The sequence below is a fragment of the Zea mays genome, chromosome 6, assembly GCF_902167145.1.
Source record: "Zea mays cultivar B73 chromosome 6, Zm-B73-REFERENCE-NAM-5.0, whole genome shotgun sequence".
Classification (NCBI taxonomy): Eukaryota; Viridiplantae; Streptophyta; class Magnoliopsida; order Poales; family Poaceae; genus Zea; species Zea mays.
The window spans coordinates 154,418,606-154,489,361 of record NC_050101.1 but is presented as its reverse complement, the minus strand read 5'-3'; the positions used below and the strand labels follow the sequence as shown (position 1 = coordinate 154,489,361).

General features: G+C 47.0%; 4 protein-coding genes across 12 annotated transcripts in view; 2 read left to right on the top strand and 2 right to left on the bottom strand.

The window, feature by feature from the left end:
- LOC100282428 (uncharacterized) overlaps positions 1-6,970 on the top strand; it is an 11,735-nt gene extending 4,765 nt beyond the window's left edge. Inside the window, exons 8-12 of one of the 5 annotated variants that reach the window (XR_002262622.3) lie at positions 275-425; positions 566-713; positions 3,615-3,749; positions 5,145-5,351; positions 5,437-6,970. Coding sequence is in view for 3 of the 5 variants with exons in the window: in XM_035959604.1 (XP_035815497.1) it covers positions 275-425; positions 566-713; positions 6,491-6,781 (590 nt within the window). In the remaining 2 variants the exon portion in view is untranslated. The remainder of the gene's footprint in view (positions 1-274; positions 426-565; positions 714-3,614; positions 3,750-5,144; positions 5,352-5,436) is intronic. The other 4 variants (XR_002262623.3, XM_035959604.1, XM_020538965.2 and 1 more) reach the window with 4 other exon arrangements.
- A 514-nt stretch (positions 6,971-7,484) lies between these two features.
- LOC100194280 (transporter, folate-biopterin transporter) lies at positions 7,485-11,835 on the bottom strand. Of its 2 annotated transcripts, NM_001139319.1 has the most exons (3): positions 11,608-11,758; positions 11,175-11,514; positions 7,816-9,082 (listed from the first exon to the last, which is right to left on the bottom strand). In NM_001139319.1, exons 2-3 carry the CDS (start codon positions 11,446-11,448, stop codon positions 8,034-8,036), a joined length of 1,323 nt encoding a protein of 440 aa, NP_001132791.1. In that variant the 5' UTR covers positions 11,449-11,514; positions 11,608-11,758; the 3' UTR covers positions 7,816-8,033. The 2 variants fall into 2 exon arrangements, with proteins under 2 accessions (XP_023156002.1, NP_001132791.1); XM_023300234.2 differs by having other exon boundaries at positions 7,485-9,082; positions 11,175-11,835.
- Positions 11,836-45,810: 33,975 nt separating this feature from the next.
- LOC100286213 (SAD1) lies at positions 45,811-49,153 on the top strand. 2 transcript variants are annotated; one of them, XR_004849979.1, is made up of 5 exons: positions 45,811-46,041; positions 46,182-46,305; positions 48,305-48,377; positions 48,471-48,572; positions 48,654-48,882. XR_004849979.1 is itself a non-coding variant. In NM_001159101.2 (4 exons), exons 1-4 carry the CDS (start codon positions 46,005-46,007, stop codon positions 48,501-48,503), a joined length of 267 nt encoding a protein of 88 aa, NP_001152573.1. In that variant the 5' UTR covers positions 45,819-46,004; the 3' UTR covers positions 48,504-49,153. The 2 variants fall into 2 exon arrangements, 1 of the variants encoding a protein (NP_001152573.1); NM_001159101.2 differs by having other exon boundaries at positions 45,819-46,041; positions 48,471-49,153.
- Positions 49,154-52,625: 3,472 nt separating this feature from the next.
- LOC100279334 (uncharacterized) lies at positions 52,626-59,158 on the bottom strand. 3 transcript variants are annotated; one of them, XM_020538902.1, is made up of 10 exons: positions 58,678-59,158; positions 57,898-57,980; positions 56,420-56,428; positions 56,248-56,336; positions 55,310-55,383; positions 55,184-55,234; positions 54,834-54,901; positions 54,151-54,722; positions 53,988-54,074; positions 52,626-52,970 (listed from the first exon to the last, which is right to left on the bottom strand). In XM_020538902.1, the coding sequence occupies exons 1-9, from the start codon at positions 58,917-58,919 to the stop codon at positions 54,024-54,026; spliced, it is 1,239 nt and encodes a 412-aa protein (XP_020394491.1). In that variant the 5' UTR covers positions 58,920-59,158; the 3' UTR covers positions 52,626-52,970; positions 53,988-54,023. The 3 variants fall into 3 exon arrangements, with proteins under 3 accessions (XP_020394491.1, XP_008647714.2, NP_001145827.1); XM_008649492.2 differs by having other exon boundaries at positions 52,626-52,918; NM_001152355.1 differs by having other exon boundaries at positions 52,679-52,956; positions 58,678-59,033.
- Positions 59,159-70,756: the final 11,598 nt, after the last annotated feature.

Here is a 70,756-nt window from a genome sequence, read left to right as displayed (position 1 = left end):
TGTAGTGGGGTGCTCCGCCATGAATCTTTAAACTTGTAATCTGGGCTAAAAATGCTATTTACAAGCTATATATTGGAGTGGGCTATTTTTTGTTTTGTTTTGTTCTTAATGCTTAATAAATCTATTGCCGGAGATGCATTATATATCAGTGTCTAACGAGTTAGCAAACTCCTCTAACCTCATACTGTTGCTATTTCCTGTACTTTGGATTTATCTCTTGCCTGGTCTGATGCTTGACGTCAATACTTCATGATGTTTTCTCTCTTTTTTCCAGACAAGAATGCAAAGCCAGATAATAGCAAGCGTGGAGATCCAAATGATCCACGCGTTAGATTGAAGCGGGACTGTGTTGGTTTACTCGCGGCTTTCAAGCTTAGTGATCCTTGTGATCAAATTTTGATTGTGGCAAACACACATATTTATTGGCAAGTGAAACAGAATTTTACTCTCTTTGGAATTTGCTTTCACAATTCCCTGCACATTTTTGTTGTTTTTAGTCTCAGCTACATTGTTTGGCAGTTGTCCAGCAAATGTATAAATTTTTGTTTGATGCATAACTCTGTAGGGACCCACAATGGATCGATGTAAAGTTGGCTCAGGCAAAATATCTTCTTTCGAGAGTATCTCAGTTTGAGCAACTCATCTCAAATAAATATAATTGTAAACCTTCAGTGATCATTGCTGGTGACTTCAATTCGACACCTGGTGACAAGGTATGCCTTGCATTTATTTCATTGCTTCCTGAAGCTTATTGACTTGTAAGAACATCATTTCGTGCTTTAGCTATTATTTCTATCTATTGTAATACAAAGTATAGTTAGAACCATCGTAGAGATGATTCTGTGAGGTCATTTTTAATATAAAAATCCAATTATTGGGTGTATTACTTCTTTTTGGACATGTATGGACCGCATGGGATGCAAAACTATCTTATAATGAATGGACTTATGGACGTAGCTGTTAGAATACCCGTTTAGGGTTTGGGGGTTTTCCCTGTGTAATTACTGTCTCGCCCCTCTGTAATGGGCATGACCCAGTACTCAAGTCTATTAATACACCACCCAACCCCTGTTAGGGTTAGGGTTCACATTCCAACATGGTATCAGAGGCAACTTAATTTTTTCTAGCCCCCATCTCCCTCTCGGGCACTGCCAACCCCATTCGCACCACCGCCGCGCCGCCCAAACCCTAGCCGCCGCCGCCATGGTCGCCGTCAACCGCCCCCTCGTCTCCGTGAAGGACCTAGAGGGCGACATGGTAACCGACGCCCCCGGCATCGCCTTACCGCCCGTCTTCGGGGCGCCGATCCGCCTCGACGTGGTCAGGTTCACCCACAAGCTGTTGTCCTGCAACAAGCGTTGCTGGCGTTCTTCGCCCCGTCGACCGGCTGATCCTGGCAGCGGATACGACCTGCACTCCTCCGGACGCATCCCCTGTGCCCTCCTCCGTTCGCGCTGCCCTCGCCGACCCACATTGGCGTCGTGCTATGGAGGAGGAGTACGCAGCCCTCTTGGCCAACCACACCTGGGACCTGGTGCCGTGTCCACCAGACACCAACGTGGTCACCGGCAAGTGGCTATTTCGCCACAAGCTGACCTTGGATGGCTCCCTCGACCGCTACAAGGCCCGTTGGGTCCTTCGGGGCTTCACCCAGCGCCCCGGAGTAGACTACGACGAGACCTTCAGCCCCGTCGTCAAATTCGCCACTGTCCGCGCCGTCCTCTCCCTCGCCCTCTCCCACGATTGGGCGATCCATCAGCTTGACGTCAAGAATGCCTTCCTCCATGGCACTCTGACGGAGACTGTTTACTGCAGCCAGCCCACCGGCTTCGTCGACGCCAATCGTCCGGATCTGGTCTACCGGCTGAACCGATCCCTGTACGGCCTCAAGCAGGCGCCGCGGGCATGGTACAGTCGCTTCGTCTCCTACTTGGCCTCCATCGGCTTCGTCGAGGCCAAGTCGGACACGTCCCTGTTCATCTACCGGCGTGGCGACGACACCGTCTACCTCCTACTCTACGTCGACGACATTGTGCTCACGGCATCCACCGCCGACCTTCTACAGCGCACGATCGTCGCCCTTCAGCGGGAGTTCGCGATGAAGGACCTGGGGCCCCTCCACCACTTCCTCGGCATCACCGCCGAGCGCCGGCCTCAGGGTCTCTTCCTCCACCAGCTCCAGTACGCCATCGACATCCTGGAGCGGGCTGGCATGTCTGACTGCAAGCCCTGCTCCACGCCTGTCGACACTCAGGCAAAGCTCTCTGAGGTCGACGGGCCTCCGGTCGCTGACGCGACGTCCTATCGGAGCCTGACCGGCGCGCTCCAGTACTTCACCTTCTCCAGGCCCGACATCGCCTACGCCGTCCAGCAAGTGTGCCTACATATGCACACTCCGCGGGAGCCCCACCTCACCGCTCTCAAGCGGATACTGCGCTACCTCCGCGGCTCCCTCGACTATGGCCTCCTATTGCGACCATCCCCGACGTCGGAACTCGTGGTCTACACCGACGCTGACTGGGCTGGCTGTCCCGACACGCGCCGGTCCACCTCTGGTTACGCCGTGTTCATGGGCGCCAACCTCGTCTCTTGGGCCGCCAAACGGCAGCCCGTCGTCTCTCGCTCCAGCGCTGAGGCCGAGTACCGCGCCGTGGCCAACAGCGTGGCAGAGGCCTCCTGGCTACGACAACTCCTCCACGAGCTCCACAGTCCCCTTCAGCGCGCCACCCTCGTCTACTGCGACAACGTCAGCGCGGTCTACCTCTCCACCAATCCCGTGCAGCATCAGCGCACGAAGCACGTGGAGATTGACCTGCACTTCGTCCGCGAGCGTGTCGCTGCCGGTGACGTTCGGGTTCTCAGCGTCCCCACCACGCTGCAATTCGCTGACATCTTCACCAAGGGGTTACCGTCGAGTGTATTTTTAGACTTTCGCTCCAGTCTCAACATCTGTACAGGATAGAGTTGTGACTGCGGGGGGTGTTAGAATACCCGTTTAGGGTTTGGGGTTTTTCCCTGTGTAATTACTGTCTCGCCCCTCTGTAATGGACCTGGCCCAGTACTCAAGTCTATTAATACACCACCCAACCCCTGTTAGGGTTAGGATTCACATTCCAACAGTAACTATAGATCCATGCTCTATTGAACGGTACTAGATCAGGCAGCGCCCCTTGGGGCGCCCTATCCAGCTCAAGAGAAAACCAAGAGATAACAATTGGCCATGACATATTCAAATGCAATGGTTATACCAAACAACAGATCATACAAAAGTAATGCATATAATTGACGATGAATCATATAGTCAAGAATGCACAAAACCCTTGAAATGAGATATTAAAACCACATAAACGAAGCATTGCAAAACATGTGAGCCAAAAATGCACAAAAGCCTTGAAATGAGATATTAAAACCACAGAAACGAAGCATTGCAAAACATGTGAGCTATAGTATTTGAAATATCATGGGAAACTAACTAAGATGAATATCCTATTCTTTGGTAAGATATATGTTTGGCTACAGAATAATTTCAAGCTCAAACACGGCTCTGCAAAAGACTGCCGCAATCACCTGCCTAAATTGAACATTTTTCCTCCCAAACCCTAAACTGCTTGTAGGTGAAAGAGCCACAACTTCATCGCAAAAAGGGATTAAGCACGCAGTCAGGCAATAAAAAGGAGATTAATGATCCTGATCACATATTCAAGGGCTCATGGCATATTGAGCCTAGACCACAACCTACTTGCAATATAGTAAGGGCTTTGTTCAACATATTTCCTCTTCATTGTCCTATCAGATCTAACGATATATCTCAATTGGTAAGCAGGGTCAACTATACAATGAATAAATAACTGGCATCATAGTTTATAAGGTCAACATATTATGAAATAACTTTAAAGTAGGATTTAAATTTTGATTCTAAAATACACTCAAATGAGTGCTAGAAAATCTATTGACATATTATGAAGTTAGGGACACGATACAATTTAACGGGAATAAGAAACTATACACTTTTGAGCCCACAACTAAACAGCAAGCAATAATTTTAGCTTCCTATACTGCATAGGAGATAGGTCCTTCCATAGATAAATGAATTAAAGATATATTAGGACCAAATGATCCGTGATAGACCATAGACATAAAATGAGCTGTGATAGTGCAGAGATAGTGAAATAAGGACAGATTCGTGATCTAAATAGTGATGGTGTGTTCTTACAAGTTATAGCAAAAGATGGGAATATATAGTATCCAGACAGATCAAGCAAACATTTTGAAAACACTTACCAAGATAACGGCTCTAGTTTTAAATGATCCCAATGACGACATCTCAATCCACTACGAATTTTAAGTGTTATGGTTATGGTAAAAAAACTGGAGCATAAAACAAAACAAACTATTTTAGGCTTCATTCCATAGTTTCTAGTAATGCATGTTAATTTGGAACCATGCAAACAAACCTTAAATGATACGCTTTCATGGTGAAAACCTAATCAAATTAAAAAGGACATAATAGATTAAAGTACAATGGTGATAATCAGCAAGTCAAGTTGGCATGCAAGAACATATGACAGAAATCAGAGAATTTTGTATATGCATTTGATGGACCAATACAACTGAACCAAACAGAACTGGAATCCGTGTATATTCGCTTGATGGTTTTCTCGACCAGTTCTAGGCAAGCAACTCAAAGATCAGATATTTGGCACAAGCAATCGTTCAATGACTGAATGGTTGTTTATTTGCGGCTTGTGCAATAATTGAATAAAAAATGATACGATGTTCTATGCTGAAGGCAACAAAACAAAGACCCCTCTAAACTACAACAAAACAAAAAGAAACAAACTTTATTGGATATATTTTATAGAAGATCCACAAGCTTGAACCCAATCAATGGGACGAATATTAGCAGATTGAAAAAAGGAGAAACCTAACCATAATTATCTTTAAGTTCAACTCTTGCTTTGGCAGATTTAAGTAAAAATTCCATTCTACACAAAGCCATATGGGAAAATTCGAATTCAATTCTGCAAAATTTCATTCTAATACTAAAACCAATCTGGCATAAAACAGGACATGCAATTAAAAAATGTTTGAAAAGAAGCAAACTGCATATTCACCAATACATCATCGTGATTGCTAACCTGCAGCTGGAGCTCAGTTTGGAGGAGAACTATTCAGAACTATGCTTTCTATTGATGGAGGTTTGGGTGTTGAGATATTCCAGCCCTTCCCCAAGTTCAACATCTACCAAACAAAAACGAAATAAAAGTACTTAATAGTTTACTGAATCGGACAGCAGCAACTGAAAACAAACATATGTCAACTACCTCCTAGCTCCTGCCAGGAGCCACCAAGTATGTACTGCTTTTATGCTTCCCCCAGTTTCCCTCATGTCCACTCATCCTCCTCAACCATTCTGAAATATGACCATGTTTGTAGGAGGATGTCCCCTTCGTCGAGCGCGGCGGCGGCTGCCTCGAACTCGACTAAGCCAAAGCTGGCCCGTCTCCCTGTCCCGCATCACGACGACTGAGCGCACCTCGCCGAAGCGAGCGAAGTGGGCCCGCAGCTCTGCCTCCAGCCGATGAATAGCCTGCGGCTCTCGGCAGCCTCCTCCATCGTCGACACACACACACACACACACAGAGAGAGAGAGAGAGAGAGAGAGAGAGAGAGAGAGAGAGAGAGAGCTATGGTTCTGCAAGAGGGGAGGGATGGGTGGGCTGCGGGCGTGTGCGGGTACTGGCTTCAACCTGATGAGGACGTGCATCTTGTGCCCACCGACGTGGGAAGGTTCAGAGCCGCAGCTGTAACAGGTCGTCGTCACGGTCGTTGACGTCGGCGACCTGGGTGTCACCGAGCACATGGTCGACAGCGAGGGGGGTGGTTGTCGGAGGCTGTGACACTCGACGAGGCGGGCTAGTGTAACGAGCTGAACACGGGCGACGACGGGGAGCCAAGGACGTGGGCGACGACAACGCGTTGTCGGTAGCGAGGGGATGCAGTGGTCGGAGGAGGTTCCCCACGGCGAGGCGGGCTGGTGGAGCGAAACGCGAAGAGGCCGCGAAATGCGGGGAGGGGCGCGATGAGGCGGAGCCGGTGGGAGAGAGGGAGATAGAGACGAACGACTCACGGCGGTGGTGCTCGGGAGGCCAGGAGGGACGACGTGGGAGAGAGAAGTCCGAGAGGAGAGAGGTTTGGACCTGTGCGGTGGCCATGTCTAGAGAGCAGAAATTTCACGTCCGTCGATAGCAAGATTTCGCGTCCGCGTGCGTGGACCCACGAAGGACGCCCGTCGTGTGATGGATGACGCGTAGCCCGCCGAACCCTGAGAGGCACCCAAAACCGAGTGACTTTAGATTAGAAAGGGAACCTCCGTGCATAGCAACTCACATATTGGTTTCGTGACACAACACACTCTGTTAACCAGTTTTGATTTTGGGTTCAATACAACTCTGTTCCATCCCATCTGATTAAATACTACAATTTTCAGGTATACAATTACCTTTTATCTGCCAACCTAGGATCTACGGACGAAGCTCCAATCAAGTTACGCAGCCTTTATGCTGCGAATGGAGGGGAGCCAGAGTACACAAACTACACTCCTGGTTTTACCGGAACACTGGACTACATATTCTTGTCGGATGGTAGTTCGATAAAACCTACTAGCCTACTTCGTTTGCCGCGAGGGGATTCTGAGGATGTGAAAGGAGGCTTGCCCAACTTTCGACATCCTAGCGATCATCTCCCAATTGGTGCTGATTTTCTGGTAGTCAACATCTAGTGCAGGTGTTGATTGCTTTTTCAACAGAAATAGTAAATGCCGTTGAATAATTTGTGTTGTTGGCTCAAGTTTCAGAGTTTAAATGTAATATCTCAAGGAACAAGCGTTTCTTTTCTTGTAGAGCAATTAACAATGCGAATTTTATTCATCAATTTTAATATAATAGGAGTATTGTCTATGGGCATTGAAGGGTTTGTTCTTCCTTAAATTTTAAAATGATTCTTCTTTCCGTTTTCTCATATTGTCTATGGGATTGGCAGACCTCGGCGTGCAACAAAAACTCAGGTAGGTAGATGTCAGCTGGAGTTGCACCATCTTCTGTTTAAATATATCAAACTAATTTTAGTAGCTAAATATTAGCTTAGTACATTAAAATAGAACCTTATGATATCTATAGCAGTCTTTCTATCTTAACCTGTATCTCACTCTTTATTTTAAATTACACTCTCTAAATAGTACAATCTACGTTGTGTAAAACCCAACTATGTGATTTAATTTTTCATGCTGCATTCTAGACATAATAATGGTTCGATATCCATCATCAAACAGTTTGCCACTGTAATAAAATCCAACTATGTGATTTAATTTTTCATGCTGCATTCTAGACATAATAATGGTTCGATATCCATCATCAAACAGTTTGCCACTGTAATACATAGTACATAGTACATTTTTTGGCGAAGAAACGTACAAACATTGGCAATGAGGCAACACAAGCAAATTGAACTGTCGATATAAAACACATGTCACAGGCAAACCATTACATAAAAAACGATGTACTAAAACTAGTTACATAAAGTAATTACTAAGGTATGTTTGTTTCTCTCCCAGATTATGATTATATAAGTTAGATTCGGATAGAAAGGTAAAATATCACTTTGAAACCACAAATAAGTTAAAATAAGTTAATATTAGATAGCTTATTTCAGCTTATTTATAATCCCAAAGTGATATTTTACCTTCCAACCCTTCCACCATAATTTAACTTATATAATCCAAGATCCAAGAGGGAAATAAACATGGCCTAAATCTGTAGAAGAATGGTAGCGGCACGCATGTATGTACATATATGCTCGTTTGACTGTAGTTCTTGACAAGCCTTAGAGGTGTTAACACCGGACAAGTGTAAATGTGTAATCATCTCCTATTTTGTTTCTGCAAGCTATGATCACATAACAAACTGAAATGACACCATGAGGACGAGGGTAACAACAATGAGCTTTACATCATCTTCAGATAATATATATGTAATCTACTCTTGTTTTTTCTCCTTTTCTCTTCTCTCTTTGATCAAGGACGAGCAACATAGTGGCAACATTGTGCACGCAGCCTCAATCAACAGGCAAGCTGGCAGTGCTGAGAAATCATCTCCAGACACTCCCATGAAGGCAGCAAGAGCAACTCCAAGGTAGCCACTGACGATAGTCGCAAGGGCAAGCGCAGACATGACAAAGGCCATCACTGATCCCTCACAGCCAGCAGGGCAAAGTTTTGCAACATGAACACTGAAGGGCAGGACCTTGAAAAACATAAGGCCCTCGAGCAGCCCGGAGAAGACAATCGTGTATATGGAGTCTGGAATTCCCACCTTCCTGTATACTCCCTGAACGAACAACACATCTGACAACATTACGAGCGCTGTGACGAACTGCAGAACTGACAGGAGCTTCCGGGCGGACATTGTCTTGAAGTACTTGTTGTATGACATGCTCCAAGCCAATAGAGCCACTTGCCCAAACACCTTCGATAAGCCGATAACCGAGGAGTCTAGTCTTAGCACTTCAGTCTGGTAGAAGAACATGGTCCCAAGTAGAAAAGGTATGACAGCGTATGACGCTGTAAACCATATAATTGACCAAAACATTTCAGGCATAGATAGGGCGCATGACAGCTCTTTGACTTGCTTACGGATGCTGGTGAGTGCTGATAGATTGGTAGAAGTAGCTACCTTAGGGAGTTTGAGAGAGCCCTCAGGTATAGCCACAGTTGTGAAGAACTGGAGCAGGAGAAGGATTGCGAAAAACAGAAACATGACTTTGGGAGAAAAATAGCTGAGAGCAATGCCACCTAGGAGGTTTCCTAAAGCACCAGCAGAAGAGCCGAACATCCAAGCAAACGATTGAAGCTGACCTGATCCTGAGGAAGAGGCCGCTTTCTTCCCAGACTCCGCTACAATGGCATCATTGGCAACCTCACATATGGAAGCACCAAAGTTGCTCAAGAGGAGAAAAATGGTAAGAACTTGAAGAGAGATATCTTGCCAAAGTGCAATTGCTAGCCATGAAATTGCCTGCAAGAGAGCTGGAACCACAACAATCAAAAGGCAAGTTAGCATGGTAAATGCAAAAAGTTCAGTAAGAAAGAGTAGAGGCATATGCCTCCGCAAAGACATTAGTACAAAACTGATATGTTTTTTATGCCCACCCGTTCATCAATGATTTATAACTAGTTTAATTAAGTCGTTTTATGTAATGTTTTGCTGGTTACATGTGTTCTATATGAACAGTCCAGTTTGCTTATGTTGCCTCATTGTCAATATTTGTATCTATTTCCCCAAAAATGTACTATTATAGTGGCAATATTGTCTGATGATGGATACCGAACCATCGTTATGTCTAGAATGTAGCTTGAAGAAGCTAACATCACAGAGGTGGGTGCAGGGGCGAAGCCCACTTAAAATATACCCTGGTGCACAGCTTAAAAAAATAAAGGATTTAACAAATACATATTGTGAATTTAAGTCTAGCTATTAGAATTCCTTGTTTTTACCCTGGTGCCAGTTGCCCTGGCACCAGGGAACCTTAACCTCGCTTCGCCCCTGGGTGGGTGTTATCCATTGTAAGTATCATGGAGATCATAGGTAGATGGGACTAAAAGATGGCATGAGGTGAGACTCGGTACATGATCTAGTCGAAGATACCAGAACTACCATTGTCTGCTTGCAGTTGCAGGGGCCTTTGGGTGTTGTTCACCGTGGGAAGTCAGAGCTGCTCTTTGCTGCTTGTGATAAGCTCGGCAATGAGGACATTTGGTGGGCACCGTTGGTGTTGGTTTGTGTGTAACCTCTGTGTGTAAGTGGGTTAGTCGTTTGGGCTACTGTGTTTTGATTTACGGGTTTTCTGTTTTTAATCTGTACGTCTGTAGAAGGGCGGGCCTGGTGCAGCGGTAGAGCCTACCGTCTATAACCGGAAGGTCCCGGGTTCGAGCCCCAACCTCTGCATATTATGCGGGTAAGACTTGGCGCTTAAAGATACCCTTCCCTAGACCCCACACAGTGCGGGAAGCCTACGGCATTGGGTACGCGGTTTCCCTTATAAACGAAGACAATTCTATTCTTCTTAAGTGAATGGCGGAGCTGCTGCCATATTTTCATGTGGAACCTAGGTCCCTGGGTTGACTTGACTTTGTCTTTTGGGTACTTCTCACGCCATATTTTCTGTTAACTGACGTGATTGACGGATCGAGCAAAGTATTCATTGTTGCCAGAATAAGGTAGCTAACTATTAAAAGCTTTAAAAAAATTGAAATACAATTATTCATGCGATGCTAGCCAATTGTTTGGATGGTGTTTATAAATTGAGCGGCAGAATAAAACATATTTTCTCAGCAGCCACGGTTTGAATCATGAGACATTGGAATAAGTTGGTTCACCATCCTTCAATTTCATCATGTCACTTGTGTTGGGCAAGAAAGAATATTTTAAAGTGGACAGCTAGGGCCACATCATAAGTTGACAGCTCATTCATGCGTGACCTAGTTGGATTGGGAGCTTTGTTGCTTGGTGATCTTATGAGTGTGTAAAACGTCAACAAGAGAGCAAATTTGGTGGAGGACAGTGTAAAAGTTGTTGCCTTGAAAGGCAAGTGTGGCTGTGTGGGAGGAAAAAAGGAAGATAAAGACGAATGGTAATTAGAAGAAGAAAAAGAAAAGGTGAGAGAGCACAAAAGGAACCGGTGAGACAAAAGAAGAGGACAGTCGGTGCGTGAGCATATTCTTTGGGTGCTGTCATTTGCCACGGGACAAACATGTACGAACAACACGGGAAAAAGAATGTCCAAGATCCATGGGTGGTTTAACAATACTCTCTTCATGTTGAAGAGCTAGATTAAGGAGATATATATTAAATAGCACATACAGGCTTAACAGACACTGCAAAGTGGAGATATTTTTATGTTTCGGATAACAAAAATGAGTAAAATTACATCCTGGTGGCATACAATTCCCAAAATCAAGCCATAAGCAAGATTCGGAAGCAGGGTGTTAGATTCAAGCCCTAGAAAGTTACGAGGAGAATAATAACGACGTGAATTGGTAATGGCAGATGTGTGTTCGGGACCTAGACAGGAAATGCAAGAATACAGTATAGTAAAAGAGAGTGGCCGAGAGGGCGTACCGCCGATGGCGACGTAGGGCAGGCGGCGATGGCCGCGTATGGGGACGGCATCCGAGAGGAGGCCAATGAGCGGCTTGGCGACCATGGGCAGGTTGGCGGAGGCCTGGAGGATCTGCAGCGAGGAGGCAGCAACGCCCATGCCGTCCTTGAGGAAGAAATTGACGCCCAGCCACGGGAAGAGCCGGAAGCCCTGCACCCAGAACCCCACCCCGATCACCAGCCGCCGCCTCGCCGCCGTAGCGGCACCCTCCATCACTTGCTTCTCCTCCTCCATGACTGGGCCTCGTACTCCTCCCGTCGTCCGGGTTCAAATACAAATCTTGATCCCGTCGCGTCGGCTCTGCTCCTCCCGATCCAACAGGAGAACAGACTGTGAGGTGGCTGTGGCTCCTAGTGGGTTCTCTCACCCACGCGTAAGAGGACACCTACTCACCTAGAAAGGACTCTCTTCTAGATGGCTATATGTAATTTATTTCACTCGGAATTGATTATTCGTGCAGCGCAGCAGCGGATCCACGATCCGAAGAGGAGGTGAGCACGCGTCGGGAGGTCGAAGAAGGGGAAGGCGGAGCGCGCCGCCTAACCGACACCACGCGTGGGCTTGATATGAGCAGTGAGCTGAATGTATGGGCGAGCATGTGGGTACCGGCCCGCTTACCACAACTTCTGTGAAGACAAATTCGTAGATTATAAAAACGTGATAGTTCGAGTAAAATCAAGCTAGTCAGTGCCGAAGTTCATTCAACACAAACATGATCATATTTTTCAAAGAGATTATAGTTTTTTACTTTACTACTTTAGCACAACAATATACTAGTGGGATTGTGGGAATACATACGGAACAATATCAAAGTCTTATTCGGTTGCGTTTAGATCGAACGGGAACAAACCTTGAGGGCTAGTTTAGAAACTTAAATCCCCTTGGGGATTTAAGGGGATTGGAGAGAAAATTAATTTATTTCCACCTCAACCCCCTCCAATCCCGAAGGGGATATGAGATTCCCAAAGTAGCTCTAAGAGGGTGTTTGCTTCCCCCGAGTAAAGTTTAGTTCGGATATATCAAATATTTAAATATCAATTAGGAGTATTAAATATAGGTTTAATAAATTTATTTTGTCTTTTTAGTCTTAGTCTGTGTAATTAGTTTATAAGTATACTATATTTAATAACTATAGTTATCATTTAAATATTTAATGTGACTAAACTTTAGTTGATAGAATCAAACACCCTCTAAAATAGAGCATAGCATGACTGCGGATCCAAAAGTCCACAATTCTTTTATAGCTTAAGAGCATCTCCAAGAGAGGCTCTAAACATGGTCCTATTTTAAATATAGGGCTCAAAACCATAAAACATTCTTCCAACAGCGGCCCTATTTTATAAAATTTCATCAAATGGTTATAGGGCTCGGTCTCTCGGGTCCTAAATATAGTACCTATATACTGGAGCCCTATCCTCGTTTCCACTTAATCTCCAACCATTTATTTCCTAATATTATGATTTATTTCTTAAATAGCATTATTTAAGGCCTGACTATTGGAGTAAACATTTCTTTTGAGACCCTAAACATTCTAAATATAGTCCTATTTCAAATTTTAGGACTCTATTTTAGGGTTTGTTGTTGGAGATGCTCTAAGCGCAGAGGAAAACTAGAAAGGCTATATTACCGTCGACTAGTTAGTTGCACGTGTACTGATACAATTTCTATATATTTTCTACATATCATATTGCTTAAATAAGATATTTATTTAAATATAATTGTACTTTTTTATTTTCAAAATGTTAAAATATATATCCTTCGTAGAACAAACATAGATATATAGATGCGTTGCACCGGTAAAAACCGTTTGTTTACGACATGGGTTTGAATCCCATGCTGTCCATTTTTTGGAGTTGTGCTTCTCACAGATGACTCCGTCCGAGGGAGGACGTGTGGGATGTGAGACATGCGAAGAAACTCCTGCATTAAAGGTATAGTGAGTTAGACATGCGAAAAAATTCTTGCATTAAAGGTGTAGTGATGTTATCGGTATAAGGCCCTGTTTAGGTCTAAAACTAATTTTTAATTTCTAGTCTCTACGTTGTCAAACACATGAACTAGAAAAAAGTAAACCATTTTAGTCTAGTCGTTTATGTATTGTTCGGTTGCATAGAGATCGAAAGGTACTGAGGGATGATTAAATCCCCTTCTATTTAATTTTGACTAGCAAGAAATTTGATCCCTTACAATTTCTTTCAATCCACCTATAACCAAAAAAACCTACATAAGAATCATAAGGAATTGGAGAATTAAATTTCTTTTTATTCAATTTTAACTAGCAATGGATTTAATCTCCTTTAATCTATTTCTTACCGAACAAGTTGAACCGAACAAGGGTGGCAAAAAAGGATCAAACAAGTTCTTTTACTGTCTCTATTGCACTATCTAGGAGAAGGATGGTTGCCTGGTTGGTTTGAAAGATAACTAGAACATGAAGCACCCCTTCGGGCGCACTACAATAGCTGAACGTAGAAGCTAATGTCTAGTAAATTAGACAATTTATATAATAAACAAAAACATCATCAAAGTAGAGAATAGTATGATTTTAGATTAACGAGACGGCCCAATGCATACGTCATGACTCATAAGTGTTTGTCAACTTGTACTATAAAGCTCGATATAATGTTTGGGAGAGGCAACCATTCCTTGACAAAGTAAGCAAATGTTAGAGAATACATGAAATTTATGTATTGGTTTTTGAACTGACCAGGCTAACAGTACCAAAAAGATTGATGAGCACAATCCATTTCTTAGCAACAGCTAAAATATTCTAACAAGTTTATGGTAGCATTCCAATATATCGACCAAAAGCCGGATTAATAAGGAAAACTTTGTTTCACCAAAATTGACAGCTGTCACAGCACAAAATAGAGGACGAGGCTTCACTGCACTCAAACATTTCTGATTCTTAGCATAAGTTCAGACAGCCATCTCCAGTATTCTGCGTTATGGCGGTACAATGGCTATGAGTTATGAATACCTTTGAACTGAACCATCTGTTCCAAGTTATAGGTCATTTAATCTTGGTTCTAAGTAAGACTTCTATATTTCTAACCAGGTTTTTAGAAAAAAAAATTATAACATGTAAAACTCCATAAAATGCATTGGTATTTGAAACCTACAATTTTTAGAACGAATTGGTGGTCAAAACAGCACGCACCAAAGTTTGCTTCACCTATTTCAGAGACTACATGTAAGACATCCATCATCTCCCAGAAAAAAAACATGGAGGAATAAACTTGTCAATCAGTTGTAATCCAAAAGACAGAGGCTAACTATAGCTTTGCCTAAAAAAGGGCAATGCAATAGAACATTGCAGTATTGTATCTAAAATAAATGCCTACTGAATAAAGGGAAATGCAAAAGATATTCGATCAAGTTATTGACTTACATATGCAAAAATATATGACACTGGTAAAGAGCACATTGCATATGAGAAATCATAGATGCAGGAGATAACACCATCATCCCGCATATTTTAATCTCATTTTCACACGAATTTCCTAACTTCGAGGTAACTGAAATCATTGCCATAACACCGTGTGGTGTATGTGTATGTGACAAAAATAAAATATTTGTATTTAGGCAGAAGAAAGAATAATAGTATGAAGGTACAAATGTGGCAGCTTGAGTCTATTGAGTTAACAACATCTGACATGCATCAGTTTATAGTGCCAAAAACAAAAGAATGAATTTAATATATTGGATAACACTTTCAAGACATATACTGAGCATTGCTTCATTAAAGATTTTTCAATATTGTTGATGTGAGCTGGAACTTATCAACACTCTGAATCAAAACAATGAGATCTTGGGAGAGAATGGACTCATGGTGAGGTCAGTTTTACAGATATATGTTTCACCCTGAGATCTAATCCTATGTTTGGTATAGTTGTTTGAACATGAGATAAAGTACGATGTCGGTACCCTGAATCAGGGGTACCCCCTACTACAGTATGAAGACGCGATGCCCGTACGACGTTTCCTAGCCGCACGACGAACAACGCTCGACCCCACCACGTGGGCGGCTCAAGGGGCACCACGTGGCGAGAAAAGATGATACATCCCAGGATGTATCAGTTGGACCGGACCTCCACGAGGGAGCACCGGACCCCTGTACGCATAACCCGGACCCCCGATTACGGCCCGGGACTCCCAAGTAAGCATGCCGGGTCCCTTGGATGGGGTCCAGATCCCTCCGAGTAAGGTCCGGGCCACAACAAGGTCCCGGAACAGGGGAGACCCTGGCATAAGCAAGGGTCCAATACTGACACGTGACCAGGCCTTATCCTGTGCGCTTGCGCTCCCCGCTCAGGCGGAGATCCGATGCTGCCACGTGGCTTGTTGCCCGTGACATAAGCCAACGGGCGGAGCCTGACGTAAGGCCTCTAGGCCGCACAGTCTCTGCACTTATTGTGGAGAGGACACGCCGCCTGTCCACCCTACTGACAAGCGATGTGCCCCCTCGACATTTAATGCGTTTTGTCCACTCCGCTGGCAGGCGGCGCCAGGGCCACCCTGCAGACGGCGCACCTGTCAAATCCATTGTCAAACAGTACGCCCGTGCTACGCGGCGCAATGTGCTCATCATCCCCTATACGAGAAGCTTCCCCTGCACGCCAAGGCTACTGAGAGCACCTAGAGGGGGTGAATAGGTGATCCTGTAAAAACTTAAAACTTAATGCCACAAACTTGATTAAGTGTTAGAGCAATAAAGCCAAGTGGCTAGAAAGGAGTTCTTGCAAAACACAATAACCACAAGGATATCAACACAGAGAGGCACAATGGTTTATCCCGTGGTTCGGTCAAGTTCAACACTTGCCTACTCCACGTTGTGGCGTCCCAACGTACGAGGGTTGCAATCAACCCCTCTCAAGTGATCCAAAGATCCACTTGAATACCACGATATTTCTTTTCCTTTCACTATATCCCATTTGCGAGGAATCTCCACAACTTGGAGTCTCTCGCCCTTACAAAAGATGATCACAAATGAACACGGAAGTAAGGATGGGGTGAGCAACACACACAAGTCCACAGCAATACGCACACACACGACCAAGACTTGAGCTCAAATGAATATCTCAAAGTTCTCACTAGAACGGAGCTCAAATCACTAAGAATGTCAAACGAGTGCACAAAGACGAAGTGTGAATGATCAAGAATGCTCAAAGTGTGCTTAGTGTCTTCCTCCATGCGCCTAGGGGTCCCTTTTATAGCCCCAAGGCAGCTAGGAGCCGTTGAGAGCATTCCAGGAAGGCAATTCTTGCCTTCTGTCAATTGGCGCACCGGACACTGTCCGGTGCGGATTTCTTTCCTATTCTAGCGCAGCCGACCGTTGGCGATTTGGAGCCGTTGGCGCACCGGACACTGTCCGGTGCATACCGGACAGTCCGGTGCCCCCTTCAGACCGTTGGCCCGGCCACGCGTCACGCGCGGCCGACCGTTGGCTCACCGGACAGTCCGGTGAATTTTAGTCGTACGCCGCCGACGAAATCCCGAGAGCGGCCTTTTCACCAGAGCCAGCCTGGCGCACCAGACACTGTCCGGTGCACCCAGACTGAGCAGAGTCTTGGCTGCTCGAGCCAAGTCTTTTTCAATTGTCTTTTCTCTGATTCTAGCACTTAGACAAATATGTTAGTACACAAAAACCAATGTACTAAGTCTAGAATCATACCTTTGTATTGATTTGCACTTTGTCCACCCTTTGGCATATATTCACTCCCTTAATGTGTGTTGGGCACTTAATCACCAAAATCTTATAGAAATGGCCCAAGGGCACATTTCCCTTTCAATCTCCCCCTTTTTGGTGATTTATGCCAACACAACAAAAAGCAACTAAAAGAAGTGCAACATCAATGCAAATGAGAACTCAAATTTGTTTTGATTCAAATTTGGCATATTTGGATCATTCTTTGCCACCACTTGGTTTGTTTTTGCAAATCAAACTCAATTTCCTATCTCTAAGTCAAATTCACTTGTTGAGGCATAGAGAAAGGTATTCCAAGAGAAATTGATCAAAGATTCAAAAAACTCCCCCTTTTTCCCATAATGAGACCATAAGAATATTTTGACAAAACAAAAGCTCTAATTCTACTATTTTCAAAATTCACAAGTGGTAGCTGATCCATTTCTTGCTTTGGCCTTATTTTATCCCCCTTTGGCATCAAGCACCAAAACGGGATCAGTCTTGGCCCTTAAACCCCATTGCCTCACCAAAATCTTCAAATAAGAATAAAAAGGCAATAAGAGTATGGAGATGAACTTGGAGTAAGTTACCCTCTCATCGGAGTGCAGTGGAAGTCTTTCATGGTCCAAGTCCACCTTTCCCTTTCAATCCACCTTTGAGACTAAATCAAGCAAGCTCAAACACATGGTTAGTCTTAAAGGGTCAAGTTGTAGCACACCTCCCCCTAAATAGGTGCATCACTTGCAAATGGACTTGTGAGGTCCGGGGAGTGCTTGTACAACTTGAGCACCATAGATAAGCAACAAAATGCATAAGGAACATGATCAAGACATAAAACACATGTATGCTATAAATCAATCCAAGTTCCGCGAATCTAAGACATTTAGCTCACTACGCAGTCTGCAAAAGGTCTTCTCATCTAGAGGCTTGGTAAAGATATCAGCTAGCTGGTTCTCGGTGCTAACATAAAACACTTTGATATCTCCCTTTTGCTGGTGGTCTCTCAAAAAGTGATGCCGGATGTCTATGTGCTTTGTGCGGCTGTGTTCAACAGGATTATCCGCCATGCGGATAGCACTCTCATTATCACATAGGAGTGGGACTTTGCTCAGATTATAGCCAAAGTCCCAGAGGGTTTGCCTCATCCAAAGTAGTTGCGCGCAACACTGTCCTGCGGCAACATACTCGGCCTCAGCGGTGGATAGGGCAACGGAAGTTTGTTTCTTAGAACTCCAGGACACCAGGGACCTTCCTAAGAATTGGCACGTCCCTGATGTACTCTTCCTATCAACCTTACACCCAGCATAATCGGAGTCTGAATATCCAATCAAGTCAAAGGTAGACCCCTTTGGATACCAGATCCCGAAGCAAGGCGTAGCGACTAAATATCTAAGAATTCGCTTCACGGCCACTAAGTGACACTCCCTTGGATCGGATTGAAATCTAGCACACATGCATACACTAAGCATAATATCCGGTCTACTAGCACATAAGTAAAGCAAGGAACCTATCATAGACCGGCATGCTTTTTGATCAACAGACTTACCTCCTTTGTTGAGGTCGACGTGTCCGTCAGTTCCCATTGGAGTCTTTGCGGGCTTGGCGTCCTTCATCCCAAACCGCTTGATCAAGTCTTGCGTGTACTTTGTTTGGGAGATGAAAGTGTCGTCCTTGAGTTGCTTCACTTGGAACCCAAGGAAGTAGTTCAACTCGCCCATCATCGACATTTCAAACTTTTGAGTCATCACCCTGCTAAACTCTTCACAAGACTTTTGGTTAGTAGAACCAAATATTATGTCATCGACATAAATTTGGCACACAAATAAGTCACCATCACAAGTCTTAGTAAAAAGAGTTGGATCGGCTTTCCCAACCTTGAAAGCATTAGCAATTAAAAAGTCTCTAAGGCATTCATACCATGCTCTTGGGGCTTGCTTAAGTCCATAGAGCGCCTTAGAGAGCTTACACACGTGGTCGGGTTACCGTTCATCCTCAAAGCCAGGGGGTTGCTCTGCGTACACCTCCTCCTTGATTGACCCATTGAGGAAAGTGCTCTTCACATCCATTTGGAACAACCTAAAGGAATGGTGAGCGGCATAGGATAACAATATTCGAATTGACTCTAGCCTAGCCACAGGAGCAAAAGTCTCCTCAAAGTCCAAACCTGCGACTTGGGCATAACCTTTTGCCACAAGTCGTGCCTTGTTCCTTGTCACCACCCCGTGCTCGTCCTGTTTGTTGTGGAACACCCACTTGGTTCCCACAACGTTTTGCTTGGGACGTGGCACCAGTGTCCAAACTTCATTTCTCTTGAAGTTGTTGAGCTCCTCCTGCATGGCCAACACCCAGTCCGGATCTAGCAAGGCCTCTTCTACCCTGAAAGGCTCAATAGAAGAAACAAAAGAGTAATGCTCACAAAAATTGACTAATCTAGAGCGAGTAGTTACTCCCTTGCTAATATCACCTAATATCTGGTCGACGAGATGATTCCTTTGAATCATCGCTCGAACTTGAGTTGGAGGGGCTTGAGGTGCTTCTTCCTCCATAACGTGATCATCTTGTGCTCCCCTTGATCACATGCCTCTTCTTGATGAACTTGTTCATCATCTTGAGTTGGGGGTTGCACCATTGTTGAGGAAGAAGGTTGATCTTGCTCTTGGTGTTCTTGTGGTCGCACATCTCCAATCGCCATGGTGCGTATTGCGGCCGTTGGAACGTCTTCTTCATCTATATCATCAAGATCAACAACTTGCTCTCTTGGAGAGCCATTAGTCTCATCAAATATAACGTCACTAGAGACTTCAATCAAACCCGATGATTTGTTGAAGACCCTATACGCCTTTGTATTTGAGTCATAACCTAACAAAAACCCTTCTATAGCTTTGGGAGCAAATTCAGAATTCCTACCTTTCTTCACTAGAATGTAGCATTTACTCCCAAATACACGAAAGTATGAAACGTTGGGTTTGTTACCGGTTAGAAGCTCATACGAAGTCTTCTTGAGGAGGCGATGAAGATAGACCCGGTTTATGGCGTGGCAAGCCGTGTTCACGGCTTCCAACCAAAACCGCTCGGTCGTCTTGGACTCTCCAAGCATCGTCCTCGCCATGTCGATGAGCGTCCTGTTCTTCCTCTCTACCACACCGTTTTGCTGTGGTGTGTAGGGAGCGGAGAACTCATGCTTGATTCCTTCCTCCTCAAGATACTCCTCCACTTGAAGGTTCTTGAACTCGGACCCGTTGTCGCTCCTTATCTTCTTTACCTTGAGCTCAAACTCATTTTGAGCTCTCCTTAGGAAGCGCTTGAGGGTCCCTTGGGTTTCAGATTTATCCTGCAAAAAGAATACCCAAGTGAAGCGGGAAAAATCATCAACAATTACTAAACCATACTTACTTCCCCCGATGCTAAGATAGGCGACGGGTCCGAAGAGGTCCATATGTAGCAGCTCCAGGGGTCTTGATGTGGTCATCACGTTCTTGCTGTGATGAGCATTTCCCACTTGTTTACCTGCTTGACAAGCTGCACAAGGTCTATCTTTTTCGAAAGTCGCATTTGTTAGACCTAACACATGTTCTCCCTTTAGAAGTTTGTGAAGGTTCTTCATCCCCACATGTGCTAAATGGCTATGCCACAGCCAACCCATGCTAGTCTTAGCTATTAAGCATGCATCTAGACCGGCCTCCTCCTTTGCAAAATCAACTAAATAAAGTTTGCCGTCTAGTACACCCTTAAAAGCTAATGAACCATCACTTCTTCTAAAGACAGACACATCTACATTTGTGAATAGGCAATTATAACCCATATTACAAAGTTGACTAACAGACAACAAGTTATAACCGAGTGACTTAACTAAAAACACATTAGAAATGGAGTGCTCGGAAGAAATAGCAATCTTTTCTAACCCTTTAACCTTGCCTTGATTCCCGTCACCGAATATGATTGAATCTTGGGAATCTTTGTTCTTGACGTAGGAGGTGAACATCTTCTTCTCCCCCGTCATGTGATTTGTGCATCCGCTGTCGATAATCCAGCTTGAGCCCCCGGATGCATAAACCTGCAAGGAAATTTAGGCTTGGGTTTTAGGTACCCAACTCTTGTTGGGTCCTACAAGGTTAGTAACAATGGTCTTAGGAACCCAAATGCAAGTTTTATCTCCCTTGCATTTTGCCCCTAATTTCCTAGCAATCATCTTCTTATCCTTTCTACAAATTGCAAAGGAAGCATTGCAAGCATGATAAATTGTAGAAGGTTCATTAACTATTTTCCTAGGAACCTGAGCAACATTTCTCCTAGGCATATGATGAATCACATTTTTCCTAGGCATATCTCTACATGCACATAGGAAGAACTTGAAGCAAACATTGCATTTGAATCATAAGCATTACAACTCCTATCATGATGAACATTTCTAGAAAATTTCCTATCATAAATAAATGTATGATTCTTTTGAGCACTATTAGCCATAGGGGCCTTCCCTTTCTCCTTGGTGGAGATGGGAGCCTTATGACTTGTTAGGTTCTTGGCTTCCCTCTTAAAGCCAAGCCCATCCTTAACTGAGGGGTGTCTACCAATCGTGTAGGCATCCCTTGCAAATTTTAATTTATCGAATTCATTTTTGCTAGTCTTAAGTTGAGCATTAAGACTAGTCACTTCATCATTTAATTTAGAAATGGTAACTAGGTGTTCACTACAAGCATCAACATTAAAATCCTTACACCTATTGCAAATCACAACATGTTCTTCACAAGAGGTTGATTTATTAGCTATTTCTAACTTAGCATTCAAGTCATCATTGATACTCTTTAAGCTAGAAATGGATTCATGGCATGTAGACAATTCACGTGAAAGCATTTCATTTCTTTTAACTTCTAAAGCAAGAGAATTTTGCGCACTTACAAATTTATCATGCTCTTCATATAAAAGATTTTCTTGCATTTCTAAAAGTCTATTTTTCTCATTCAAAGCATCAATCAACTCATTGATCTTATCAATTTTAGTTCTATCTAATCCTTTGAATAAACATGCATAGTCTATTTCATCATCACTTGAAGAAGCATACGTAGTATTATTTCGAGTACTTACCTTCTTCTCCTTTGCCATTAGGCATGTGTGATGCTCGTTGGGGAAGAGGGACGATTTGTTGAAGGCCGAGGCGGCGAGTCCTTCGTCGTCGGAGTCGGATGATGAATAATCCGAGTTCCACTCCTTGCCAAGGTGTGCCTCGCCCTTAGCCTTCTTGTAGGTCTTCTTCTTTTCCCTCTTCTTTTCTTGATCCTGGTCACTATCATTATCGGGACAATTAGCAATAAAGTGACCAACCTTACCACACTTGAAGCAGGAGCGCTTTCCCTTCGTCTTGCTCTTGTTGGGATGCTCCTTGCGACCTTTGAGCGCCGTCTTGAAACGCTTGATGATGAGGGCCATTTCTTCCTCGTTAAGCTCGACTGCCTCAACTTGCACCACCTTGCTAGGTAGCCCCTCCCTGCTCCTCGTTGCTTTGAGAGCAACGGTTTGAGGCTCGTGGATTGGGCCATTCAACACATCATCAACGTATCTTGCCTCCTTGATCATCATTCACCCGCTTATAAACTTTCCAAGTATTTCCTCGGGCGTCATCTTGGTGTACCTAGGATTCTCACGAATAGAGTTGACAAGATGAAGATCAAGGACGGTGAAAGACCTTAGCATAAGTCGGACGACGTCATGGTCCGTCCATCGTGTGCTTCCATAGCTCCTTATTTTGTTGACGAGGGTCTTTAGCCTCTTGTACGTTTGGGTTGGCTCCTCCCCCTGATCATTGCGAACCTTCCTAGTTCGCCTTCCACCAACTCCATCTTGGTGAGCATGGTGACGTCGTTCCCATCATGTGAGATCTTGAGGGTGTCCCAGATCTGCTTGGCATTGTCCAAGCCGCTCACCTTATTGTATTCTTCCCTGCACAAGGATGCTAGAAGAATAGTAGTAGCTTGTGCATTCTTATGGATTTGTTCATTGATAAACATAGAATTATCCGAACTATCAAATTGCATTCCGTTTTCTACTATCTCCCATATACTTGGATGAAGAGAGAACAAATGACTACGCATTTTGTAACTCCAAAATCCGTAGTCCTCTCCATCAAAGTGAGGAGGTTTACCAAGTGGAATAGAAAGCAAATGAGCATTGGAATTATGCGGAATACGAGAGTAATCAAAAGAAAAGTTCGAGTTAACCGTTTTCTTTTTCTCCTCGTATTCGTCGTCCTTTTGAGAAGAGGAAGATTCGTCGCTGTCGTAGTAGACCAACCTTCCTGATGCGCCTCTTCTTCTTTCCATATTTCTTCTTTTGACTCGAGCCGGAGTCATTGACTTTGTCGTCCCTTGGCTCGTTGAAGATGGACTCCTTCTCATTGTCGTTGACCACCATCCCCTTTCCCTTAGGATCCATCTCTTCAGGCGATTAGTCCCTTTCTTGAAGAGAACAGCTCCGATACCAATTGAGAGCACCTAGAGGGGGGGTGAATAGGTGATCCTGTAAAAACTTAAAACTTAATGCCACAAACTTGATTAAGTGTTAGAGCAATAAAGCCAAGTGGCTAGAAAGGAGTTCTTGCAAAACACAATAACCACAAGGATATCAACACAGAGAGGCACATGGGTTTATCCCGTGGTTCGGCCAAGTTCAACACTTGCCTACTCCACGTTGCGGCGTCCCAACGGAAGAGGGTTGCAATCAACCCCTCTCAAGTGATCCAAAGATCCACTTGAATACCACGATATTTCTTTTCCTTTCACTATATCCCATTTGCGAGGAATCTCCACAACTTGGAGTCTCTTGCCCTTACAAAAGATGATCACAAATGAACACAGAAGTAAGGATGGGGTGAGCAACACACACAAGTCCACAGCAATACGCACACACACACACGGCCAAGACTTGAGCTCAAATGAATATCTCAAAGTTCTCACTAGAACGGAGCTCAAATCACTAAGAATGTCAAACGAGTGCGCAAAGACGAAGTGTGAATGATCAAGAATGCTCAAAGTGTGCTTAGTGTCTTCCTCCATGCGCCTAGGGGTCCCTTTTATAGCCCCAAGGCAGCTAGGAGCCGTTGAGAGCATCCCAGGAAGGCAATTCTTGCCTTCTCTCGACTGGCGCATCGGACAGTCCGGTGCACCACCGGACAATGTCCGGTGCAGATTTCTTTCCTGTTCTGGCATAGCCGACCGTTGGCGATTTGGAGCCGTTGGCGCACCGGACACAGTCCGGTGCCCCCTTCAGTCCGTTGGCCCGGCCACGCGTCACGCGCGGATTGCGCGGCCGACCGTTGGCTCACCGGACAGTCCGGTGCACACCGGACAGTCCGGTGAATTTTAGCCGTACGCCACCGACGAAATCCCGAGAGCGGCCTTTTCACCAGAGCCAGCCTGGCGCACCGGACACTGTCCGGTGCACCACCGGACAGTCCGGTGCACCCTGACTGAGCAGAGTCTTGGCTGCTCGAGCCAAGTCTTTTCCAATTGTCTTTTGTCTGATTCTAGCACTTAGACAAATATGTTAGTACACAAAAACCAATGTACTAAGTCTAGAATCATACCTTTGTATTGATTTGCACTTTGTCCACCCTTTGGCATATACTCATTCCCTTAATGTGTGTTGGGCACTTAATCACCAAAATCTTATAGAAATGGCCCAAGGGCACATTTCCCTTTCAGCTACGCAGATCTCGGACGACAGGGTGTAAGAAGATTGCTCCAACAACAAACATTAGTAGCTCCAAGTACTACATCTATTATGTTCCTAGGCCCACATGTCGGGGCTCAGTACCCTTGTACATGCCCCCCTTAGCTATAAAAGGGGAGGCATGCAGCGTTACGAGGGGGCTCTTTTTGACCAAGCTTAAACAGACCCTCAACACTCAAGCTTCCACAACAATCCAACACACAGTGGAGTAGGGTATTACGCTCCAGCGGCCCGAACCACTCTAAATCCTCACGTGTTCATGTGATTGGTGATCGCTTAGCAAGATAGGCAAAATGCTTAAGCCCCTTCCTCATCTTAGGATTTAGGGCGGGTGCATTCCGCCACCCAGCCGGAGAATTCCCTCTCCGACATTTGGCGCGCCAGGTAGGGGGCTAGGCATTAGGTTTTTGCTTGTTTCCTCGCTCAGCATGATGGTGCAAATCGTGGAGCACCGCGCCGAGAAATCAACGGATTTCCTGGTGGAGGAAGAAGTTGTCTCTTCCACACCACAGGTTCCCAACCGCCCAGTGCCGGGCACTGCTGTTGTGCACGCTGCACGGTAGCATACAACTGCACAGACATCCCAGACTCCGTCGAGGGTGGATCCATGAGCATTGTCAGCAGCCAGGGATTTGCTCCGTCACCCTCCAAGCTCCACGGCCTCACCAGGGGCCATGAAGCAGTGGCAGGACGACGTCGACCGACTGCTCGGCATGGCACATTCTACCTCGACCAGGTCGAGGCCAGGTCATCCCAGCACCAACATGAGGCGTCGGCGTCTGTGCGCTCACCCTCAGTGAGGGGTGCACAGACCAACGACCTCCGGGCAGAACTCAACCGCAGGCATGCAGGAGAGGACGCCCGGGTCTCTTTGGAAAGGGCGCGCGAGCGGCGCCAAAACATCGAGGGTTGCAACCTCGATCAAGACTTCGCTGCAGTAGCACCGCAGGCCCCAATGAGCACCCGGTCCCAAGCGGGTGTCCCCTTGGCCGGCGTGGGCTGCGCCGCTGTAACGCCCCGAATTTTGCAGTTGAATTTTTTCTTTTCTTTACTCGCCAAAATTCGGGCGTTACCTTTTCTTTTTCTTTTTCCCTTCGCTAAACCTTGACCTTTTCCAAAGTTCTAGCGGGATTCGGTTTGGAATTCCCGTGTAAGAAAAACCCTAAATACTTTATGTTGTTTGATGCACCATGCCGAACCTTGCATTTCTTTTGATTGCTTTGAAAGCGCAATTGCATTCATGTAGAAAGATCGGATTTCGAAAATGAGGAGAAGATCTTTTCTTTCTTTTTTCTCTCTCTCTTTCTCTCTCCTCTTTTTCTCTCTCTCCCGCGCCGTGGGCCGACCCCGGCCGGCCCAGCCGCCCCTGGCGCCCCCTCTTGGGCCCAAAAAGGCCCAGCCGCCCCCCCTCATCCCCCTTTTTTTCCCCAAACCCTCTCCCTCTCCCTCTCATTTTCTCTCATTTTCTCTCCCCCTGCCCTAAGCCGCCGCCGCCCCCTGCTCGGCCGCCGCTCCCCGCCGTCGGCCGCCCCCGCCGGTGAGCCCCCCTCCTCCCTCTCTCCCTCCTCCCTCCCTCTCCCCTCTCCCCTCCTCCCTCCCCTTGGCAGCCCAGCCGCCCGGCCCCCTGGCCGCGCGCCCTGGCCGGCCGCTGCCGCGCCCTGGCCGGTCCCGGCCGCCCCCAGCCCGCCCTCGGCCGCCCGCCCTGGCCGCGCCCCCTGCGCAGGGCCGGTTCAACCGCCCCTCGGGCCGGTTCAACCGCCCCCCCTCTGTTTTTTTATTTTTTTTATTTTATTTTATTTACTTTCTGTGATCATAGCTATTTTATTTTAGGTAAGCTAATCATTGTTCATGCCATTGAAATAGGAAGTTTAATTTAAAATTCCGTTATGCTAGTTGATTCATGTAGTTAATTGTTTACCTCGTGCAATGTTGATCAACTTAAAATGATTAGGTTTCCATTAGTGTATATGTAACAGAATTCTTTTGTTAAAGAACCAATTGTAATTGATCGTTAGTGCATAAGATTTAACCCCCTGCGAGACCCTTTCCCGTTTCTTTCTAACCATAACAAATGCGATATCGAATGTCATACTTGATGCATACTCACTTTATTTGTTCCCTTGTATGGTGTACTGTTCTTTTGTATTAAATGTGGATGGATGTATGTATGTTTGCAATCGCATAGAGAACGATCCGGTCGAAGAGCCCGAGGAATTCGTAGGAGAAGCCCCTGAGCAGCAGTCGGGTGGTGGAGGCAAGTGTCCTTTGACCTATCTCTGTCCTATTCATTATTTAATTCACCTCCCGCATTACACCTTTATACCTAAGGATTGACTAGCTTTTGTTATCCATGTCCTTGTTTACCTATTTGGGTTGGATTATTACTGTTTAGCTTTATGCTATTGCTCAACTCTAATCAATGAACATGATGAGATTATCTATGATACGCTGTTTTCCCTTCTCTTATTATGATGTTGTACTTGTGGTATTCAAGGGGGCTCGAGCGGTTTCTCGAGTGCCTCTCCGTAAGGACCTGTTCTATGGATGACCGCCCGGGAAAACAGTGCAACCATGAGGGTAGAATGGGGTGCCCTTAGCTGAATAATTAGAGGATCCGGGGTGTAGTTCACTTAGCCGTCGTGCCGTCAATGGGGCTCGGTGTATGCGGCTCGCTCTGCCAAGTTTGGGTTCGCCCCTTGGGGAGGAGTGCGGTGCATTTAGGAAACCTAACGGGTGGCTACAGCCCCGGGGAATCTTTGTAAAGGCTACGTAGTGAAACCCTGCCTATTCACCTTGGTAGTGTTTAAGGGTTTGATCGGCCCGAGGCAAGAGGGAATCACGGCTTGTGGGTAAAGTGCACAACCTCTGCAGAGTGTTATGAAACTGATATATCAGCCGTGCTCGCGGTTATGAGCGGCCAAGGGAGCTCCAGTGATTAGTGGTACTTGATAAGAGACCTTTTGGTTTACAGGTGGCAATGAGATTGATGGTTTTGGTTATGACTATGGTGCTGGTAAGTGGTATTCTTTCCGTTTGGAAAGGGTACATCGGGTTAATAACTTGGGTTAATGCTAAAACTTGGCTTTCTACTAGTAAATAATAATCTGACCAACTAAAAGCAACTGCTTGACTTATCCCCACATAAAGCTAGTCCACTACAGCCAAACAGGATACTTGCTGAGTATGTTGATGTGTACTCACCCTTGCTCTACACACCAAACCCCCCCCCCCCAGGTTGTCAGCATTGCAACCACTGCTCAGGCGAAGATGAAGCTGTGGAAGGAGACTTCCAGGAGTTCCAAGACTACGACGAGTTCTAGGTGTGGGTTAGCGGCAACCCCCAGTCGGCTGCCTGTGAAGGCCGCGTTATCTACGTTTCTTTTCCGCACTTTGATTTATTGTAAGAACTATATGGACGTCTCAGACGTATGATGTAATCGACTATTTCCCTTATTAATACTATTTTGAGCACTGTGTGATGATGTCCATATTATGTAACTGCTGTGTACGTGAATAACTGATCCTGGCACGTACATGGTTCGCATTCGGTTTGCCTTCTAAAACCGGGTGTGACAGCCGCACTCGCGGATCATCTCCGCGCGGCATCGTGGCCCCCCAAGTTCCGACCGCACCTGCCGGAAAAGTACGACGAAACGTCAAACCCGTCGGAGTTCCTGCAGGTGTACGTCACCACTATCACAACAGCAGGTGGAAACACCGCTGTGATGGCGACATATTTTCATGTTGCCTTGTCTGGACCTGCCTGGACTTGGCTCATGAACCTCACCCCAGGATCAATCTACTCCTGGGAAGAGCTCTGCGCGCGGTTCGTTGCGAACTTCACTAGCGCTTACCAGCAGCACGGTGTGGAGGCCCACCTCCACGCGGTAAGGCAGGAGCCCGGGGAGACTCTCCAGACGTTCATCTCCCGCTTCACCAAGGTGCGAGGTACTATACCTCGCATTTCCGATGCTTCCATCATCACGGCCTTCCGCCAAGGAGTACATGATGAGAAAATGTTGGAGAAGTTGGCCACACATGACGTGGAGACTGTCCCCACACTCTTCGCTCTGGCCGACAAATGCGCCAGAGCTGCCGAGGGCCGTGCATGGCACTCGGCCCCACAAACCGGGGCTGCCCAGTCGGGTGTCTCGGGTGCCGTCCCCTGGGACGGTAGGAAGAAAAAGAAGAAGGACCGCAACTACCAGAAGTCGCGGTCCACCGCTCTAGTCGTTGCAGCCGCGACCGGGGGCCGGGGCGACTGCAACAAACGCCCACGGCCGCAGAGGGGTAACAGCGGCTCATGCCCTATGCACCCCAACGGTCGCCACAGCGTCGCGGAGTGTCACGAGATCATTGACCTCGCGAAACGCGTCAGCGAGCGGCGCGAGCAGTCTTCCAAGGACGGCTCCCTGAAAGTCGCCTAGAGGGGGGGTGAATAGGGCGAAACTAAAATTCTCAAAAATAATCACAGCTACAAGCCGGGTTAGTGTTAGAAATATAATCGAGTCTGCGAGAGAGGGTGCAAAACAAATCGCAAGCGAATAAGGAGTGGGACACGAGGATTTGTTTTACCGAGGTTCGGTTCTTGCAAACCTACTCCCCGTTGAGGTGGTCACAAAGATCGGGTCTCTTTCAACCCTTTCCCTCTCTCGAACGGTCCCTCGGACCGAGTGAGCTTTTCTTCTCAATCACTTAGAACACAAAGTTCCCACAAGGACCACCACAAGATTGGTGTCTCTTGCCTCAATTACAAGTGAGTTTGATCGCAATGAAGAATCAAAGAAAGAAGAAAGCAATCCAAGCGCAAGAGCTCGAAAGAACACAAGCAAATCTCTCTCACTAATCACTAGAGCGTTGTGTGGAGTTTGGAGAGGATTTGATCACTTGGGTGTGTCTAGAATTGAATGCTAGAGCTCTTGTAAGTAGTTGAAGTGGGGAAACTTGGATGAATTGAATGTGTGGGTGGTTGGGGGTATTTATAGCCCCAACCACCAAACTAGCCGTTTGGTGGGGCTGTCTGTCGCATGGTGCACCGGACAGTCCGGTGCACACCGGACATGTCCGGTGCGCCAGCCACGTCACCAGGCCGTTGGGTTCCGACCGTTGGAGCTCTGTCTTCTTGGCCCGCCTGGATGTCCGGTGGCACACCGAACATGAACTGTAGAGTGTCCGGTGTGCCAGCGCGCGCGTGTCTGACTTCTGCACGCTTCTGGCGCGCATTAAATGCGCCTGCAGGTGACCGTTGGCGCGAAGTAGCCGTTGCTCCGCTGGCTCAGGTGAATTATAGCGGAGCAATTTCCCGAGGCTGGCGAGTTCCAGAGCCGCTCTTCCCTGGGGCACCGGACAGTCCGGTGAATTATAGAAAAGCACCTCTGGATTTTCCCGAAGGTGATGAGTTTGGCTGGGAGTCCCCTGGTGCACCGGACACTGTCCGGTGGCACACCGAACAGTCCGGTGCGCCAGACCAGAGGTGCCTTCGGTTATCCCTTGCTCTCTTTGTTGAACCCAATTCTTGGTCTTTTTATTGGCTAAGTGTGAACCTTTGACACCTGTATAACTTATACACTAGAGCAAACTAGTTAGTCCAATTATTTGTGTTGGGCAATTCAACCACCAAAATCAATTAGGAACTAGGTGTAAGCCTATTTCCCTTTCAAGCTCCCCCTTTTTGGTGATTGATGCCAACACAAACCAAAGCAAGTATAGAAGTACATAATTGAACTAGCTTGCATAATGTAAGTGCAAAGGTTGCTTGGAATTGAGCCAGTATAACTACTCATAAGATATACATGGATTGTTTCTTTATTTTTAACATTTTGGACCACGCTTGCACCACATGTTTTGTTTTTGCAAATTCTTTTGTAAATTCTCTTCAAAGTTCTTTTGCAAATAGTCAAAGGTAAATGAATAAGATTTTGCGAAGCATTTTCAAGATTTGAAATTTTCTCCCCCTGTTTCAAATGCTTTTCCTTTGACTTAAACAAAACTCCTCCTAAATAAAATTCTCCTCTTAGTGTTCAAGAGGGTTTTGATATATCAATTTTGAAAAGCTACTTTCTCCCCCTTTTGAACACAATAAGATACCAATTTTAAATTCATCAATTTGAGAATCATACCAATTGAAAAACTCTTTTTTTAAAAATTAGGTGGTGGTGCGGTCCTTTTGCTTTGGGCTAATACTCTCTCCCCCTTTGGCATGAATCGCCAAAAACAGAGTCATTAGAGCCCTTAGAAGTACTCTCTCCCCCTTTGGTCATAAATAAATGAGTGAATATTATACCAAAGATGGAGTGATGCTCGGAGTGACGACGAAGGATGAGTTACGGAGTGGAAGCCTTTGTCTTCGTCGAAGACTCCAATTCCCTTTCAATATACCTATGACTTGGTTTGAAATAGACTTGAAAACACATTAGTCATAGTACATGAAAGAGACATGATCAAAGGTATATAAATGAGCTATGTGTGCAAATCAACAAAAGAAGTTCCTAGAATCAAGAATATTTAGTTCATGCCTAAGTTTGTTAAAAGTTTGTTCATCAAGAGGCTTGGTAAAGATATCGGCTAATTGATCTTTAGTGTTAATATATGAAATCTCGATATCTCCCTTTTGTTGGTGATCCCTTAAAAAGTGATACCGAATGGCTATGTGTTTAGTGCGGCTATGCTCGACGGGATTATCCGCCATTTTGATTGCACTCTCATTATCACATAGAAGAGGAACTTTGGTTAATTTGTAACCATAGTCCCTAAGGGTTTGCCTCATCCAAAGTAGTTGCGCGCAACAATGTCCTGCGGCAATGTACTCGGCTTCGGCGGTAGAAAGAGCTACGGAATTTTGCTTCTTTGAAGCCCAAGACACCAAGGATCTTCCCAAGAACTGGCAAGTCCCCGATGTGCTCTTTCTATTGATTTTACACCCCGCCCAATCGACATCGGAATAACCAATCAAATCAAATGTGGATCCCCTAGGATACCAAAGCCCAAACTTAGGAGTATAAACTAAATATCTCAAGATTCGTTTTACGGCCGTAAGGTGAGCTTCCTTAGGGTCGGCTTGGAATCTTGCACACATGCATACGGAAAGCATAATATCCGGTCGAGATGCACATAAATATAGCAAAGAGCCTATCATCGACCGGTATACCTTTTGATCAACGGATTTACCTCCCTCGTCGAGGTCGAGATGCCCATTGGTTCCCATGGGTGTCTTGATGGGTTTGACATCCTTCATTCCAAACTTGTTTAGAATATCTTGAGTATACTTCGTTTGGCTTAGGAAGGTGCCCTCTTGGAGTTGCTTTACTTGAAATCCTAAGAAATACTTCAACTCCCCCATCATAGACATCTCGAATTTTTGTGTCATGATCCTACTAAATTCTTCACATGTAGACTCGTTAGTAGACCCAAATATAATATCATCAACATAAATTTGGCACACAAACAAGTCATTTCCAAGAGTTTTAGTAAATAAAGTAGGATCGGCCTTTCCGACTTTGAATTCATTAGTGATAAGGAAATCTCTAAGGCATTCATACCATGCTCTTGGGGCTTGCTTGAGCCCATAAAGCGCCTTAGAGAGTTTATACACATGGTTAGGGTACTCACTATTTTCAAAGCCGGGAGGTTGCTCAACATAGACCTCTTCCTTGATTGGTCCATTGAGGAAGGCACTCTTCACGTCCATTTGATAAAGCTTGAAGCCATGGTAAGTAGCATAGGCCAATAATATACGAATTGACTCAAGCCTAGCTACGGGTGCATAGGTTTCACCGAAATCCAAACCTTCGACTTGGGAGTATCCCTTAGCCACAAGTCGAGCTTTGTTCCTTGTCACCACACCATGCTCGTCTTGCTTGTTGCGGAAGACCCACTTGGTTCCTACAACATTTTGATTAGGACGTGGAACCAAATGCCATACCTCATTCCTAGTGAAGTTGTTGAGCTCCTCTTGCATCGCCACCACCCAATCTGAATCTTGAAGTGCTTCCTCTACCCTGTGTGGCTCAATAGAGGAAACAAAAGAGTAATGCTCACAAAAATGTGCAACCTGAGATCTAGTGGTTACCCCCTTATGAATGTCGCCGAGGATGATGTCGACGGGGTGATCTCGTTGAATTGCTTGGTGGACTCTTGGGTGTGGCGGCCTTGGTTGTTCATCCTCCTTGTCTTGATCATTTTCATCTCCCCCTTGATCATTGCTGTCATCTTGAGGTGGCTCATTTGCTTGATCTTCTCCTTCATCAACTTGAGCCTCATCCTCATTTTGAGTTGGTGGGGATGCTTGCGTGGAGGAGGATGGTTGATCTTGTGCATTTGGAGGCTCTTCGGATTCTTTAGGACACACATCCCCAATGGACATGTTCCTTAGCGCGATGCATGGAGCCTCTTCATCATTTATCTCATCAAGTTCAACTTGCTCTACTTGAGAGCCGTTAGTCTCATCAAACACAACGTCACAAGAAACTTCAACTTGTCTAGAGGACTTGTTAAAGACTCTATATGCCCTTGTGTTTGAATCATATCCTAGTAAAAAGCCTTCTACAGTCTTAGGAGCAAATTTAGATTTTCTTCCTCTTTTAACAAGTATAAAGCATTTGCTACCAAAGACTCTAAAATATGAAATGTTGGGATTTTTATTGGTTAGGAGTTCATAAGATGTCTTCTTGAGGATTCGGTGTAGATATAACCGGTTGATGGCGTAACAGGCGGTGTTGACCGCCTCGACCCAAAACCGATCCGAAGTCTTGTACTCATCAAGCATGGTTCTTGCCATGTCCAATAGAGTTCTATTCTTCCTCTCCACTACACCATTTTGTTGTGGCGTGTAAGGAGAAGAGAACTCATGCTTGATGCCCTCCTCCTCAAGACAGCCTTCAATTTGTGAGTTCTTGAACTCCGTCCCGTTGTCGCTTCTAATTTTCTTGATCCTTAAGCCGAACTCGTTTTGAGCCCGTCTCAAAAATCCCTTTAAGGTCTCTTGGGTATGAGATTTTTCCTGCAAAAAGAACACCCAAGTGAAGCGAGAATAATCATCCACAATAACTAGATAGTACTTACTCCCGTCGATGCTTATATAAGCTATCGGGCCGAATAGGTCCATGTGTAGGAGCTCCAGTGGCCTGTCGGTCGTCATTATGTTCTTGTGTGGATGGTGATCACCAACTTGCTTCCCTGCTTGGCAAGCACTACAAATCCTGTCTTTCTCAAAATGAACATTTGTTAATCCTAAAATGTGCTCTCCCTTTAGAAGCTTGTGAAGATTCTTCATCCCAACATGGGCTAGTCGGCGGTGCCAGAGCCAACCCATGTTAGTCTTAGCAATTAAGCAAGTGTCGAGTTCAGCTCTATCAAAATCTACCAAGTATAGCTGACCCTCTAACACCCCCTTAAATGCTATTGAATCATCACTTCTTCTAAAGACAGTGACACCTACATCAGTAAATAGACAATTGTAGCCCATTTGACATAATTGGGATACGGAAAGCAAATTGTAATCTAATGAATCAACAAGAAAAACATTGGAAATGGAATGGTCAGGAGATATAGCTATTTTACCCAAGCCTTTGACCAAACCTTGATTTCCATCCCTTAATGTGATAGCTCGTTGGGGATCCTGGTTTTTCTCATAGAAGGAGAACATCTTTTTCTCCCCTGTCATGTGGTTTGTGCACCCGCTGTCGATAATCCAACTTGAGCCCCCGGATGCATAAACCTACAAAACATGTTTAGTTCTTGACTTTAGGTACCCAAATGGTTTTGGGTCCTTTGGCATTAGAAACAAGAACTTTGGGTACCCAAACACAAGTCTTTGATCCTTTGTGCTTGCCCCCAACATATTTGGCAACTACCTTGCCGGATTTGTTAGTTAAAACATAAGATGCATCAAAAGTCTTAAATGAAAAGTTATGTTCATTTGATGCACTAGGAGCTTTCTTCTTAGACAACTTAACATGGGTTGGTTGCCTAGAACTAGATGTCTCACCCTTATACATAAAAGCATGGTTAGGGCCAGAGTGAGTCTTCCTAGAATGAATTCTCCTAATCTTGCTCTCAGGATAGCCGGCAGGGTATAAAATGTAACCCTCGTTATCCTGAGGCATGGAAGCCTTGCCCTTAACAAAATTAGATAACTTCTTAGGAGGGGCATTAATTTTGACACTGCCTCCCTGTTGGAAGCCAATGCCATCCTTAATGCCAGGGTGTCTCCCTCTATAGAGCATGCTTCTAGCAAATTTAAATTTTTCATTTTCTAAGTCATGCTCGGCAATTTTAGCATCTAATTTTGCTATATGATCATTTTGTTGTTTAATTAAAGCCATGTGATCATGAATAGCATTAACATCAACATCTCTACATCTAGTACAAATAGAAGTGTGCTCAACGGTAGATGTAGAGGGTTTGCAAGATTTTAATTCTACAACCTTAGCATGCAATATATCATTTTTAGTTCTAAGGTCGGAAATGGTATCATTGCAAACATTAAAATCTTTAGCCCTAGCAAGCAATTTTTCATTTTCATTCCTAAGGCTAGCAAGAGATATGTTTAATTCTTCAATCTTAGCAAGCAGATCATCATTATCATTTCTAAGATTGGGAATTGAAACATTACAAGCAATAGAATCAACCTTAGTTAACAAATTAGCATTCTCATTTCTAAGGTTGTCTATAGTCTCATGGCAAGTGCTTAGCTCACTAGATAATTTTTCACATTTTTCAACTTCTAGAGCATAAGCATTTTTAACTTTAACATGCTTTTTGTTTTCCTTGATTAGGAAGTCCTCTTGGGAGTCCAAGAGATCATCCTTCTCATGGATAGCACTAATTAATTCATTTAATTTCTCTTTTTGTTGCATGTTTAAGTTGGCAAAAAGGGTACGCAAATTATCTTCCTCATCACTACCATTATCATCACTAGAGGACTCATATCTAGTGAAGGATTTGGATTTAACCTTCTTCTTTTTGCCGTCCTTTGCCATGAGGCACTTGTGGCCGACGTTGGGGAAGAGAAGTCCCTTGGTGACGGCGATGTTGGCGGCGTCCTCGTCGTCGAAGGAGTCGCTAGAGCTTTCGTCGGAGTCCCACTCGCGACAAACATGGGCATCACCGCCCTTCTTCTTGTAGTACTTCTTCTTCTCCTTTCTTCTTCCCCTCTTGTCATCGCCCCTGTCACTGTCACTAGAAATGGGACATTTAGCTATAAAGTGACCGGGCTTACCACATTTGTAGCAAACCTTCTTGGAGCGGGGCTTGTAATCTTTCCCCCTCCTTTGTTTGAGAATTTGGCGGAAGCTCTTGATGACGAGCGCCATTTCCTCGTTGTTGAGCTTGGAGGCGTCGATGGGTGTTCTACTCGGTGTAGACTCCTCCTTCTTCTCCTCTGTCGCCTTAAATGCAACTGGTTGTGCTTCAGACGTGGAGGGGCCGTCAAGCTCGTTGATCTTTCATGAGCCCTTGATCATAAATTCAAAGCTCACAAAATTCCCGATTACTTCCTCGGGAGTCATTAGTGTATATCTTGGATTACCACGAATTAATTGTACTTGAGTAGGGTTAAGGAAAATAAGAGATCTTAGAATAACCTTAACCACCTCGTGGTCATCCCACTTTTTGCTCCCGAGGTTGCGCACTTGATTTACCAAGGTCTTGAGCCGGTTGTACATATCTTGTGGCTCCTCCCCTTGGCGAAGACGGAAGCGACCGAGCTCCCCCTCGATCGTTTCCCGCTTGGTGATCTTGGTGAGTTCATCACCCTCGTGCGCGGTCTTGAGCACGTCCCAAACTTCCTTGGCGCTTTTTAATCCTTGCACCTTGTTGTACTCCTCCCTACTTAGAGAGGCGAGGAGTATGGTTGTGGCTTGGGAGTTGAAGTGCTCGATTTGGGCCACCTCGTCCTCATCATAATCCTCATCCCCTACGGATGGTACCTGTGCTCCAAACTCAACAACATTCCATATACTTTTGTGGAGTGAGGTTAGATGAAATTTCATTAAATCACTCTACCTAGCATAATCTTCACCGTCAAAGGTTGGAGGTTTGCCTAATGGAACGGAAAGTAATGGAGTATGTCTAGAAGTACGAGGATAATATAAGGGGATCTTACTAAACTTCTTGCGCTCATGGCGCTTCGAAGTTATGGAGGGCGCGTCGGAGCCGAAGGTAGATGGCGATGAGGTGTCGGTCTCGTAGTAGACCACCTTCCTCATCTTCTTTATCTTGTCGCCACTCCGATGCGACTTGTGGGAAGAAGTCTTCTTTTCCTTCTTCTTCTCCTTCTTCTTCTCCTTGTTGCGAGACTCTCCCGATAGAGCTTTCTCGTTGCTTGTAGTGGGCTTTTCACCGGTCTCCATCTCCTTCTTGGCGTGATCTCCCGACATCACTTCGAGCGGTTAGGCTCTAATAAAGTATCGGGCTCTGATACCAATTGAAAGTCGCCTAGAGGGGGGGGGGTGAATAGGGCGAAACTGAAATTCTCAACAATAATCACAACTGCAAGCCGGGTTAGTGTTAGAAATATAATCGAGTCCGCGAGAGAGGGTGCAAAACAAATCGCAAGCGAATAAGGAGTGGGACACGAGGATTTGTTTTACCGAGGTTCGGTTCTTGCAAACCTACTCCCCGTTGAGGTGGTCACAAAGATCGGGTCCCTTTCAACCCTTTCCCTCTCTCAAACGGCCCCTCAGACCGAGTGAGCTTTTCTTCTCAATCACTTGGAACACAAAGTTCCCACAAGGACCACCACAAGATTGGTGTCTCTTGCCTCAATTACAAGTGAGTTTAATCACAATGAAGAATCAAAGAAAGAAGAAAGCAATCCAAGCGCAAGAGCTCGAAAGAACACAAGCAAATCTCTCTCACTAATCACTAGAGCGTTGTGTGGAGTTTGGAGAGGATTTGATCACTTGGGTGTGTCTAGAATTGAATGCTAGAGCTCTTGTAAGTAGTTGAAGTGGGAAAACTTGGATGACTTGAATGTGGGGTGGTTGGGGGTATTTATAGCCCACCAAACTAGCCGTTTGGTGGGGCTGTCTGTCGCATGGTGCACCGGACAGTCCGGTGCGCCAGCCACGTCACCAGGCCGTTGGGTTCCGACCGTTGGAGCTCTGTCTTCTGGGCCCGCCTGGATGTCCGGTGGCACACCAGACATGAACTGTAGAGTGTCCGGTGTGCCAGCGCGCGCGTGTCTGACTTCTGCGTGCTTCTGGCGCGCATTAAATGCGCCTGCAGGTGACCGTTGGCGCGAAGTAGTCGTTGCTCCGCTGGCTCACCGGACAGTCCAGTGTACACCGGACAGTCCGGTGAATTATAGCGGAGCAATTTCCCGAGGCTGGCGAGTTCCAGAGCCGCTCTTCCCTGGGGCACTGGACACTGTCCGGTGTACACCGGACAGTCCGGTGAATTATAGAAAAGCGCCTCTGGATTTTCCCGAAGGTGATGAGTTTGGCTGGGAGTCCCCTGGTGCACCAGACACTGTCCGGTGGCACACCGGACAGTCCGGTGCGCCAGACCAGAGGTGCCTTCGGTTATCCCTTGCTCTCTTTGTTGAACCCAATTCTTGGTCTTTTTATTGGCTAAGTGTGAACCTTTGACACCTGTATAACTTATACACTAGAGCAAACTAGTTAGTCCAATTATTTGTGTTGGGCAATTTAACCACCAAAATCAATTAGGAACTAGGTGTAAGCCTAATTCCCTTTCACTCCCCACCTCGTCGCCGACCCAGTAAAGAAAAGGTCGACGACGGCGAGGTGGCCGCTGCTGAACGGGACCTCGGGTATCAGTCACCCGAGGGGGGCCTGAAGGATATCTTCACCGGAGGCTCCTACTCTGGCGGAGACAACTAGATGGACCCCCAGAGGGACCCCATGCTCCCCAGTATACGGGGCCGAAGCCTGCCTTCCCCCGGAAACCCTTCTGGACTCCCCACGGGTCCAGGCTTCTGACAAGTCCATGCAGAAATGGCTACAACACGAGGACAAGGACTCCCTCATCAAACACAGATGGGAACCCAGGGTCAGGACCTAGTCCTACGGTAGGTACCAAACCAAGAAGGGCTCCGCAACTCTCCCCCAGCTGGGAAGGACCCTTTAAGGTGACGGGAATACGCTGACCCGGGGATAACTATCTTGCCATGACTGAAGGAGTACGTCTTCCTAGCCACTGGAGCATCTCTGTAAGTTCTATCCATAGGAGCAAGTCTGAGGGGTCGAATTTTTCTCCCTTTTGTAACTAGGTAACGCATACGTGTACGCCAACCCGGTGAGGTCCGCCCTCATAAGCCCGGCCTGTTGGTCTGCACACATGCATGACAAGTTATAAAGAAAAGAATTACCCCCTCAGATGTGCCTCTATGATAGTTTTATCCTACTGCTCCATGGTCTTGCCTTGCAGTTTTTCAGATATTATTTTATCTAACCCACCCAAACAGTTCCCTTTCCATCAGACATAATGACATCCGAATTGAACAGCTAGGCTTGCAGTTTAGGACCTCTTTGCGAAAGCAGGAGGGCCCGACAGCCTGGGGGTCGGTTCTAAAGAACGGAAGCCCGTTCCATAGGGTGGTCCGGAGCCTGTGTGGCCGCTTAGCCTGGTCCCGTACCCAAAAGCCTGCACACTCCACCACTCCGTGACGGGTACCCAAGTATTTGGAGCTATAAGTCCTGTGGGTCCGGCAACCTGGGGTCCGGATCTAGAGAATGGACACTTGTCTCCTGGGGTGGTCCGGAGCCCATGTAGCCGCTCAGCCTAGTTCTGTACCGTGGGCCTGCACGCTCCACCACTCTGCGACGGGTGTCCTAGTACCTAGAACCACCATCCAGGGGGTTCGGACGCACAACTTGGCCTCCCAGACTAAACCCTGCAGGTCCCGAGCATGTATCAAAGGATGGCTAGTGTCAGATGGCGGGTCCTGTGGGTGTACTACTAATGCTCCCTAACCGAAGCTGTGTGCAGGCCCAGGTCCCGGTCGAGGCTACCTCCTGGGGGCCATCGCCAACTCTTTCTTAGGTATGCTGGTCTGTAGCCTCGACAAATCGAGCCTACGTCCCAGGGGGGCCAGGTACCAAGGAGGAATCGGTTACACCACACACAACAGAGACAAGTGGTACACAGATAAGTGCTAATACTGCTTGATAAATAGTACTCAAAAGTACCTTACAAAAAGCAAAAGTATTACATCCGCTTTTAAGCGGAGTCCTAGCTCCATCTCTACTCTGCAGGAATGGACTACTCTACACCAGCAGGGTCGCGTTGGAAGCTAGCTCTGGGCAGCCTCGCTTGCGGAAGCGACCACCTCAGCACCAACGCCTCACCAGCGACGGCGGCCACCTTTGCACCGGTGGCTTGCCGGCAATGGCGGCCATCACAGCGCGTGCGAAGAGGTCCTCGCCCCTGTCCTTCTGCGGGGGTGAGGACAAGACCATCCAAGAATGCGTCCGCCACCTCCACGACGTACGACGTCTTGTATGACCCCCTGGGCAGCGTCGGAGCAGTGCGACCGGCGGCACAGGGGACGCCACGGATGTGGCGGACCTGCGCACGGCGCGATCGTCGCCCGAGCGGTGGACGGACAGCCACGCCCCGCTTGGCGGCGAGAGGCAGCGTCGGAGGCGGCACCAAAGCCATCAAAGCCAAAGAGATGGAGCCATAGCACGGCTCGCTTCCCACCCCAAAGAGTTGGGGGCGCGAGGGATGGAGCCGTGGCTCAGCCCGCCGTCCACCTTCACGAGGCTGGTGATCACCCTTCCCCCTGAATGCTGGAGGAAGAAGTGGGAAGGAGCGTCGCCTCCACGGACATCCTGCGGAGGTAGGCGATGATGGCCGCCTAAAAGATGAAGCAGGACGCCACAGGTAGAGGCTGGAGGCCAAGCCCCTCCAGTAGCTGCACGAAGAAAGATGGGATCGGCAGAGCCAACCCGCTGGGGAGTTTGGAAACAAAGAACACAAACTCTTCGGCGGAAAGGTCGTCGAGAGGAGAGATACCAGCATAAGTCCTCCCAGCAAATACCGGCGCATTCCATCCAAGCAGGCAGTATACCATTTCGAGCACTCACTCAGTCTGGGCGTGCTCGGGGTGAAGTCACAAGGCCATGGTAAACTATGGCGACACAAAGCAGAAACCTTGAAGACAAAGAGGCGCAGAGAGCTCGAAGGCGAAAGGGCACCGCGAGTGGGAGAGAAGCAAGACATGGCTGCTACTCGAGGGGTGAACCCTTTTTAAAGGCAGATTTCCCCGCTCGTGCCCCGAAGCGTCACGGGCAAGGTCTCCCCCGATGCACACCAGAGTTCCCATCCTATGACACGGGGGCTAGGCCTCACATGTCATACAAGCTGGCCCGAAGCGCGAAGAAGGCGAACCACCACACAAGGAGCGTGTAACCGCCCTACGGTTATACACCCTTTCATCTCCGCCGCAACTAGCAGTCAAGAAGGCGAACCGCCGCACAAGGAGCGTGCAACCGCCCCGCGGTTGTGCGCCCCCTCGGCTTCGCTGCAGCCAGTGGTCCAACCTCCGGCATGGGGGCCCAGGCCCACATGTCATGCACCCGGCGCGCCGGTTTCTGGGTGCAGAAAAGTCACACCGCCGCTCCCGCCAATACCGCGTCTCCTCGGGGCCGTCGCAGAAGACTAAGAAGATAAAATTTTCAAAACCAATGCAGCGACTCGAGGCACCCCGCGCATGACCCAACAAAGACATTAAGTGCAGAGGTCACGGGTCAGTCAGCCGCGGGGACAGGCGTGGCAGTCGGTGTGACCATGGGTGGACCAGCAGTAATTGCATCAACGGGCGCGTAGGGGCAGCAAGCCAATCGCCAATCGGGCTTTGGCCCCACCTGCAGGCTCGTATCCTCCCCTGAGGCGGGCCCGGGGGCCACTGTCGGAATCCTGAATTAGGGATACCCCCTACTACAGTATGAAGACGCGGTGCCCGTATGACGTTCCCTAGCCGCACGACGAACAACGCTTGACCCCACCACGTGGGCGGCTCAAGGGGCACCACATGGCGAGAAAAGATGATACATCCCATGATGTATCAGTTGGACCGGACCTCCACGAGGGAGCACCGAACCCCTGTACGCACAACCCGGACCCCCGATTACGGCCCGAGACTCCCAAGTAAGCATGCTGGGTCCCTTGGATGGGGTCCAAATCCCTCCGAGTAAGGTCCGGACCACAACAAGGTCCCGGGACAGGGGAGACCCTGGCATAAGCAAGGGTCCGATACTGACACGTGACCAGGCCTTATCCTGTGCGCTTGTGCTCTCCGCTCAGGCGGAGATCCGATGCTGCCATGTGGCTTGTTGCCCGTGACATAAGCCAACGGGCGGAGCCTGACGTAAGGTCTCTAGGCCGCGCGGTCTCTGCACTTATTGCGGAGAGGACGCGCCGCCTCTCCACCCTGCTGACAGGCGATGTGCCCCCTCAACATTTAATGCGTCCTGTCCACTCCGCTGGCAGGCGGCGCTAGGGCCACCCTGCAGACGGCGCACCTGTCCAATCCATTATCAAACAGTACGCCCGTGCTGCGCGGCGCACTATGCTCATCATCCCTTATACGAGAAGCTTCCCCTGCACGCCAAGGCTACGCAGATCTCGGACGACAGGGTGTAAGAAGATTGCTCCAGCAGCAAACATTAGTAGCTCCAAGTACTACACCTATTATGTTCTTGGGCCCACATGTCAGGGCTCAGTACCCTTGTACATGCCCCCCTTAGCTATAAAAGGGGAGGCATGCAGCGTTACGAGGGGGCTCTTTTTGACCAAGCTTAAACAGACCCTCAACACTCAAGCTTCCACAGCAATCCAACACACAGTGGAGTAGGGTATTACGCTCCGACGGCCCGAACCACTCTAAATCCTCGCGTGTTCATGTGCTTGGTGATCGCTTAGCAAGATAGGCAAAACGCTTAAGCCCCTTCCTCATCTTAGGATTTAGGGCGAGTGCATTCCGCCACCCGGCCGGAGAATTCCCTCTCCGACATACGCATACCTTGGCAAGTCTGTGTAGCAATTTTGAAAGGGAAATGGACTTAATCATTTCCTATAATCGATTTTTATGGTTGAAGTCCAACACAAACCACGTGGACTAACTAATTTGTCTAGATATCAATTATCTCAGGTGCATAAGGTTCAACACAAACCAAGAAAGAAATTCAGTTAGGGACACAATCAAAAATGGAGCAAAGGACTTAAAGTGTGCTGAGAAATGGCGCACCGGACACTGTCCGGTGCGCCAGGCCAGGCAGCCTGCGAACCAGCCACTCTCGGGTTTCCTCTGGGCGCGCTCCATTATAATTCACCAGACTGTCCGGTGAGCCAGCAGAGCAACGACACCCTGTGCGCCAACGATCGTCTGACACGATGAACAGTGATGAACAGTGTCGAGGCAGAAGTCAGAGCGCAGAAGTGAGAGGTCACCGGACTGTCCGGTGTGGCACCGGACTGTTCGGTGCAGCAAAAAGACAAACGGTTCCAACGGTCAACTGCTCTAAACCCTAACGGACGCGCTGACGTGGCGCGCACCGGACAGTGAACAGTGACTGTCCGGTGCGCCACCGGACTGTCCGGTGTGACCATCGCCAGCAACGGCTAGGAAGTGGTTGGGGGCTATAAAAACCCCCCAACCACCTCATTCAAAGCTATCCAAGCCTTCTGAAATATCCATTCATTGCAAAAGCAAAGTCCAACACACCAAGACACAATCAAAGCAATCAATCCATTCCAAGTTCCCAAAATCAACTCTAGTGCTTAAGGGCTTGTGAGATGATTACTTGCATTCTTTTGTTGCTCTTGTCGCTTGGATTGCCTTTCTTCTTTCCTCATTCCTTTGCTAAGTGATTGTAAAGCTAAGCAAGAGACACCTAAGTGTGTGGTGGTCCTTGTGGGGTCTTAGTGACCCGTTTGATTAAGGAGAAGGCTCACTCGGTCTAAGTGACCGTTTGAGAGAGAGGGAAAGGGTTGAAATAGACCCGGCCTTTGTGGCCTCCTCATCGGGGACTAGGTTCTTTAGAACCGAACCTTGATAAGACAAATCATCGTCCACTTGTGTGATTTCCATTTGATTTGTTTGCCTTCTTTCCTCTCTCTAAAGTTTCCTTGCCAATATTGATTTGAGTTTGCTCCCAAACGTCATTCGCATCATTTGAGCAACTCGTGGGAAGAGAAACAATCTTCTGCCTCAGATTTAATTCTAACGCTAACCCTGACCCTTAGTGTGTGTTTAAGTTTATAAATTACATGTTTCGTCTATTCACCCCCTCTAGGCGACTTTCAAATTTATTCTTTCTTATGAAGATCTAATGAATACATATAGCAACCATTAGATGGCGGGTCAGTTTTAGGGTCTTAGCAACAATACTTCTCAAGACTATGGTTTTACAATACTATACTTTACAATTGTCATAACAATATTGTAGTTTTGACAGCTCAAAAAAATAATATAGTTTTAAGAAACATTATATGTATACAACATTATAAACCATGATATTAGACAAAAAGTTAGTCATGCTATAAAACTTTTGGGTAGGAGTTGAGTTTCCAATACTCAAAAATATCATGGTTTTGAAAATATAGTTTTTAGAAATGCAACCAAATATCTCATGACATAAAATACTATGGTATTACTAAAAATCAAAGTATTACATGGAAACTGTAAAAATACTTCACTCTCAAATAAGCCCTTAGTCTCCAGAACTAAATAAAATAGAGACTAAAGTAGATTCAGAATTAAAATTTAGTCCTAGAGCTAGGCCTAAGCATCTTCAATAGTTATGTAAACAACTCACTAAATATGAACTTAATAAGTTTTCGAGAAAAAATCATCTACAACATTTATGTAAAATAGGTTTCTAAATTTACAAACTCCCTATAAAATTGTATTGTATCCCTACATTTATCAATCCCGTTGAGACTCCTTAAATCAACATTGATACTATATTCATCGCGAAAACAATACTACGACCACCATTTTGGGTCGTCCCACCATTCCGTTGACCACAAATCCATCTGCAACGTCTAGATGTAGCCACCGCTAGACAACCTCTTGTGTCGAGACGTTGTCGACGCACCTCCTGTGTTGTCTCCACGTCGTCATCATGATCGTCCGGTCTTTTATGGATATCTCTAACATCCCAAGACGTCATATAAGGTTGTTGATACCGATTTTTGCCGTTAGCTCAATTAAAAATAGAAAACATGTTTGTTTTTTTGTTGGTGTGGATAAATTTAAAAATTAACACCAATAAATTTAGAACTTTTAATGTTGGTTCTTGTTTTAAATGCTATATATCAAGAACAAAGCAACACAATTGTTAATAATTAAAGACCTTCGTCCTTCGAAGCATTATCTCCTTTCGGATATAATGCTCTCCAGACGAAGGTCATGAAGGATATACCTTCATCATCTCAGCGAACAAATACAAATATAGGATACATGAAATATAAAAGAATATAAATAACTATTATGAATTAATAAGTTATTTATATTCTAATTTCATAAACATGGGTAAACATTAACAATATTTATGTTACATTGGTACCTTCGGCTTGCCAGAAGGTGAAGATGCGAAGTGACGCAAGAGTGATTACAATCCAGCGCAAACAGTACGAGGGCACTGTTCATTTATTTATAGGCACGGGACGCAAACCGGACAAAATTACATCTATGTCACTGTTAACTAATTATAATCATAATGTAAACTATTGAGAATATATAGTTTTTTCCTCTTTAAATCAGTATTGTCCTTCGCCTTTATCACAATACCAAGCCGAAGCTCTTTCAGTCATAGCTTCGGCTTTTGTTCGCATCATTTTCGGCTTATATCTTTATATCACACATGTCTTTGTACTGACTTGCCGAAGATGTTTTTGCCTTGAGGACCTTCGGCGGAGGAGAAGACCTCCAACAGTTAGCACCAATATTTTTCTACTCTTTAAAGTATTTTATTATCTCCTTAAATTTATAATTTAGAGTGCTAAATTTATATAATTATTGGAGATGCTCTAGCCATCTTAGAACGTAGGCTTTGAGTTTCGGGCCTTCGGGCGCTGAACTGCCCAATAAATCTCCTCCAAGTGAACTGCACCGATGCTTCTCAGCGTAACTCAAACTCTGTGAATCATGTAAAATAGGGACATGATAATATAAATGACACCGTTTGCAAATTAAAATTTGAAACATGCGCCGATATGCGCCGTCGATAGAGTAATCGGACGGCTAGGTAGTACCACATGCCTTCTCGTCACAAATCGACTAGGGCGTCTGAGACTCTGAGACACAGGAACAGAACCCTCTCTGCGCCGCCGCCGCCGTTGCAGTCGCGGCCACATCGTCGCCTATCCATCCCCACCGCTCCCACTGCCACGATTCACAAGAGGTGTCGAGATGTCTCAGAACAACCCCTCCCAGCTCCTCCCCTCAGGTGCGCGATGGAAGAGTGTCACTTCACAATGAGCTGTGCTCGCGATTCTGTTGTCTCTGCATTCTATCTTATCGGGGTTCCAGTTCCTAAATCGGCTGTTTTTCTTTTACATGGCGTGCCTGGATTGGTTCCGTGACCAGAGCTGATCGATCGGTGCATCGGGTCCAAGATCTGGGTGATCATGAAGGGGGACAAGGAGCTCGTTGGCACCCTCTGCGGCTTTGATGTCTACGTCAATATGGTGCTGGAGGACGTCACCGAGTAGTATGTCTAAAATCACCTCAAACCCCTAAACCCTAGTATATTATTTTATTTTCAGTTTAGATCAGACCACTATCTCAGCCAGTTGTTGCTTTGTGTAAAGATGTCGCTCATACTCATTGCATCATATTGGTGGAGCTTGGACAGTTTCTTAGATATAGCTAACCTAGTCACTTTCGGTCGAGATCTTTGTTATAGAGGTTAGTTCAGATCAATTCCTCTGTCACTGGGCTTCGATATTACAGAACTTTTAATGAAAAAAAGATAGCTTGTGCTCCTTACATGTAAGTAGCGGAGCTTGAATAATGTCTAGGAGATAGTTAATTTAACTGGTGTTGCTTCATATCTTTGTAAGGGATCTCTACCGTACTGCTCAGTTATTAACTACTTGATTAGAAAAACACCACAACATCCAGAACGTTGTCATTTAGAAAACTCCACCAGTAAGGACGAACCAATCTTATTAGTGAAAGACAAGAGAGATGTAGACATGTTATCTAGTGATTGCATTCGTGTCTACTTTCAAAACATAATTCCTTTTTGAGGTTTGATGAGCTTCTGGTTCTGAGAGACTCAGAACTCCAGAATTCCAGATGCTGTCTCATTAACTTTTTAAATCAAACTCCTACCTCGCAGAAAAAGATGATAATTTATTTTCTTTGCCATTCTGTATATAAGGTGCAATAAGCCAATAGAAGAGGACCCATTTTAAAGCTGTACTAGTTAGTGAACTGTTTCAACCATTTCTTCTGGTCGAACAAGATGCCTGACTAGTGGAGATTGAAGAAGTATATTGGTACCGATCTACAAGAATAAGGGAGATATTTAAAAGTTGTACTAATTACCAAGGAATTAAGTTGATGAGTCATACTATGAAGCTATGATAGAGCGATATCGTGCATTGTTTGAGAGGAATAATAAGGATCTTTATGAAACAATTTGGTTTCATGTCCGGAAGATCAACCCTGGAACCCATTTTCTTAATAACACAAGTGATGAAGCAATATAGGGAGTAGAAGATTTCAAAATTTTTCGATCGGATTCACCGGTAACGGTATTTTTCGAAAACGGAATCGGTTTTCGGAATTTTCTATCGGAATCGGTGTGGTGTTTTACCGACCGTTTCCTTCGGTTACCGGTTTTTGTCGGAAATTACCGGATTTGTGTCCCGGAATTGTGTCTTAGATTTTTCGGAATTTTCCAGCATGTGATTTTTCGCATCGACTGTACGTCTCTAGATAAGGATTACTTATTTTTGTATTTTTTGGACGTCTTAAGATTTTTTTGGGATAGATGATGTTGGAAGGCAGTTGGGATTAACGATTTGGTCTTTCGAACGAATCCACCCTTTTTCTATACATATGTTATGTATTAGTAATATATAATGATAGAGAACCAACAGTCTGTTTTTTCCACACACTAGGTTTTAGGGTTTTCCTGTGAGGTTGTGAAAAAACTCTTTATGCGAGGAAAAAATATTTCATAAGTAAGCATGCCATGTGAGCTAGATCGAGTGGATATTGTGAATTGTGCACTTTGAGTCTGTGAACTTGTGATCTTTATGATCTTGTTATACTGTGAAGTTGTTATATTGTGATTTTTGTAAACTTTTTATATTATAAATTTGTGATCCTTGTGAACTTGTTATATCATGAATTGTGATCTTTTGTCAACTTTGTTGTATTGTGAAGTTTGATATGTTTACCGATCGTATTTTAGATTTCGACCGTTACCGGTGTATTTTCCGCACCAAACTTTCGTTTCCGATGTTTCCGAAATACCGATATCGTTTCCGTTTCCGGAGTTTCCGTTTTCGATTTTGTTTCCGATAAAAAATATGAAAACGGTAATGGTTTTAGTGTTTACCGACCGTTTTCATCCCTAGTCATACCCAGCTTGCCTTGGGTTGCCTTGTTGCCTTTGGAACCATGATTTTTAGTGTTCAATTGCTTTTTCTGAAATTTGGTCCATAATCTTACCAGCTTCATATCTTATCCTGCAGTGAATACACTGCTGAAGGGCGCCGCATTACAAAACTTGACCAGATCCTCCTAAACGGCAACAACATAGCCATTGTAAGGATCATGATCAGACAATGATCATTTTTAGTGCTTTTGTTACTGTCTAATGCTGATTGCAATATCTAACACTCACGTGTCCTGTCACAGTTGGTTCCTGGTGGTTCACCACCCGATGTGTAATGAGCTTTTGCTCCCCAGAGTAACCATTCGAGGCGAAGGCATCTCCATGGACTTTGCACGTTATTTTGGGTAATCATTGGATGTTTCGTCATCTCGGATGTGTTCATCCTGTTCGTGATTATACCAAGTTTATTGTTAACTCTCTTTCAGCATGGAAGCTGCCTTCTGTATCGAACTTACTGACCTGAAGTAGTGTGCTTGCATAGCTGTGGTTATATGATTGGCTATGCTAATTCTGTGTATGTCTGCTCGCCATCATTGTACTGCAATGTGAATTCCAGGTAATGGATTATGCAGTAACCTGATAACTGGAAGTGCATCGGTTGCATTTGGCGTTCGCTTGTCAGCATTACTGATTTAAGAAATCCCATTTCTATTCCACCTCCGTCCAAAGGCATTCTAGTCCAAATCTAGTGTGAGAAGTTCTGGTTAGTTAATACTCAATGTTTGGCGTAATCATGAAATTAGGGTGAATGTGGCTTTTATTTTTAGGGTCTATTTTCTTTTGTGGGACCCATGTGTAGATCTTTAATGCTAAATAGCACATATTAGCTTTATGACTTTTTGATTCTGTTAAACAAAATTTAGTCAAATTTGTTAAAATTTTGAGGTGTGAACGTGAGCTTTTTTTAAGCCTGACTTTGATGTTTGACCCAAATATTGATCAGGTAATGCTAATTGGCATGAAGTAGGTACTTGATGCATTGAATCGCCTGCAACATATTCTAGTCAATTTGGATAAAATTGTATAATGTAAACAATAGGCGTCCAACTTTAATGTGAACTCATGTTCTGTGCAAACTAATATATACACTAGTCATATGCGTGTGTGTTGCATCAGTGTAAGAAAAATGGAGCTCAGCCCATTTAAGTCTGGTGTTTGATGGTTAACATAACCATTTGAACTAATAATATTTGTTAGTGGTTTTGAATATAGTTCAACTAGTGCAAAATCGACTTGGCTTTAGACAAAGTGATCTACATGATCAATAACTCAATTAAGACATTAGAAGCATTATAGAACTAAAAGCATCCAAAAGTTTAAGACACAAATTAGAAGTAAGTCCAACATGAAGATCATAAAGAAAAAAAAGTGAGAGGGTTTTGTAGAGTGTTGGACCATGTGGACATCAGGACCTATAGGACGGGACATAGGCCAAAAGCTAACCCTAGATAAGATCAACTCCAGCAGTCGCCGTAACCCGCTCCACATCCATAAAATGCGTGCCCATTCATGTTGTTCACGCTCCTAGCAATAACCGCATCCGAGCGCGAAAAAAGGAGGCCATGGTCGACGCTCCCTATTGCACTGTGTTCTCTCTCATCTCCTCACTGCAACCGCCACGTTCCAGGAATAGGGCGTTGTCTCTTCTGCTTGTTTCCTGGCCGTGGCGCGCATGGTACCGGTCACGTCCAACTGCTGGAGCCGAAAGCGTAACGTTGCTGGAAACAACATATTGTTCAGGACGTATAGGGCTACGGGAGCAACGAGCAAAATACAGATACGGAGTCCCCATTGCTGGAGTTGGTTTAAGGTGTCTAGGGAGCATCAAACCATTAAACCAATGTCGGGTCAGAGTGAAGTAGGGTGTTGGACTAATTACCGACACTATCCATAAAGGAGACAACATCGGACCAAGGCATCAAACTATTAAAGCTAGAGTCTAACGACCCCTGAGAGGTCTTAGAGAGGTTTTTGGGGGTGGTGGACTGGTTTGACAAAAGGCATTGGACTACACACTATACCTGTTCAAACGTAAGGTCGGGTCGGATTCAGGTCAAGGTCAAGTCATGGGCTGTTTGGTACGGTCCGTGCCCGACTCGTATATATTGTCAGTCGGGTCGGGTTGGCATGTGCGTCTTGATTGAACGCGTTGGGTCAGGGTATTTTCGGGTCAGAAGGAGAAAAACAAAATGCAAGGGACCAAGGCAAAGTTGTAATATGCTAAGCAGTTTTGTTTTACCGGTCAATACATAGTAGAATGCGTGATCAAATTTAGAATAGATGATCGTACTTTAGAGGGAGTTTAATTTGACAACTTGATCATCTAGTGCCACTAGGTGTTTGATTCATATGCATTGTATATAGGCCTAAGTGACATACATGAGAACAAGAGGAAAAAGGTTTACTAAAACACTTTGAAAATGCTAATTAGGCTCTAACATGTTTGGCAAAATGTTTAATTTAACTCGTTTGAAAAGTGAGAAGAAAACACTCACTTTGAAAAGGGTGTTTAGATTTTTAAAGTGCACCGAACTTGTCTGGTGAGGCACCAAACATGACACCAAGTATGGATTGGGTTTAGTTTACAGTTTTTTCATGCACCATAGTCTCTGATGTGCACCAAATAGGAGACACTGAATGTGTCCGGTGAGGCACCAGTTGCCCCATCGGATAGGGAACTCAGGGAGCATGTCAATTATGCACATTGGCTCTGTAAAGGCACCAGACGTATCCGATGTGGCATTATATATCACTTAAGATAGGGCACTCAAAGAGTACATAAACTTGCACAGCTTAGTCTATTACTCACCGGACGTGTCTAAGTCAGACTTGTTTAGTGACCACATCAGACGTCTAACAAATGCTAGCAGCTAGTTTGGTACAAGTTGGATAGATTGTGTAGTTCTTGTCAAGTTAGGTAGAAAGTTGCAAACAAATATCCAAACACGAGTACGATGGGCATAAACAAGGCACTAGAGCTATTACACATGGACTTATTGGACCCACAACATATATGGGCATTGGGGTTAGTAAGTATATATTTGTGATAACTGATAATTTTACAAGACTGACATGTGTATTCTTTCTCAATGAATGCATCAAGAATTTTATCAAGAGAAGTGGGAATGAGTTTAAATTGAAGAGAGAGTTGATGAGTTATGTGATGATCTAGACATCAAACATGATTTTTTTGGCCAAGTACACTGCACAACCAAATAGCTATGTTGAGAGGAAGAATAAGATATTCATTGATATGTGGTTGAGCTTGATGAAACAAATGACTCTCAAGATGGAAATGAAAATTTGAATGATGTGACAGGTGCAAAGTTAACAAAATTTCGTGATATAAGGCCTAGAGAGTAACAAAATTTCTATGTAATAAAATTCGTGTTATAAGGCCTAGGAAGGTGACTTAATTAGAGTGGTTCTCAAAATAGAAATCAAGTTCAACAAATGCAAGATCAATATGATAGGTTGAGCTCTTGGCGTTTTGTTCGGTGGAGCTGCTGCTGGAGCGCTGTGTAAACTGAGTAACTGACCATCACTAATATATGGTTTTTTTTTCTCGAATACGTAAAAGGTCTATGCATCTTTATGTTAAGATTGACTATGAATAAAAGCTACAACGACGTGCCACAAACATAATGCACGCATTAGAGGTTAGTGTTATATAATCAGCTCGGTCCTTCCTAGGAGAAGCCCCGGCAAGGTTTTAGGGATGACGATTCTAATAAGAAATTACCTAATACCTACGGCATACATTTTGAGAAAAGGTAAATAAAAAAAAAAACCTACGCATACTTGTGCACAACGAAATTGCAGGTGGAATCAATTTACAGGTGATAGATAATACAATGCTGCCAAACAGGTCTGTAGTTGTAAACCTTTCCGGTGGACAAGAGTTGTTTCAACTGTCGAAGAGTATGGAATTTTGCTCCAAAATCCAAATTAACCTCATCTAATACAAAGGCTAGGCACTGGGAAGATTTTTTTCCCGTTGTTCGATATTTCTATCCTTATGGATTGGAAGAGATTAGAAAAAATTATGATTTTTTTTGACTTGATATGGATTGAAAACCACTCAATAAATATGGTTTTTGATGAGATCTAAGCCCAATACGGACATATGGACATGGGGATGGGTAAAACCACTCTAAGACTTGCAAAAAAGACGAGCGCCGAAACATGACATTATTTGCACTAGGTGTAAATCAAACGACTGACAACTGCTATTTTATTTCAACAGATAACCTTGGCTACCCTTGTTCTTTATTCTTCTATAAGTCTACACTTGTAATTAAGCTAATCAAAACTGCTATGTCCCATTACAAAATTACGAGCTATGGTTTTATAGCAAAGGATGTTTGCCATAGAATCATGCGAGCATTGGAATCATCTGTACAAAATAACTAATTTAGCATTAAAACTGTATCATTTCGTTGGATATTTTCCTCAAACCTGTTGAGATTGAACTGAAACAACCATCTCAATATGTACAAACAGCTCTACACAACTAAATCTCATTTTCTGGCAACTAGCCACTGTATATTACATAACTATGCTTGCACTTGTCATACCTTCTATTCATGTCCTATGAAGTATGGATAAACAAGGAGTATTGCTCACAAAGTTGCGACATCAAAAGCTTGACAAAAAGAATCTAGTTGACGCACGGGATGCTGTCTTTGACCTGTTGTTCATCGATTGAAATGTCCAAAGCTTTATTAACTGTAAATAGCAAACTAGAAATATAATACAAATAAAATCAAGAATCAATGACATAATAGTTAGTAGTCATTCTCGTGCATAAGTCAACGGGTATCTACAAAGTTCTTACTAATCTTAAAATGGGGAGCACTTTGTGCCTATCAGTTTGATAGTATCCTACACCCACTGCAAGCATGGGAATTTCCTAACGAGGTCCCTACTGAAATCAAGTTGCCAGGACAAATGTGAGTGGTGGTGGTCTTGGTTTGTGTTTTTATTACCATTCTCTACCTCGTTTGTATTTTTTTATATTAATGAAATGTTACTCTCCTACATGTTCAAGAAAAACAAAATTCCATAGCTTATGCTTAAGCATTTATCTGTATGTAAATGACATTAATATTATTCCATGAAATGATGCTAGTCAAGAAGCGGAGAGATATGAAAGCATTTTGTAGTGCAGTAGTTGATAACTATTCTAATGAGTGCTGATTTGGTGCCCTCGTTAGCTAAAATATCATGTTGCAATATTCTAAAAATCATCATGAAAATCATGCATGTAATAAACATAAAGTTTAGCCGCAACAATTCAGTTTGAAATTCATCCTAGATGTCAAGAAACAAAATAGACAAGCAGTCAACCTGGGCCTGCTCATCATGTGCTGACAGTGGCACTTCTGTTTTTTAATCTCAACAACAAAGATGAATTTTAAATTGAATTATTGTGGCCACACTTAACTTTAGGTGTACTATATACATGATTTTTGTGATGAATTTTCAAACATTGCTACATGATATTTTAGCTAAAGAGGACGCTATATATTTTTTGTATTCTAATATACCACTAGGAGTTAAGGCAAAGACTACTTTGTCAAAATACTTGTATGTTTTATGAACATACAGATCAATCAGTTCAAACTTTCGAATTCCTTTCCAGTCTACCAAAATTTGGGTGTTACTGTTACACAAAAGTAAGAAGTTTGAACTAAAACTTTATGAAAAATAAAAGGAAAACGTTCAGAAATAATATCAGATCTGGAGTCTTTACTTACCAATCTAAAATATCCTGCTTCAGTAAGCTCGTGCAGTCACTCTTGGCTCTGGAATGGATCACTTGAACTTACCTCATTCTTTGCAAACTGTTGTGAATCGATGGTCAGATTCAGCAAAATCAGAAAAGAGAGTTTATCTAGATTATCAGGGAGCGGAACGAACCGTTGTTGTTGTTATTGTCGCCATTGTAACAGGTTGACTCGATGGCAAAACAAAGTTGCTCCAAAAAAGTGGATCCACGGAAGGATCAGCAGGGCTCCAGGTACTCTTCATTGGTGTAGGCATAACAGGGGCCATTGAGTAAGTAGATCTTTGTACTAGCAACTCATTCATGTTAATATTAATTGCCCCTGTATCATATCCAGTAGCAGGTACCGAGGCAACAGTCTTTCCTTCAACAATTTCTTTGCTAAGACTACATTCTTCAGATAATTTTGTAGACTTCTCCAAGAAGCTTTTAAAGGCATCAGACTGAGATAATATGCTGCATGCTGATAAGCCCATTGAAGAGGGCTTTGATGGAGAACTGAAGCCAAGAGAAGGCAACTTATAGGGTTCAGTCTGTTGCATTGAACTTTCAATAGCTCGAATTTCATCAGCAATTTCTTCTGTTTTAGATGTATCTGACTGCCTTGTCTTCTTTGGTAGCCACCACCGGATGTAATTTGTAAGATCAATTTTCCTCTCTAGACCAAAGCTTCCTGCAAATTTCCCATCCAACATGATATCCTTGCCTGTAGTTTCAGAAGTATTAAAATCATTAGCCACACAATCTGATAGCAACTTCTATGACCTTATTATAGTTTGGGAACTACAAAGAACAGCAGAAGTATGTACAGACTCACCACAACTAAGGCTCATGTAGTCATTGCCGAGTCCCAAAGATGTATCCCATCTGGAATTATGAAGTTGCCTGCATGATAAGGCACTCCAGTGTGAAGCTTTAATAAGTGCCTTGAGTTTTTTCTTTCAAGATCCTGACTTAATGCATGCAACTTAATGTTGTATGAAGAAATTCAATGTAGCTTGGATCAAACTAGCGATTGGAATTGGTAGTAACTGAACTATGGGTCAAATCAAATATTCCTAATGAATGAGGTATCTTCTGAACCTTCTTTATTAGAATAAATTAAGGGTTCGCATAAAAAAGTAATTTCCATTAGCAGGGATAGAAATCTTCATAGCTAACACATACCTAAGAAGCCCACGATATTTTGGTAACCCCCTGTAGAAGGCACTGCTCTTTCTGCAGTAGATGGATCTTCTGGTCAGTGCTTAAAAATGGAATAGTATATATATACATATATGCGCAAAAATATACCTCCTAAGAGACACGAGATAATCCTCCTTGGATATCATCTGCATCTCTTCAAGGTCTCTTGCATAGTCAGATACCTAAACAAGCAAACATATAATGAACATAAGTCTGAAAAATATAACACAGCTCTAACTGACTACTGTGATAAAGCATGGAACAGAGATAGCATAATACTCTACATTGGAACTCACGTACAGTTATCACTTCAAGCAATTCTATATGTTGATACATTTGTTTTGTCACACTAAACAGAAGATATTGTTGTTTCTATTGTACTTATCAGTCCACCGACTTGAATCTTCCAAAAAAAAGAGAAAACATTGTACTCAAGTACAACTGTGCAATTATGATATGCAGACATCCATTTCCAAACATCACTAGAAAAAACAATACAATTTATGAATAGAAGTACATGTTGGGAAGTGTAACTTCTTGCCCATCATTTCATAATGTGAATACAAAGGAGTACAGCAGGTACTTGTGCAAGCATGATATATCAGCACCACTGTCAAATTCAAAATAAAGGACAAAAAGAAGGCAACAACCATGTTGTAGACACATCTTAAATCTGGTTACAGTCTCAAAACCTCCAATTTGGAAAAGAAAACCATGTTGCTCAATAGCTTTTGTCAAGATTTCTTTGCATATAAGACCAATGGGTCAATGTTAGAAACAAAGAGAAGAATTCCTTTTACCAAAAATATGATACCCACAAGATGCTTCCTCAATTTCTATTAGCGGAAAGCTGATCTTAAAATCTTATTGATCAATGTTAGAAATAAATAAGGGTCGTTTTACAAAAAAAAAAGTTTCCACAAGATGCTTCCTGAATGAAACAATTTCTATTAACAGAAGGCTGATCTTCACGTCAAGTGCGAGAACTTTTACAGCAATTTAAAACACGAGTCACAAGCATCACCACACAAGTAAAAATGACTCACTGGGAAATTTATTTGTGTTCCAGCTCCCCAGTATTTTAATGCAGCAAGGTCATAGGCCCTTGCTGCAGCCTCTTCATCATCATATGCACCTATGTTATTGTGCACAGAACAGAAAATGATTAAGAAAATCATTGCAGTTCAGCAAACTAAGTTAAACCAGGATGCCACTTACCTAGATATACTGCAATAGCAATTATATGATGTAGTTTCCATGCAAAAGAAACAATTCAATCAGATCAGATCAATGATAGATAGCTATGAAGAAATAAACATCACAAAGAAAACAATGTTGTTGACTAAATACAGTTATTCATCTCCCAGAGATATAAAATAGATCAGAGGAAACTGTAGCAGGCATAGATCTTTACTTTCATCCATGTATTGCAGTGATTATGGCATAATGCAAGAACAATCATTATTTTGTGATAGCCCAACTGGTTCACAGCACGGTGGGAAAGGTGGAAAGCATGTTTGAGTGTCAAGTGTTAGGCTGTCTCCAGCAGCATCCCCTAAATTTGGTCCCCTAAAGGAATATTCTCTGTCCTTTACAGCACACTCTAAAAGATTCTGTCCTCTATATCTTCTATGTCTCCAGCAACGTCCCCTAAATTCGGTCCCCTAAAGCTACAGTGTTAACAGAATTCCTTTTTCTATTTCTTTTTCTGTTTTCTTTGTTTTGTACCCATTTTATGGTATTCAAAGGATGCTAAAAAAATTGTATTCTATAATTTTAGAAATAGTAATCTAAAAACAATGGTTGAATAAAAAATGTCGTGTATACACAAGGGGAAATCGATGTCGTTAACCAAGTATTTTGTTTCGTAATTAGTGTAGAAAAGGTAAAAACAAGTTGCAAAACTATGTTTTTCAAATACCGTTGCTGGCTTTGGAGGCAAAATGCACGCGAGAACTCCCCACATGCAAGCAGGTCGCAGGATAGCGGATGAACCAGACTTCTCCACATTTAGCGTGTAGACAACAAACTCTAAATTTTAGAGTATGCTATAGCGTTTATTGTTGGGCGCATAGAGGAGTACTATGTACTCTAAATTTACCGGAGAGGATGCTTTAGCGGTCCTTGTTGGACACAGTCTTAGGTTGAAGAAGATTCCTCCAGTCACCAAAAGAAATGTCAATTTGGACATGTAGCTTTGACCATTAATTTCTGTCAGGGTATATATTTATACAAAAGCAAAATCACAATATTATAAATATGTTTCACAAAGTTTGTCTGGCCCACATATCTTAGAGGCTCAACAACTGACGGTTTTTTCACAAAATCAGATTGTACCTAGGCGAGAACCATCATAATTCCATGTAATCTCAATCAAACACTATACCACCTAGGTATCCAGACCAGACAACATTGCACAACAAAGGGAGTATTTAAGTAGATATCAGTGGCACAGTATCAAAAGTCTGAGTACGTGGTACATGCAACCGAAGCTAAATTATATACATCACATGAGCGAGAAGTTACTAATTCACATTACTTTATGAAAGCCTGATGTCTACACAAGCAAACCAAACTATCTACTCAATCTAATGAGGCTGTAGTGGACAAGTTTGCCCATCTGACAGTTGCAATCTATTTAGGAATCCAAGAACACATACAATTGCAGCTACTGTGTATTAGAGAGACAGGCATACCCTGTTTGCCCTTTTTGTTCTGATTCTGATTCCACGTGCTTTTGTCCCAAAGGTGAGCCTCATATCGACCTGTCCACCTATGCCTATTGATGGGCCAAAGTCAGTTCTATATCAATATATACAAACATGTAAGGTAATGAAGAAAAGGTTAAAAATAGTATAACAAAGTCATGAACTCATGAAACAAATGTTCGTAGAGGAAATTGGCTGCTAAAATTGCTGGTAGCGGCAAAAAAAACACAGCTAAATCATTTCGATTCATTTGCTGGACCGAAATTACTTCAGAATAATTCAGAACTGTATTGCATCGGCTATGTACCCATGCAACAACGACTGTGGAGTATGAGACCATGAACAGTGAATTACTGAATAAAACAGCATCGATCCACTACCAAGCTAAAATCCGGTATGCCAATAGTTGTCTGATTTTTTTAGAATTTAAGTAGTTGCAAAAAAATTATTCATGACTAGGATACCTACTGAGATCGGAAGGTCAACGCTGTTAAGACTCAAGAGAGTTTTTCTCACTTAACTCTGTACCGCAACCGTTCGACCTACAGGCTACAGGGTAGTGGAACTGCGCGCACATAGTAGAGCCCGAATGGCCGAAACAACGTGATAACTGATAAGCTCTTAGCAAAGGAGATTCAGCCAAGGAGCCATCCGATCGAAGCGCGCGCCGCACATAAGATTGCGCGAGGGCCTAAGCTCTCGGGCAGGCGGCAACAAGTAGCACGGAGGTCGGGAGGTGGGGCAGGGCAGGGACCGTGCGGCGCGTACCGGGTGACCCCGCGGTAGATGGAGCTCCGCTTCCCCGCCGCACAGGGAGGCATGCGGCTGATGCGCTCCTTGGCCGTGCACACGCGCTCCTTGCGCAGCGCCAACGCCCTCCTGGGCACCAGCTCCCCGGACAACGCAGCCGCTCCCGCAACGGCGCTGAGCGACGAGGACGAGCCGCCCTCCCCTGCCCCCGCCACAGCCACGGCCTGCAGCCCCGCGGCCTCGGGGTTGGGGGAGGCCATGGCGCCCACCGCCGGCCGGATCGATCGGTCGGTCGGGGCGGAGCCGAGGCGAGCCGCGACGGCGAGGGGTTCGGTGTGCGCAGCGCAGCGCAGCCAAGCCAAGCGTAGAACGGGTGACCGTTTGGGGGCAGCGTGGGTGGTGGTGGGATTTGAAATGGTGTGGAAGAAGCAGGGTGGGGGTGGGGCCGCGGGGTCGGGGCGATAGGCGATAGGGACGCGTGGAGCCCAGTGGGCTGGCACAGGGGAGACAGGCGGACGGGGGCGCAGGGGAATCCGAGGACGCGGCATTGATGGGTTGCCCTCGCGATGGATGGGACGGGAATGGGGGAAGCGCAGGACGGTGTGCGTCTCTGGGCAGGTGGGTTTGTTTGGGCCCGGAAGTGAAGTGACATGGGAACGGGGGATCGGATTGGCCCGTCGTCGTTTCCTCGAACGGCAACGGGTGCGCTTCTCGAGATAGCTTCTGCTGCCTCGACTTGAGTTCAGAGGGAGGAGGGGGATGCCGCCTTGTTGTCGTGTCGAGGTATCCACGTCTGCGGCATGCCGTACTAGACAAAGCGTAAGACACAGTGACAGTGCAACAGTTTGTACTATAGCGTGTTTTTCTTCAATTAAGAGCAGCAGTTAACTTCACAATGCGACGCCATGGCTCTTTAAAACACATGAATTTTATAGAAATGGTATAGAAATTAGTTTAAAACACATGAAAAACATAGGATTCAAAGAATTCCTTTATTTTAAAGGAGCCCTGAAACCAATGGAAAAAATGTTCGTTTCACCTTTGAAAGATTTATCTACTAGCAAAGTCGATAAGAGCTTTGTTTGGTTGCGGTTATATATAACTCAATTCACATACGTTAGGGTGAAATAAGGTGGAATTTGCATCCCGTCCATACCGACGCATGCAGATTAGGATGAATATAAGTACAACCAAATAATAAGATATAATCCATCAGATTTTAAGAAAGAATAATTAAAAATCGCCCTTATTACTCATGCACAAGTGTAGATGAGCGACGAAAAGCAAAGACCGTGAGATTTTAAGAGAGAAACGTACCAAAGAAGAGGCTAAATTATGGATTGGGAGGTTGGAGATGGACGCGATGCAAATGAACGGAACTGCCAAGGAGAGAACACGTGAATTGTAAATGTGTGTGGGTTGTTGTGTGTCATGCATATAGCAACATGGGTGATAACATGATGAGCCTGTAGTCCATTGAATCTTGTAACTATGGAATTTTCTTCTTATGAATATACTAAAATTACTATAAGATGTTAAGCGCTAGTGGACCGGGGTTGCAGCTGCGGTTATGGATTCACCCCTGCTCATAAGGGATTGATGTCTCTTGAAAACTCTGTAGATGGCACCATTGTGTCTCATATTTCTCTCTTCTTTGCATGCCACACAAAATAGTATGTGGCACCTCAACGCTCTACTAGATGGCTGATGTCATCCGCTGTACACGATGTCGCTAGAGAGTAGACTCGAATAATCCTGATGTGGTGAGATCCAGATCATGAAGTGGACACGAGACGCTGGTGCATCAAATCAGAGGGAATCACTGACCGGACTAACGGATAGCAAGATTCCGAGTCACCGTAGGACACACTCACACACGGCTGACGCACGCGAGAGCAACGTGTGCCACACTCTACATACGCAAGTTTCTCGTGATACGCCCAACGGTCACAATGCACGGTCTCGACATGGAATTATCCAGTAGTACAAGTACTTAATACTGCAGCAGCAGCAAGTACCAAATATATCTGACGAGTACCTCTATATTAGGGCATCTCCAACAACGTCTTAAACTGGTGCTTCAAATTAAGATATAAGACTTTACGCAGACAAAACTAGTCTAACAGTGCCTTATTTTATAAAATTTAGTCAAAAAACTATATGACACCCTCTTAAGTATCTCAAATATACTACACTTCAGAGCTACTCTAATAGTTCTCTAAAAAAGAGCTTGCTAAAATCATATTTAGTAAGTTGCTAAGACTAGCTCCAACAAGGACTTCTACATGGTCATGTACCCTAAATTTAGAGGATGAAGTTGTCATCTACTCCCTCCAGCAGCGTCTTCTAAATGATCCTCTAAATTTAGAAAACACTGCTGGATCATCTATATATAGAGTTTCTCTAAACGGTCATCTATCCATTTGAATGCTTTAAACAACCGGTTTAGCAAAACTAAAATATATACATTTGAAAGTATGACAAATACGTATGTACAAAAACTAAAAAATAAAAATTTCTCTAATATAGGTATTTACATATAGAATACATGATTTAGAGTACGTTGTTTGAGAGGAATGAGATATAGGGGATGAAATCTTTTAGAGAAAACTGTAAAGAACAGATATAGAGGATTGATATAGAGGACGTTGCTGGAGACAGTCTATAATAGCTATCAGAAGTACAAAATAACTTAGTCTCCAACAGTTGCTCATATTTAGGGAGTAGTTCGATTTTGAATCTAACTTTGGTAGCTTTGGCCTCATCAGATCTGGCTGACGGCAGGGTGGGTTCCGGACCCCTTTGTGTGGGGTCCGGGCCACTCACAGCAGGGTCCCGGGATTCTAGGACAAAGAATACCCAGGCCTTAATCAAGGCCAGGCGGGGGTCCGGAGCCGACACGTGTTCGGATCATACCGTATACGCTTCTGCTCCCCGCTCAGGCAGAGCCCCGATGCTGCCATGTGGCACTGTGCACGTGACGTAAGGCCTCTGGGCTGCGCGGGCTCTGCATTTATTGCGGACAAGGCGCGCCGCCTGTCCATTCCACTGGCAGGCAATGTGCCGCCTCGCATTTATTGAGCACTGTCCATTCCACTGGCAGGCGATGTGTCGCCTCCGCATTTAATGAGACCTATCCATTCCGCGGGCAGACGGCGACCAGTCCATTCCGCAGGCGACGTGCCTATCCATTCCCCTGGCAGGCAGTACGCCCATGCTGCCGCATGCACTACGCCCATCATTACTCGCGCGTTGCCAAGGAAGCAGTCGCAGCATATCAATACTGCATGGACTATTGTCGGGGACCATAATTAGGGGTACCCTCAAGACGCCTAATTCTCAGCTGGTAACCCCCATCAGCATAAAGCTGCAAAGGCCTGATGGGTACGATTAAGTCAGGGATCAGTCCACACGAGTGACTCGATCACGCTTCACCCGAGCCTAGCCTCGGCCGAGGGCAGCCGACCTCGAGAGACTTCCGTCTCGCCTGAGGCCCCCCCTTTTTACGGCGGACACGTCACCGGCTCGCCCGAGGCCTTGGCTTCGCTCAGAAGCAACCTTGACTAAATCGCCACACCGACTGACCAAATTGCAGGGGCATTTAACGCAAAGGTGGCCTGACACCTTTATCCTGACACGCGCCCCCCCGGCAGAGCCGAAGTGACCGCCGTCACTCCACCGCTCCTCTGACCAGTCTGACAGAAGGACAGCGCCGCCTGCGCCACTCCGACTGCGGTGCCACTCGACAGAGTGAGTCTGACAGGCAGTCAGGCCTTGCCAAAGGCGCCACGGCGAACTCCGCTCCGCCCGACCCCAGGGCTCGGACTCGGGCTAAGACCCGGAAGACGGCGAACTCCGCTCCGCCCGACCCCAGGGCTCGGACTCGGGCTAAGACCCGGAAGACGACGAACTCCGCTCCGCCCGACCCTAGGGCTCGGACTCGGGCTAAGACCCGGAAGACGGCGAACTCCGCTCCGCCCGACCCCAGGGCTCGGACTCGGGCTAAGACCCGGAAGACGGCGAACTCCGCTCCGCCCGACCCCAGGGCTCGGACTCTGGCTAAGACCCGGAAGACGACGAAACTCCGCCTCGCCCGACCCCAGGGCTCGGACTCCGCCCTGGCCTCGGCCGAACGACTTCCGCCTCGCCCGACCCCATGGCTCGGGCTCGGCCTCGGCAACAGAAGGCAGACTCAACCTCGGCTTCGGAGGAGCCCCCACGTCACCCTGCCTAGGGCACAGACCCGCCACGTCAACAGGGAGCGCCATCATCATCCTACCCCGAATCGACTCGGGTCACGGAGAACAAGACCGGCATCCCATCCGGCCAGCTCCGCCGGATGGGCAATGATGGCGCTCCACCAGCTCTGTGACGACGGCGGCCCCGAGCTCTCTTACGGAAGCAGGACGACGTCAGCAGGGACTTGACCGCTCCAACAGCTGTCCCTCCGCCAGGCTCCGTCGCACCTCCGACAGCCACGACATCACGCCAGCAAGGTGCCAAGATCTCTCCGGCTGCCACATTGGCATGTACCTAGGGCACTAGCTCTCTCTCCGCTAGACACGTAGCACTCTGCTACACCCCCCATTGTACACCTGGATCCTCTCCTTACGACTATAAAAGGGAGGACCAGGGCCTTCTTAGAGAAGGTTGGCCGCGCGGGACCGAGGACGGGACAGGCGCTCTCTTGGGGCCGCTCGCTTCCCTCACCCGCGTGGACGCTTGTAACCCCCCTACTGCAAGCGCACCTGACCTGGGCGCGGGACGAACACGAAGGCCGCGGGACTTCCACCTCTCTCACGCTCGACTCCGGCCACCTCGCCTCTCCCCCCTTCGCGCTCGCCCACACGCTCGACCCATCTGGGCTGGGGCACGCAGCACATTCACTCGTCGGCTTAGGGACCCCCCTGTCTCAAAACGCCGACAGTTGGCGCGCCAGGTAGGGGCCTGCTGCGTGCTGACGAACAGCTCCCCGTCAAGCTCCAGATGGGCAGTCTCCAGCAACATCTCCGGCCCGGGACGGTGCTTCGTTTCGGGACTCTTGAGTTCATGTCCTTCGACGACAGCTACGACATGATACTTCTTCCACCGCCGCGCGACGACGACAATGGCGGCCGACAACCCGCCCGCCGGCGGCGGAATCGACGACATCTTCCCCGCGTGGTGGAAGAGCAACATTCGGGCTCGCACCGTCCTCTCCCCCGCCAACGGAGGAGGAGGCGGGGCCATCAAGGCCAGGCGGGAGGCCGCGCTTCGTTGGCCGTCAAGCGAATCGACGCCCCCGACGCCCCGACGGAAGGCACGCCGGACGTCGACCTCGCGTTCGAGACGGAGGCAAGCGCCGTCCCCCCGCGACACGCTGACCTCGAACAAGAAGACGACGCTGGCGCGCTCGCGGAAAGCCTGCAGGACGTCGCCCTTGTACCTGAGACGACGGTGCAACCAGTCCCCGATGTGACTACGTCGCTCCTCGTCGACCAAAAGGTACCGACTAACTCCCATCTTGCGTCATTTCGACTCGGCCTCAACCCACCAAACGACCTCGTTTTGGCGGGTGCTCTCATTGAGGCGAGTGCAACCCCACTGGGGTTTCGTATGCGGTCACCTTGGGACCGGCTGACGGATGTCTCGACTTACGGGCCCTCTGGGTCCGAGGAAGATGACGATCCCAGCATCTGTTGGGATTTCTCCGGACTTGGCAACCCTAGTGCCATGCGGGACTTCATGACCGCATGTGACTACTGCCTATCCGACTGTTCCGACGGAAGCCGCAGCCTTGGCAACGAGAGCTGCGGCCCAAGCCGCGAATGTTTCCACATCGAGCTAGGGGATCCCTCCGAAGGCAACCATCTCGGCATGCCGGAGGACGGTGATCTTCCTAGGCCGGTACCTCGCGCCGACATCCCACGGGAGCTAGTTGTGGTCCCCGCTCCGGGGGGGGGGGTTACGACCCACAACTCGAGCAAGTCCGCGAGGTGCAGACCAGGCTCAACGAGGGAACAGGAGCGCTTGAGCCGGTCCGTCGGGACGTCGGGCAGGTATGGGCGGGCCAACCCCTGGCCGGAGAAATACGTCACCTGCCCCAAGGTCTCCAGCACCGCGTCGCCAACGATGCCAGGGTCAGGCCGCCGCCCGCATCCAGCGGGGTTGGTCAGAACCTGGCAGCCGCAGCGATGCTCCTCCGCGCGATGCCGGAGCCATCAACCACCGAGGGTCGGCGAGTCCAGGGAGAGCTCAAGAATCTCCTGGAAGGCGCTGCGGCCCGACGGGCCGAGAGCACTGCCTCCCGAAGGCAAGGATATCCCTCGGAACCTCATGCCGCGACTTCCCGATTCATGCGGGAAGCCTCGGTCTACACCGGGCGCACGCGCAACACCGCGCCTGCGGCCCCGGGCCACCTCGGCAACGAGCACCATCGGCGCGACCGTCGAGCCCACCTCGACGAAAGGGTGCGCCGAGGCTACCACCCCAGGCGTGGGGGGCGCTACGACAGCGGGGAGGATCGGAGTCCCTCGCCCGAACCACCCGGTCCGCAGGCCTTCAGTCGGGCCATCCGACGGGCGCCATTCCCGACCCGGTTCCGACCCCCGACTACTATCACAAAGTACTCGGGGGAAACGAGACCGGAACTATGGCTCGCGGACTACCGCCTTGCCTGCCAACTGGGTGGCACGGACGACGACAACCTCATCATCCGTAACCTCCCCCTGTTCCTCTCCGACACTGCTCGCGCCTGGTTGGAGCACCTGCCTCCGGGGCAGATCTCCAACTGGGACGACTTGGTCCAAGCCTTCGCTGGCAATTTCCAGGGCACATACGTGCGCCCCGGGAATTCCTGGGACCTTCGAAGCTGCCGGCAACTGCCGGGGGAGTCGCTCCGGGACTACATCCGGCGATTCTCGAAGCAGCGCACCGAGCTGCCCAACATCACCGACTCGGATGTCATCGGCGCGTTCCTCGCCGGCACCACATGCCGCGACCTGGTGAGCAAGCTGGGTCGCAAGACCCCCACCAGGGCGAGCGAGCTGATGGACATCGCCACCAGGTTCGCCTCTGGCCAGGAGGCGGTTGAGGCTATCTTCCGAAAGGACAAGCAGTCCCAGGGCCGTCCATCAGAAGAGGCTCCCGAGGCGTCTGCTCCGCGCGGCGCCAAGAAGAAAGGCAAGAAGAAGTCGCAATCGAAACGCGACGCCGCTGACGCGGACCTTGTCGCCGCCGCCGAGTACAAGAACCCTCGGAAGCCCCCCGGAGGTGCGAACCTCTTCGACAAGATGCTCAAGGAGCCGTGCCCCTACCATCAGGGGCCCGTCAAGCACACCCTCGAGGAGTGCGTTATGCTTCGGCGTCACTTCCACAGGGCCGGGCCACCCGCCGAGGGTGGCTGGGCCCGCGACAACGACAAGAACGAAGATCACCCAGCAGGAGAGTTCCCCGAGGTCCGCGACTGCTTCATGATCTATGGAGGGCATGTGGCGAATGCCTCGGCTCGGCACCGCAAGCAAGAGCGCCGGGAGGTCTGCTCGGTGAAGGTGGCGGCGCCAGTCTACCTAGACTGGTCCGACAAGCCCATCACCTTCGACCAGGCCGACCACCCCGACCATGTGCCGAGCCCGGGGAAATACCCGCTCGTCGTCGACCCCGTTGTCGGCAATGTCAGGCTCACCAAGGTCCTGATGGATGGGGGCAGCTGCCTCAACATCATCTACACCGAGACCCTCAAGCTCCTGCGCGTCGATCTGTCCTCCGTCCGAGCAGGCGCTGCGCCCTTCCACGGGATCATCCCTGGGAAGCGCGTCCAGCCCCTCGGGCGACTCGACCTCCCCGTCTGCTTCGGGACGCCCTCCAACTTCCGAAGGGAGACCCTGACGTTCGAGGTGGTCGGGTTCCGAGGAACCTACCACGCCGTACTAGGGAGGCCATGCTACGCGAAGTTCATGGCCGTCCCCAACTACACCTACCTGAAGCTCAAGATGCCGGGCCCCAACGGGGTCATCACCGTCGGCCCCACGTACAAACACGCGTTCGAATGCGACGTGGAGTGCGTGGAGTACGCCGAGGCCCTCGCCGAGTCCGAGGCCCTCATCGCCGACTTGGAGAACCTCTCCAAGGAGGTGCCAGACGTGAAGCGCCATGCCGGGAACTTCGAGCCAGCGGAGACGGTTAAGGCCGTCCCTCTCGACCCCAGCGGCGACACCTCCAAGCAGGTCCGGATCGGTTCCGGGCTCGACCCCAAATAGGGAGCAGTGCTCGTCGACTTTCTCCGCGCAAACGCCGACGTCTTTGCGTGGAGTCCCTCGGACATGCCCGGCATACCGAGGGATGTCGCCGAGCACTCGCTAGATATTCGGGCCGGAGCCCGACCCGTTAGGCAGCCTCTGCGCCGATTCGACGAGGAAAAGCGCAGAGTGATGGGCGAAGAGATCCACAAGCTAATGGCAGCAGGGTTCATCAAAGAGGTATTCCATCCCGAATGGCTTGCCAACCCTGTGCTTGTGAGGAAGAAAGGGGGGAAATGGCGGATGTGTGTAGACTACACTGGTCTCAACAAAGCATGTCCGAAGGTTCCCTACCCTCTGCCTCGCATCGACCAAATCGTGGATTCCACCGCTGGGTGCGAAATCCTGTCCTTCCTCGATGCCTACTCAGGGTATCACCAGATCCGGATGAAAGAGTCCGACCAGCTCGCGACTTCTTTCATCACGCCGTTCGGCATGTACTGCTATGTCACCATGCCGTTCAGTTTGAGGAATGCGGGCGCGACGTACCAGCGGTGCATGAACCATGTGTTCGGCGAACACATCGGTCGCACAGTCGAGGCCTACGTCGATGACATCGTAGTCAAGACAAGGAAGGCTTCCGACCTCCTCTCCGACCTTGAAGTGACATTCCGATGTCTCAAGGCGAAAGGAGTCAAGCTCAATCCTGAGAAGTGTGTCTTCGGGGTGCCCCGAGGCATGCTCCTAGGGTTCATCGTCTCCGAGCGAGGCATTGAAGCCAACCCAGAGAAGATCGCGGCCATCACCAGCATGGGACCCATCAAGGACTTAAAAGGTGTACAGAGGGTCATGGGATGCCTCGCGGCCCTGAGCCGCTTCATCTCACGCCTCGGCGAAAGAGGTCTGCCCCTGTACCGCCTCTTAAGGAAGGCCGAGTGTTTCGCTTGGACCCCTGAGGCCGAGGAAGCCCTCGGCAACCTGAAGGCGCTCCTTACAAAGGCGCCTGTCTTGGTGCCCCCGGCGGATGGAGAAGCCCTCTTGGTCTACGTCGCCGCGACCACTCAGGTGGTTAGCGCCGCGATTGTAGTCGAGAGGCAAGAGGAAGGGCATGCATTGCCCGTTCAGAGGCCAGTCTACTTCGTCAGCGAAGTGCTGTCCGAGACCAAGATCCGCTACCCACAAGTTCAAAAGCTGCTGTATGCTGTGATCCTGACAAGGCGGAAGCTGCGACACTACTTCGAGTCTCATCCGGTAACTGTGGTGTCATCCTTCCCCCTGGGGGAGATCATCCAGTGCCGAGAGGCCTCGGGCAGGATCGCAAAGTGGGCGGTGGAAATCATGGGCGAAACGATCTCGTTCGCCCCTCGGAAGGCCATCAAGTCCCAGGTGTTGGCGGACTTCGTGGCCGAATGGGTCGACACCCAGTTGCCGACGGCTCCGATCCAACCGGAGCTCTGGACCATGTTTTTCGACGGGTCACTGATGAAGACAGGAGCCGGCGCGGGCCTGCTCTTCATCTCGCCCCTCGGAAAGCACTTGCGCTACGTGCTGCGCCTCCATTTCCCGGCGTCCAACAATGTGGCCGAGTACGAAGCTCTGGTCAACGGGTTGCGGATCGCCATCGAGCTAGGGGTCAGACGCCTCGACGCCCGCGGTGATTCGCAGCTCGTCATCGACCAAGTCATGAAGAACTCCCACTGCCGCGACCCGAAGATGGAGGCCTACTGCGACGAGGTTCGGCGCCTGGAAGACAAGTTCTTCGGGCTCGAGCTCAACCACATCGCTCGGTGCTACAACGAAACTGCAGACGAGCTGGCTAAAATAGCCTCGGGGCGAACTACGGTCCCCCCGGACATCTTCTCCCGGGATCTGCATCAACCCTCTGTCAAGATCGACGACGCGCCCGAGCCCGAGGTACCCTCGGCTCAGCCCGAGGCACCCTCGGCATAGCCCGAGGTACCCTCGGCCCCCGAGGGCGAGGCACTGGACGTCGAGGAAGAGCAGAGCGGGGCCACGCCAGATCGGGATTGGCAGGCCCCGTACCTGCAATATCTCCGTCGAGGAGAGCTACCCCTCGGCCAAGCCGAGGCTCGGCGGGTAGCGCGACGCGCCAAGTCATTCGTCTTGCTGGGCGATGAAGAGGAGCTCTACCATCGCAGCCCCTCGGGCATCCTTCAGCGATGCATCTCCATCGCTGAAGGTCGGGAATTGCTGCAAGAAATACACTCGGGGGCTTGCGGCCACCACGCAGCGCCCCGAGCCCTTGTCGGGAATGCTTTCCGACAAGGCTTCTACTGGCCAACGGCGGTGGCTGACGCCACTAGAATTGTCCGCACCTGCGAAGGGTGCCAATTCTATGCGAAGCGGACCCACCTGCCCGCTCAGGCTCTGCAGACAATACCCATCACCTGGCCCTTCGCTGTATGGGGTCTGGACCTCGTTGGTCCCTTGCAGAAGGCGCCCGGGGGCTACACGCACCTGCTGGTCGCCATCGACAAATTCTCCAAGTGGATCGAGGTCCGACCTCTGAACAGCATTAGGTCCGAGCAGGCGGTGGCATTCTTCACCAACATCATCCATCGCTTCGGGGTCCCGAACTCCATCATCACCGACAACGGCACCCAGTTCACCGGCAAAAAATTCTTGGATTTTTGCGAGGATCACCATATCCGGGTGGACTGGGCCGCCGTGGCTCATCCCATGTCGAATGGGCAAGTAGAGCGTGCCAACGGCATGATTCTACAAGGGCTCAAGCCTCGGATCTACAACGACCTCAACAAGTTCGGCAAGCGATGGATGAAGGAACTCTTCTCGGTGGTCTGGAGCCTAAGGACGACGCCGAGTCGCGCCACAGGTTTCACGCCGTTTTTCCTGGTCTACGGGGCTGAAGCCATCTTGCCCACTGACCTGGAATACGGCTCCCCGAGGACGAGGGCCTACACCGATCAAAGCAACGAAGCTAGCCGAGAGGAATCGCTGGACCAGCTGGAGGAGGCTCGGGACAGGGCCTTACTGCACTCGGCGCGGTACCAGCAGTCCCTGCGACGCTACCACGCACGAGGGGTCCGGTCCCGAGACCTCCAGGTGGGCGATCTGGTGCTTCGGCTGCGGCAAGACGCCCGAGGGAGGCACAAGCTCACGCCCCCCTGGGAAGGGCCATTCGTCATCGCCAAAGTTCTGAAGCCCGGAACATACAAGCTGGCCAACAATCAAGGCGATATCTACGGCAACGCTTGGAACATCAAACAGCTACGTCGCTTCTACCCTTAAGATGTTTTCAAGTTGTTCATATACCTCGCACCTACGCAAGTTTAGTCGTCAAGGAAGGGTCGGCCTAGCCTCGGCAAAGCCCGACCCTCCCTCGGGGGCTAAAAGGGGGGAGACCCCCTCTGCGTCGAATTTTTTCCTCGAACAAGGATCTCTTTTTAGCAGGATTTCTTTCGTGCTTCTTGACTACTTCGGAAAGCGGATCCTGGAAACGACGGAGTACACGTAAGCAGCCAAGGCTGACCGAGCCGAGGGACTCCTACGCCTCCGGGATACAGATACCTCACTCATCACCTTCTGCGATAAGTAACTCGCGCTCGGATAAAGCGACTCCGTGGACTGAACAAGTCTTCACGTTCGGAAGCTCTCCTGCCGAAGCAGTCCTTCAAGCTTTCTCGACTAAGTCGGGAACAGGGCCTCATGAACGGGTGAAAGTACGCGTAAACGGCAAGGCCGACCGAGCCGAGGGATTCCCACGCCTCTGGGATACGGATACCTCACTCGTCCCTTCCGCGAGAAGCAACTCTCGCTCACACAAACATCCCTGTTACCGACAGAGTCCAGATGCTCGAAACAAGAGGAAAAAAGATGCAGCTTCGCAAGCGCGGCGAGGG

Excerpts from the sequence above, each read along its gene's own strand:
- LOC100279334 (XM_020538902.1), bottom strand. The coding sequence starts at position 58,919 with ATGGCCTCCCCCAACCCCGAGGCCGCGGGGCTGCAGGCCGTGGCTGTG. Across the intron at positions 55,384-56,247 it reads GAACACAAATAAATTTCCCA|GTATCTGACTATGCAAGAGA; the intron begins GTGAGTCATTTT and ends TTGCTTGTTTAG. Across the intron at positions 55,235-55,309 it reads TATCTCGTGTCTCTTAGGAG|AAAGAGCAGTGCCTTCTACA; the intron begins GTATATTTTTGC and ends CATCTACTGCAG.
- LOC100194280 (XM_023300234.2), bottom strand. The coding sequence starts at position 11,448 with ATGGAGGAGGAGAAGCAAGTGATGGAGGGTGCCGCTACGGCGGCGAGG. Across the intron at positions 9,083-11,174 it reads GCCCTACGTCGCCATCGGCG|CTCTCTTGCAGGCAATTTCA; the intron begins GTACGCCCTCTC and ends TTGTGGTTCCAG.
- LOC100286213 (NM_001159101.2), top strand. The coding sequence starts at position 46,005 with ATGTCTCAGAACAACCCCTCCCAGCTCCTCCCCTCAG. Across the intron at positions 46,042-46,181 it reads CTCCCAGCTCCTCCCCTCAG|AGCTGATCGATCGGTGCATC; the intron begins GTGCGCGATGGA and ends TTCCGTGACCAG. Across the intron at positions 46,306-48,304 it reads CTGGAGGACGTCACCGAGTA|TGAATACACTGCTGAAGGGC; the intron begins GTATGTCTAAAA and ends CTTATCCTGCAG.